This window comes from Melitaea cinxia, chromosome 5, assembly GCF_905220565.1.
Source record: "Melitaea cinxia chromosome 5, ilMelCinx1.1, whole genome shotgun sequence".
NCBI lineage: Eukaryota > Metazoa > Arthropoda > Insecta > Lepidoptera > Nymphalidae > Melitaea > Melitaea cinxia.
In genome coordinates this window covers 7,388,463-7,460,551 of record NC_059398.1, presented here as the reverse complement: position 1 = coordinate 7,460,551, position 72,089 = coordinate 7,388,463, and the positions used below count along the sequence as shown (strand labels likewise).

The 72,089-nt window shown below is 33.4% G+C and overlaps 1 protein-coding gene across 1 annotated transcript; it reads left to right on the top strand.

Annotated features, from left to right (window-relative positions):
• Nucleotides 1-35,633: 35,633 nt before the first annotated feature.
• Nucleotides 35,634-65,102, top strand: LOC123653792 (partitioning defective 3 homolog). Its single transcript, XM_045589774.1, has 20 exons — nucleotides 35,634-36,108; nucleotides 45,208-45,408; nucleotides 47,971-48,126; nucleotides 48,741-48,910; nucleotides 50,146-50,265; nucleotides 50,485-50,576; nucleotides 51,120-51,310; nucleotides 51,809-52,018; nucleotides 52,179-52,433; nucleotides 53,694-53,869; nucleotides 54,342-54,493; nucleotides 54,747-55,272; nucleotides 55,619-55,767; nucleotides 56,404-56,529; nucleotides 56,857-56,980; nucleotides 57,814-57,957; nucleotides 58,410-58,479; nucleotides 59,410-59,516; nucleotides 61,055-61,123; nucleotides 64,322-65,102. Exons 1-20 carry the CDS (start codon nucleotides 35,989-35,991, stop codon nucleotides 64,452-64,454), a joined length of 3,291 nt encoding a protein of 1,096 aa, XP_045445730.1. The 5' UTR covers nucleotides 35,634-35,988; the 3' UTR covers nucleotides 64,455-65,102.
• The last annotated feature ends 6,987 nt before the right edge of the window (nucleotides 65,103-72,089 follow it).

The following is a 72,089-nucleotide window of genomic DNA, read 5'->3' as shown; positions in this document are numbered from 1 at the left end:
AGACATTACGGCCTCAGTCACATAGTTATTAAAATAAAATCCAAAGTACAACTAATAAACAAAACCGTACCGAATATTTGTTGTAGAATATTCTTCATTATAATGTTTGTAATATTTTATTATTTTATGCAAAAAATAGTTTTTGTGTCAATTTCGTGTTATTGGTATGTGTTAGCGTAAGATATATGTAATGCAAGATTACACTCATTTGAGACTAATGTAGAAAATAATTTCGTATTCTGTTTAACTGTTTCATTAATTCATTATGTATAATTCAATAAAGCAAGTACTTAAATAAAAGCGAAATTGCTATGTAAATGTGTTGCTCTTAAAGTTTGCTAATCTTTAAAGGCTATATTATAAACTTTTTTACTAAATTTTAACTTGCTGTTGGTAATTTAATTCTGATTAATGATAACAAAAAATGTGTCGCGATTATAAACTTATCCACATTACTGTGAAAAATTAACTTATTACTTTGTGTACAAGAGGTAATTGTGTTTCAATTAAATCATTTGAAATAAACATATAGACGTGTGCATTTTCTACAAGAGCGAGAAGTAATCTCCAATGAATCTAGTAAATTGTTGGTAGTCTGTAAATATTGTTAATCATCTGTCTAGTGCTGTAATCTTAAGTAGTGTATTATGCTGTGAAGATACATATATTTTATTTTTGGAAGGGATCTCTTATTTCAATGGGTCTTCTCAGTACGTCAATTTAAAGATTTTGTCGTTAATGTGTTTAGATATAGTGCCAAATATTTTCATTATATTATGCTTACAGTGTTATATTTATTTCAGTGCTGCATAATTGTTTTTGTTATATTTTAAATAAATTTCCAAGTTAGTGGCGAAATTCACTTATTCATGTTTAAAACATCGGTAGAAACATAACAATTATGAATAATATTCAAAAATCTCTGGATATTGACAAATTTCTTATATTCTACTAAAGTTTTGACATTATAAATAATTTTATTAGTAAAATTCTTTGTGAGAGATTTTTCGTAAATGAGATAAAATTGACTCTTTTTTAGTAAAACAAGATATATTATTATAATAAATGTGTTACTTCAAAACGTGCATATTATAAACACTAAATATTTTAATTAGATTTCATACCGATTAGCAAAAATAAATCTTCTGTAACGATTATAATTTTTGTAGATATTGTATACTTCAATTACTGCATATTCAAGCGTATTGTATTATATTATGTATTTTATTTATTTTTATTCAATTAAGCAATATTAATTACATTTAATTAAAGTGGTTTACATGACCTGAAACATTGTTTTATTTTATCTCCTCCAATGGCGCCGAAGCGTCGCTACATAATGTATACCACATGACGAGAGGGTTTGTCATAAGCTTACATGTCATGTGTGAAGCGTCGGTTACGGTGTTGTTTTCTGCATACTAATGTGTATAGCCTTGAAAATAACACCATGGAGCACATCACGCATTTGTACGAACGACGGTTATAACCGCCACAATTGTTTTATCAATACTGCGTAGGTACTCCCGAGAATGGAGCTTTTTGATTTGCTTAAAATTTAAAATGATTACATCTTTTGAAGTAAAAATTCTTTACGTACGCTTGACCTGAGGAGTAAGCTGGTGAATGCGTGACGAGAGCGTTACGAAAAGTGTGATCTGACGAGGCGAACGCAAGTTGAGAGGGAGATATAAGTTAGATGGGGCTAAAGAAATTTTACTTCAGCCGTGTCGTCTAAAGCACATTTGTTTATTTTTTATTTCATAATTATTTTCGGATTATTACGAGAAGTAGGTACCGCAGTAATTTTTAAAATTGGTTTAAAAATAGAAAGCTCGATGCTATAAATTTTTATATACTAGTATTGTTCAATACACCCGCTTGATTATCCGAACCCCCGCTTAATTATAAGCACTATCGCTTCTTGATTACTCAGCTGAAAACGTACACAATATTGTCTGAATATATAATTATATATATAGCGAATATGGATATATTTTAAGATAGACTAAGTTACACATATGTGCAAATTTCATCAAAATCGGTAATTAGTTTCCGAGATTAGCCCGGACAAACATCGTAACACGATATTTTTATTTAATATGAAGATTATTAATTATGTAGATGATAATACTTGCATCACGTAACTTCCACTTACTAATTTCGTTTCCTGCGATAAGCATTCCAATCCATTCAGGCATGAATTGTATTGTTCCATTTCCTATTTCAGTTGATTTATTTCATCATATTTCAGTATGTTCATTAAACCTTTAACTGGCGAACAAAAATATTGTTTTGTTTTAGGGAATTTAATAATTGACTGTATACTTATAGGCAGTGGCGTAGCTAGGTAACCAAAGGCCCTGGGGCAAAATGTAAACGAGGGCCCTAACTAAACTGTTTAAAATCGTTATTCCGTATTTGTCGTAGTCCGAATTCGACATACTCCAGAATTGTCGTAATACAGTCGACTCCGTACGTAATAAACTTTAAAACAAAGTACAAATTGTAACTCATTTTAGTGAAAACTTAAAACATTTTATGAAAGTGAAGGAAAATATCTACCTGTTACCGTTCCAAACAGTACAGTACAGTCCTGTAACAGACACACAGACAGCGGAGGTACGTTAATATGATCCCGTCGAGCCCCCTTTGCGTCAGTCAGTTAGTTCAGCCTGTAGCGACATCTACCTCGCGACATATAAACTAGCTATATACCATCGTACCCCCAAAAGCCTATTGCAGTCCACTGCTGGACATAGGTCTCCCAAAGTTCGCGCCAGACATCTTGCTATTCCGCAATCCTCATCCAGCCTACACCAGTAATTACAAATTAGGTAGATCGTCGGTCCAACGGGCCGGAGGACATCCCACGCTGCGTTTGCCAAGACGCGGTCTCTACTCCAGGATACGTCTGCTCCAACGGCCATCGGTACTGCGACACAGGTGACCAGGCCACTGCCACTTCAACTTGCTAATTCCGTGGGCTATGTCTGTTAATTTCATTCTCTTACGGATAGTCTCATTTTTAATCCTATCTTTGAGAGAAACCCCAAGCATAAGCCTGTTCTATTGCACGTTGAGTGACTTTAAACTTGTGGACCAGTTTCTTCGTCAGTGTCCACGTCTCGGCTCCGTATGTTAACACAGGCAGGACGCATTGCTCGAAGACTTTTGTCTTCAAGCATTCTTTATTGGCTCAAAACGGGACATCTTTTTTTTAATTATCAGGTTTATTTTCTATTTATTTATTACCTATTTTATAATGGCACTAGCTGTGCCTGCGACTTCGTCCGTGTGGAATTAAAAAAAATATTGTTAAGCTCACAGAGTTACAAAAAAAAACTAAAACACAAAAGTAACCTAAGTTACTCCTTGTTACATCAGCTATCTTCCAGTGAAAGTCGGTTAACATCGGTCGAGCCGTTTCAGAGATTAGCCGGAACAAACAGATAGACAGACAGACAGACAGACAAAAATTTTTAAAAATGTCATTTTGGTATGTGTACCGTGTATCCTTATGCATTTAGGAAAAAGCGATTACTTTAATACATATTACAAACAGATAGTCTAATTTTATTTATTTGTGTACGGCTGCACATAACACGAAATATTTGAGCAGCAAGTGCATGCTATTTATTTTTGTATTATTATCAGCCATTTCCAAAATCGGGACGTTATCGCGTCCCATGGTTTTCTTCGGGGACACCGGGACAAAGCCGAAAAATGGGACGGTTCCAGCTAAAACGATTTTTATTTGTCATTGTAGCAGTCTTAGTAGACAGTAACACATAATATTCTATGAATTTTGTGTATAACGGTTCCTAAGATATATTGTAGCAGACAAATGGATGAATGTGAGCTTAACATTGTCACTGTGATGATATATTTATACTAATAATATAGTTTCTAACTTTGTTTGTTTGTAGGGGGTAATCTTCGCAAATACTGATCCGATCACAAAAATTCTTTCAGTAACAGAAAGCTACACTATTCAGGATATTTTATTGTAATTGAACAAAAAATTCACTTAAAAAATCTTATAAGTATACAAAATTCTCGTGTCACAATGTTAGTTACAATACTCCTCCGAAACGGCTGGACTGAATTTATGAAATAATAGTGCATATCGGGTAGGTCTGAGAATCGGACATCTATTTCTCATCCAGCTAAGTTATAACGGGGAGGGGGGGATTTTATTTATTAAATATACACACCATTGACACATCATAAAAACATTGCAAGTAGAAATACAAAGTTAGACACAGGTCTAATATTGATTGAAGATTTGTCTTTTAAGGTGTATACAGCAATTATTATAAGACTACAACAGTTAGTGAGCACATAGAGTTGACAGGTATCAGGTATATATAATTAATACAATACAAAAGCACAGTTAAGTCTATAATATATAAAGTATACAAGCTATAAACAAACACAAAATTCACAGATAAATAGAATACAGTTAATTTAACGAAGTGTAAGCAAACAAACAATTCAATTCAACAATTAAGGGGGGTTAATAACATATATGGCAAAACCACGTTTGCGGGGTCAGCTAGCGTATTATAAAAATAAAGATAGATTTAAGGTTAAACCAGATATACAAGTTTTTTTTCCTACGTTTTATTTCTACTTTTATAAAGTTTATGTTACTATATAATTATAACTAATTATTTATTATTAACTGGGTAACCTGGCGAACTTTATACAGATTTTTTTTCTACAATAAATCGTTTTCTTTGTCTTTTGTATATAAACCTTATTCTGACAATAACTTACACATAATCCTTTTTAATGGTTTTATTCATAGTTCCCACAAATTTTCTCAAAAATTTAAGAAATTAATATTATAAATATAAACCTTTCTCATGAATAAATCTATCTATTATTGGCATGAATTAGCGTTCAGTAGTTTTTGAGTTTATCGCGAACAGATTGGCGGACAGACGTGGCGGAAGACTGTTATTTGCTTTATTATTGTAAAATAGAGGAAAATGTTTAAATACTAAACACTTTTCTAGGATTCTCAAAACCAAAATTCCGTAAATATTTAATTACGTTTTTCGGCACTACGTTTTTTTAAAACAAATCAGATTTTTTAAGTATTTTATATACTGTCAATTATTTTAGTAACATTAAAACGTTAATTTTGTAGTTATATAAATTTTGACTGTTTTAGAAGGTAGATTATAAAATGTTAGTTCCATTTTTTCGCTATGAGTACTCGTAGCGAAAAAAAGGATATAATTATCCTATCCTCAATTCTAAAAATTGCATGACTCAGGCTATTGATTCGAAATGGATTCATTCAAAAATTTTCAATATGACATTTGGTATGAGTGAAACACGGCATCGTACTGTGTTAGTGATCAGGTATGACGCGGCACGTCGGCCACCTCCACGCACGAGTCGCGGCACACAGCACAGCTGCCTGACGTGACGCTGCCGCCTATTGGTCGCGCGCGAAACCGGTCGTACCCCGCTGCACCTCTCCCCTCCGTTACAAACTACTTCACAACGAACTCTTATTCATACTACGCGCGGCTCACTATGACCGTTGCTGTTTTGCGTTCCATGCCCGTATTTCGTGTAATCTTATCGTAATGTATTCAACGTTGAATGCTATTTCTATACCTGTTCTGAATTGATACTGACAAAATATTGTAACGATTAAGTGTCAACGTACGGCCCGTATACGGCGATATGAAAACACTAGTCCGAACTGCTAGATTTGAACATTTTGTTTCAACGGTGCTTTGTGAGCGACTTCGACGTAGGGCTACCATTGCCATGTGCGCCAGATAGTGTTGTGCTGTTATTAGTTTTTCGTCAAACTAATATGCTAGCTTGTGTGTATAATGTGTGGTAAGCAGTCAACGCTGCAAAGTGAATCATAAGTGAAGTGTCAATATGAAGGTGACGGTGTGTTTTGGTTCTGTTCGGGTGTTGGTTCCTTGTGGCGCAGGCGACCTATTGGTCAGGGACCTCATACGGGAAGCAACGCTTCGATATAAAAAAGCTACCGGACAGGTCAGTGGTCTTCTTGTCTTCTACTTGTGTATATCATCATCTATTCAAAACTTAGCTTACGCCGTTTTATGAGTGAAATTTATTCATTATAAAAGTTATTAATTAAAATTTGTTTACTTATTTAAATTATGTACTTTTATTACCAAGATAATCAAGGTGCAAGTATAGATAAGAATAGGACAGGTAAGTACCAAGAGTAATGACCACAATTGATAGAAAAGACTAAAAAACGTCACGATTTGTAATCTTGACTGCATCTGGCTTTTGCGTATCTAATGCTCGTTTCGCTATGGAATGTATGATCGAGATGGCGGGAGAACCACTTTCGCGACAATATATCAGATCGGAATAGATTGGTAGCGCTACTTTATAGTTGCTGTCGGACTAGTTCCAAAACAAGACTTAGTTAAATGTCATAAATAATAAATAAACGCTTTATACTCAACGGCTTCCAATAGAATTTTCTCCTTTGTCGAGGATCCAGAAACACTCCCAATACACTAGCACAAACGCCCAGACCAAGGTAAATATCTATATGGCCAATACAAATATCTGTCGTGAACGGGGATCGAACCCGTGACAGCTAACGCATTGGCCAGTGCTGTGGCTGCTGCGCCACAACAAATTTTTGAACACTTAGTTGGTGGGTTTTATTGTGGAGGCCTGATTTCAAAATAAAATAATAATTCAGTACCCATTAGCAATAATATGGTTATGTTCTTCGATTTATTCTAAATTTACCTGAGATAGGGCAAAACAGGATATATCTTGTTTAAAATCTGGAGCAGCCCGATTGGGGAAGTACCTCGACCTTTCAAGTGTTTCTGTGGTGAGTAAGGTGATCAAAGCTCCTGGGGGGTGGGGATGAAGGTAGGGTCGAAAACGCGTTTGCGATGTTTCAGGTTGTAGGTGCCTATAAGCTACGGTAATCGCTTGCATCAGGTGAGCCGTACGCTTGTTTGTCGAACTACTTTTATAAAAAAAGAAAAAAAATGTGAATATATTAATAGTGTATTACTTACTATACAAGCCCCAGTTAAATCAACGAATTCATGTATATTCTCGTTCGTATCTGTGTTACTCTCATTTGTTTAATAAAATACCTAAGCAAAGGAAACTTAAAGATATGAAATAATAAATCTACTGACATCTTAACTTGAATACATAATTACAACGAATGTAACATTCACCTGCAGACACACCTGCAAGCTTAGTCCCACTGATCGTAGGAGGTGACCGACCTTGCTAGGTGCTACGCGCACCCATCAAGTGACTGCATAGAATACATAGCTTACATAGGATCCAATCTTTCTACCAATATTCTTGATAACCTCTTTGGTAATTTGACTAGATGTACCTATAACTCGTTAGAAACTGTTACAATTTATAGAAACATAGGGTTACTTTTGCCATGTGCGCCAGATAGTGATTGTGACTAGAAAATTGCATGAAATCCATCAAATTTTTACTGCGTCATAATTGTGCATAGTAAGACCATAATTTTATTATTAATGGCTTTCGTTCAAATTACGAGGTGATACTTACATCAGCGTTTTTAACAATAAAGTGTTACGCACTGTGTATGTTAGTTTTGGCAAAATTTCTGCATGATTGCCTTAAGATTACGCAATAGAAAGGTCGCAAGCTCTACTTAACGAGCGGCAAACAGTTGCTTGTCGCTCTACTGCCTATGCAATATTATGTACTGATTAAATTCCTGGTTGTAATTGACTTAGGAAGCAATAAAATTTAATGTTTTACACTTTTTTTATAATAGTTAGTAACATGTACCAGAAAATTCACGTATTTTTTTGAACGAACGAATTTTGAAATTTTGGCTTTAAGAAAAAAAAATGTGTATTTTTTTACTTTACCAATATATAATTCCACGTTTAATGGCCTTCCATGGAATTTAACCAACTTGTGTTTAACATTCTGTTTTATTTATTAATCTTTAAAACATAGAATCTTGCAAAGAGTAACCAAAATTTTCATTATTAGGTAACTTTTAATAAATAACACGTAAATCTATGGCTGATTTCATAACTTTGCTTCTATTTAGCGAACATACCAATAATAATCTTTATTTAATCTTAATAATATTAAACTAAGACATGAACTGATTTAGTGTAAAAAATAATTTCTAACGCCAAGTGATTTATTAGATCGCAAGTTCTTTATAATTTATTTCGTATGACTATTGCTTTAAATGTTTCGACCGGCTCTAGGAAGTATGACTGCGCTCGTTTAATGTTCGAATTAGGTACTTAGTTAAGTGTGTAATTATTTGATTTACTAACCTACCCTGTACCCAACAAATTCATAACGTGTACTAGGCATTTAGTTTATTGGTCTGTAATTTTAAAAAGCGTTACAAAATGATTTAAATACAGAAATCATTTCGAATGGGAGTGTAATCAAAATATTAATAATACGATATATCAGTAGTACATGTATTCTGGAATGTTATTTTTAATCAAAATAATCGTAATATCTTTAATTATACATTACATCTTATATTTATTTTTATTTATCTGAATTAATTTTAAATTTGCAATAAAGTATTAAATAAATAAACATCGAAAATTCTAAGTTAGTAACATCTAACTATTTTAGAAGCTATTAATTCAATTTTAAACTTAAAATTTTTTAGTAGGAACTACCTAACATAAAAAATATATTGTTATTAGACAGAATTATAGTTTAGTTTCAACGCATACATAATAGAATTTCGAAGGAAAAACTTTAACCAACGGATTTACAAACGAACAACAGAAATCCTATTGTTTGTTTCCCGAAACTGTAATAAAACTTAGTTTATTACTGTTTTTAACTAAGATATCTTATTTATTTCTAATATACAAAATTAAACCTTTGTTATGGATTTTATTATCGAGGCTTTGTAGATTAAAAAAAGCTTCAACCTGTACCTCTTCATAATAAAAAGCAAAGCTCATTCTTAAAAGGTCAGACGTTAGTTGCTACCATATGTTGGGTTTCTGTCAAGTGGATATGTATATATATCTTTGTCCCATTCACATGTTTAAAAATTATACTATAAGGTCATTGAGTCTAATAACTGGGTTTTTGGAAATCCATATGTATCAATTTTGGAAAGTGTGGTTATTTCTAAGAAATCATAAAAAACATTTCCAACGTTTCCATTAGAAAAGGAAATGCATAGAAACAAGATGCCTTTGTCCAGTTACCGTCAAATTTTTTTAAATGCTTGTCTATGGTTCAGGTTTCTAAATAAAGTCCATAATTGAACTGCAAGATTTTAGGCGTTGTGTGACAGAAAAATCTGATCGTTAAAAAGCAATGGCGTTAAACTACTACTAAGTTCGTGGTTATCAAATAATATAAGGGAAATTCAGACAGATTGGAGTCGTGGTCCTTATAAAGTATTAGAAAACGTAAATAAATTATAACTAAATTATTTTTTCTTTATAAGTGAAAAAAATCGGAAACTGTTAATAATTAATAACTTTATTTAGTCTTACTCCCTTGGTCCATATTAGGTAATACGTTTTCTCTAATTAAAATCTGGACGTTATTAAGTGTTATGGGTATCAATAAATAAAAATAATCAACTAACGAAAATAACAAACAATCACCGCAAAAAAAGTTTAAAAGATAAATATGCACATACATGCATAGTGCATATTTACTAATCCTTATTATCCTTCTTTGATTGTTTTTCTTCACTAATCAACATAAATGTAATCAAAATAAAGTTATATAATTAAAAAATAGTATTTATCACCCAATAATAGCTTATTCATCACTTACATAAAAATTAAATTAACTTATAATAGAGGATATAACGAATAGAAGTAATCAAATTAATAAACATCGCCTTAACATTGTATTTTTAACTGATTTCCAAAAAAGGAGGAGGTTCTCAATTCGACTGTATTTTTTTTATGTATGTTACATCAGAACTTTTGACAGGGTGGATCGATTTCGACAATTTTTTTTTAATCGAAAGGTGGTGTGTGTCAGTTGGTCCCATTTAAATTTGTTTGAGATCTAACAACTACTTTTCGAGTTATATCTAATAATGCGTTTTTACTTGACGCTTTTTTCGTCGACATACGTTGTATTATACCGCATAACTTTCTACTGGATGTACTGATTTTGATAATTCTTTTTTTGTTGGAACGGGGATATCCCTAGTTTGGTACCATGATAAGGAAATCAGGATCTGATGATGGGATCCTAGAGAAATCGAGGGAAACTCTCGAAAATCCGCAATAACTTTTTACTGGGTATACCGATTTTGATAATTTTTAATTTGATCGAAAGCTGATGTTTATCATGTGGTCACATATAAATTTTATCGAGATCTGATAACTACTTTTTGAGTAATCTTTGATAACGCGTAGTTACTTGACTATTTTTTCGTCGATCAACGTTGTATTACTCTTCGATGTAATTGAAGTCGGTTTTTTTTTCGTTTGCGAGCAAACACAATTATAATGTTGCTACACTCAGATATTTTGAATATCAGTTTGAGACTATCCTAAGCCCTGTTGTGGAACGCGAACTTCCGTTCTTATCTTTACCGCGAAGACAATCTAACTAATCAAACTGATTTTTAATCATCGTTTCCCTAATAACGCCTTATTTGGTACTAGTAAATTGGATCTTTTTGGGCAATTAGACGCCTTTAAAAAAAAAAACAAACAAAATCAAAAAACACACAAAAAAAATATAAAGCATTTTAATAGCAGTATTTTATCATTATTATCACGGAATTATTACATGTCAATCGCATTTTATTACTAGTGATGTTAAATTCTATCGATATATAGTCACGTTGATCGCTCCTGAAGCTATGCAGTCACTGTTAGAAAGACCACCTCGAAAATAATCAATGGTGGTACACTTTGGTAATTGGTTACTAGGGAGAGAACACGTGATATCTGTGTGGGAAGTGTAAAGGTATGGATTTTATTGGGAACTAGCTCTTTTTATGCGGAACCACCTTAGTATTATTTTATGCTAACTAATATTACCGTAACCGTGGTTTGAATGCTTGTGCAGTCCTTGTAAATTACTTGTAATACGTTAAGCCGTCTGTCCCGGTTGTTATCATGTACACCTGATAGCGATCGTTACTCATGGTAAGGAATGTATCCGCCAACCCGCATTGGAGCAGTGTGGTGGATTAAGCTCTGATTTTTCTCCTACATGGGGAAAAGATAGATATTGTAGGCTGAAGTGAACTCGAATTAGGAATAGTGCACATGTACGCTTTTATACAAAATTCCCATAGGAATGACGAATAATATTACTTATACATTACATCTACTTAATTGATTTAATTATCAATTGATAATACAATTAATATTTATAACTATATTTAGTTGACCCAAAAGAGCCTAATCTTATCATGTTGCTTAATTAGGTAAGTAGAACAAGCATTAAAAAAGATTCTTAAAATATGCGTAACTGCGTAATCGCATACGTGTATTCACGATTTAAGTAATTTACCTGTAATATAATAGAAAATATTTCTTCTTATGTTTCTGCTTTAATAGGAAACTACACTAGAGGTTCCAGTGTCAGAATCCCTAGAAGTCCGAAGCCAATCTAATTACGTAAATCAAATGAAACATATCCATGACATAAATATGTTTTTTCTTACTTAGGTAAATATTATATTATATGCTGATGCATTTGTTCAGAAGGTTCGAGTAAATAGGCACATGTGCATAGTTTTTCACATATTAAGAAAGATTTGAACTGTATATGTAATTAAATTTATTTAAAAATATGTAGTGAAATTCCTATTACGTCGAGCGTTGAAGGTTGATTTTTTGTAACATCGAAGGTTATTCGTCTATTTTTTATTTTAAAACTCGCTTTGAAATAGAGAGATTGTTTTGTGGGGCAGCAATCTCGATTCTCCATTATAGAAAACGCTCCAATACTAAAATGTTCAATGACCATATATAATGTCAAGTCAAATATAATTTATATATAAATAACATACAGATTACAGCCAGGCAATTTTTAAACAAAATAAACTTTGTAGAATTTTTAAGTTACCGTCGCGTCACCTAACTCAAAATTTTAATGACTTAAAAATCAACGTTTAAGCTTCTAATAAACACGCAAAGATAAGTATGTATACTAAGGAATGCTGTATATCCTTCTTAGGAAGTAATTGATTGCTGCAATGTTGTGCTGCTGTAACATAAGAATCATTAATTGTGAGTAATATGAACAAATGTATTATAACGGAAGTCAGGCTATTAAAAAATTCACAACATTCCGATGAACGAAAACGATTGCTAAAAATGTTACATCGGGATATAAACAATTATTTAGGTAATTAAATCTTAGTACATCAATAGCCTTATACTATTATAATGCACGTTGCTGTTTTGTTATAACACTGTGTGGCGTACCCACACATATATGAACTTTTTATATTAGGATAATAATATCAAACCTTATTTTTATTTTATATTTTTATAAAAAAGATTTTTTATAGATGTTTAAAATTTACATATTACATTTATACATTACAATTGATATTTTGCTACGGCATATTTTATATAGTTTTTTTTATCATTTAATAATTTTCATCATCCAAATATAAACCATCATGAAATTTATACCATTTCCACCAAATATGTTTGAGATGTGTTTTTAGTACAGTACATTTATTTGCGACACAAATGAATGTTTTCTTCTTATAGGTTCAGTTTTAGTTTTGTCATCTAAAGAAGTGCTGGAATAAGAGCAGAGGCGTGGGTATGCTTACTCATGCGCACGTGCAGCGTCGGTCACGTCGCATGTCCAATTATGCGACAATTTGCTAGTTAGCAGTCACAGTACTCAAGATACAGCCAGTCGTAGCACTCCCTTATCGCTTAAATTTGATCAGCGCTTGTACTTTATATACTGTACTTTGTCAGTTATTGAAGTAAAGCTTCTTTACGCAAGCTTGACTTGGGTAGTAAGCTGGTGAATGCATGACGAGAGCGTTACGAAATGTGTGATTGGGCGAGGTGAACGGAATTTGGGTGATATAACTGATTAGGAGCTAAAGATGTGGTCTAAAGCATACTCGTTTTTTTAGCAAACTATGAACCCGACCAGATAATGTACTATAATAAAAACTTCCATTGTAAACGTGTTCTACAATATACATTAAAACAATTTTCAGAGTAACATGTTAGCCATGTATGTGATGGAGAATCTGTGGGGTGCTAGAAATATGTGTGTCAGTTGTACACAACTTGCCGTTAGAAAACTATTTAAAATTGAAATCGACAAATATTAAGTTTCAATTAAATTTCTCTAGTTTTTTTATCATTTATCACGAGATGTTTACTAAGTGATTCATATAAACGGGTTACTTAGATGCCACACTATATCAATTTTATTATTTGGCGTCACCACTCGTTCAGTTCAGTGCCCACTATTGTATTAAGCACCATGTAATCTATACATATAATAAAATGGTAGGAAAGTCAAAACTGTACATTGAATATTTTTTTTAAAGAATACTTGGGGTGTGATCTACAATCGATACTCGATTCGATACCGAAGCCAAAAATATAGTTTTTAGAATTTTTGTCTGTTTGTCTGTATGTATGTCCGGGATAAACTCAAAAAGTACTGCATGGATTTACTTCAAATTTGGCATGAATATTATTAAGAAGTCGGGTCAACATATGGGCTACATATTATCTCGCTATCACCTACGGGGAACGAGCAGTGAACCTTTACTCGTATTTCTTCAACGCATTCTGTAACAACGTGTAATCTATAGACACATATTTGAATGTTGTTATAATGTTAATAACCATGCTATAAGCTAGCTTCACACTATAAATAAAAACATTCTGTAGTATATTTAGTATCAGCATTGCACCCGTGCGAAGCCGGGGCGGGTCGCTAGTCTAATATATAAAATTTTTGTGTCGCTGTGTTTGTAGTTAAACTCCTCCGAAACGGCTTGACCGATTGTCTTGAAATTTTGTGTGCATATTGGGTAGGTCTGAGAATAGAACAACGTCTATTTCTCATACCCCTAAGATATAATGGGGGGGGGGGGGGTAAGAGGGTTATTAAAATATTATGAAATTTTGTGTGCATATCGGGTAGGTCTGAGAATCGGCCAACATCTATTTTTCATTCCCCTAAGTTCTCCCCCTGAGGGGGAGAGGGGGGGATTGAGAAAGTTAATAAAATATATGGCAAAACAACGTTTGCGGGGTCAGCTAGTGAGATTATATATTTTCTAATTTTCTTTGACGTTTCGGGTGTAATCTCTGGGTTTACACAAAAATTATAACCATAGTATGCATATATATATATATATATATATGTATATATATATATATATATATATATATATATATATATATTAAACAAATGTGGTGAAGTAATGATAAAATAGTCTTGAAAATTCCTATTTAGAAATGTTAGGTCGAATCCACTAACTTATATTTAAAAATTAATAATTCCCTTTGTTTTCCTAAAAAGTCAAACTGTCGGAATATGTTTGGACTACAGATATCACGTTTCGATGCAAACGCTTATTGCAGAAGTTTTAAAATAATATATCTTATATTATTTTAATCTATGACCACATATGACTATCTAAGGTATGGGACACACAAGTGTTAGACTCCCCCCTCCCCGAACCCCTATTATATAAATAATAAATGAATTATATTTTTATTTGTGGTTGGTTTCTAACCTCGTATTAAAAAAACTGTCATACACAATATTATATACGTTACGTTGATTAGTTGGTATGTTAATATGAATACTATTATTATATAATTATGGCATAACGATTATTGTTTTCAAAGAATAAACTCAGGGTCAGATTGATACTGATGAAACTTGGAATGAAATTCCTTGCATACTAAGAGGTATTCAAGAGCGTAGGTGCTCATTATATGTATTGTTTTACAATGCAAATTATTTAAATGTGTCTTAGCTGTACGCATTGCAATATGATAAAGAAATACGATAAATTTGATGGAGTCAAGTAAAAATTTGGTCCCTTTTTCGCCAATGACTACTGTATGACTATATAGTTACGTCTTTATATATAAAAAATTATATTTTATCCTAAAAACCAAAACACTTTCTGTTTCACGTAATCTTAGAAAAAACATTTAAATCTAGAAACATTTTACTTATGTTTTTTAAACATCGTTCTGTTATTATATTGGACTGATTTTTAAAGGTTTTGTACAATTTTTAGACAAAACAATTATTTTTTTAGTCAAAAAATTTGGTTAAAGTATCTTTCCCATGGGTTTCATGTTTATTAAGTTAATTTTGAACGCCACATAATAATGTTAATTCGTTTGAACTGGTAGGAGTGTTTTGATTGCTAGTGACTCACCTATCGTGGTCGATGCCGTAAACATTACAATTAGCTACACATCTATGTACATTGTACATTCTGTTTATTAAAGTTATATTTGTTTTTTATATTATTCGTAAAATATGGCACAAAAAGCTCGTCTATTTTTGCGTAGGATGATACTGTTAATAGCTAATATCGTAAATGATACTCATTTATATTAAAAAAGCGTACGGCTCGCCTGATGGTATGCGATTATCGTAGCTTATAGAGGCCTACAACACCAGAAGCATTGCAAGCGCGTTGCCGACCCTATACCCCCAGGAGCTCTGGTCATCTTAGTCACCAACAGGAACACAATATTGCTTGAAAACAGTATTATTGAGCTGTGGTCTTCTGTAAGGTCGAGGTCCTAGTCGGGCTGCTCTATATTTTAGACAGGAAATTTCCTGCTATGCCCTACCTCAGTTAAAGGTACAACATCATATACAACATTATTACAACAATATTGTATAAAATAAATGATAAACTTTTTAAACACCTACGTCATTAAGTGATTCGTAGGAAGTTGTAGTACTCACTGTGCATAAACGGAACTACAGACAGTTTAACATGAAAAAAAATGTACATTTATACGTAACAAACAAACGCTTTATTAAATATAAGGGACTACATAAGTTATTCATTTACTTTCTGGGTGAAAAGTAGATTGTATGTAATTTTTAAAACCCCATAATAATTTTCTTGATAATATAAAATAATAATATTAAAAATCACCAAGTTTTTCCTACAAATGTGCTACAATTTACTATCCTTAACTTAGAACATGTAATGATGAACATGTTTATTTTACTGACCTCTAGTAAAGCTATGTTAAGCAAAAAATAAATTAAAACCCAAGAATCATGTCCGACTACCGTGGAAAAATGTATTGTATCCACGTTGTTGTGTGTCACAAAAACTATGATTACGTGTTAATTACACGAGCGCATCGGTCTTCTCTATAAAATATTTTGAATTTGCTTATATGTACCTAAAATACTAATGATAAAGACTAGAAAATACGCCAATGTATTTGGCAATATTTAAGCATAAACAAATGGTATAGTAATGTAAAAATATTCAAATGAAGAATTTCATTTGTCAGTCTAGTCATATACGTAATGTAAACTCAAAGGTCAAAATAAACCTACACAATACGAGTATATTTTAATACATTTTTAAAATATTTCTAAATTACTTTTTTTAAATTGTCTCTTCTAAAATTAATTCTGACTCATTCGTGGTTTTCTTGCTATTTATAAGAAGGAACTTATTAGTCATTAATCTATAATTTAATAAGATATTATTAAAAAGTATTAAAAAGAATCTTGTTCTCGTCGACTACCTGCTTCCTTACGAGCATGGAACAAAACACGCACCTGTTGTCTCAGGTAGATTTATAAACTATCCCAGACCCACCTTATAGCTATTACCGTTTTTATAACTTTTCTTCTTATACTTTTGTTGTACAGAAGAGCGTGCACCATTAAAAACCATTGTATTGACCAAGAATATCTATTTTCTCTTTCGTTTTATAAATTTCAATACTACACTTGTGGAGAATTACCTACATAAGGTCAATTTTTTTATCGTAATTGCGTTTAAAATAATTGTGTTTGCAGGCAAACGAAAAAAAACCGACTTTTGATTATATCGACAAGTAATACAACGTAAGTAGACAAAAAAATAGTCAAGTAAATACGCATTATCAAAGATTACTCCAAAAGTTGTAATCAGATCTCGATGAAATTTAAATGTGACCACATGATAAACATCGGCTTTCGATTAAATTAAAAATCATCAAAATCGGTACACCCAGTAAAAAGTTATGCGAATTTACGAGAGTTTCCCCCCTCGATTTTTCTGGGATCCCATCAGATCCTGGTTTCCTTATCATGGTACCACATCAGGAATATCTCCTTTCCAACAAAAAAAGAATTATCAAAATCGGTTCATAAACGACGAAGTTATCCCGAACATACATATATATATTATATATATACGGTCGAATTGAGTAACCTCCTCCTTTTTTGAAGTCGGTTAAAAATAACACAATACCTGAACCCTCATTAGCAAAACTGTCTTTATTTGAAGCGCTGTCTATTTCTCACATCACATTTTCTTACTTTGAATATGACATCAAATCTTAACATAGATACTCCAAAAATTAGTTAACAGAAAAGTTGTGTAAAGAGTAGTAAGTAGTATATTAAACAGATACATGATTTCCTGTGTAACAAACGTCGACATGTGGGAAAGTTAAGAGTGTCTAGTGTCTACAGATGGAGTGGTTTATATCCGTTTGCGGGTAACTGCGCCGGACGGCCGGACTGATCACGGCACGGGGACGCCGTCTACTCTCAGCGTGACTATCATGCACGAGAATTTAGGACACTTACTTTTTATACAACTTTATGGTCTTATTATTAGACAAATGAGAAAGGTTACTTCCATGACATTTAAATATTGTTGAAGCAAAACTTCTTCACGCACGCTTGACTTGAAGAGTAAGCTAGTGAACGTGTGACGAGAGCGTTACAAAAAGTGTGATAAGTTAGTGAAGATAGAAAGAGAGAAAGGTACGTTTCGTAAGTTTTACTTCAGTTAACGCTTCAACGCTTCAGCCTGTAAATCCCACTACTGGGCATAGGCGTCTTTCCGCATGTAGGAGAAGGATCAGAGCTTAATCCACCGCGCCGCTCCAATGCGGGTTGTTGGCGGATATATTCCCTACTATGAGTACCGATCGCTATCAGGTGTACATAATAACAACCGGGACCGACGGCTTAACGTGCTCTCCGAGGCGCGGTGGGGAAACCCACAAGGACTGCTCAAACACCCAGACCACGGCAAACACCTGTATGGCCAATACAAATGTTTGTCATGTGCGGGGATCGAACCCGCAACCGCCAGCGCAACAGGTACAATCCATGGTTGTAACCGTTGCGCCAACGCGGCGTCTACTTCAGTCGTGTGGTCTAAATCACACTCGTTTTTTACTATTACTTTTTTTTTCTTTTTAAAGTTATCATTTCTGATTGATTATTCTTTTAGCTAAATGTTTTTTTTTTTGAAGTGAAAACTTTTTTACTTGCGTTGAGCAGTTTTTGGTAGGGGAAAAAATCTTATGGGTTCGCGTCACCGACATGCTTATGACTGACCCACGCCCAGCGGCCGCGTGCTGTGCACGTTAGACACTTTTTGTATGGGTATTTTGTAATATATATTACCATAATCGAATATGATACTGAAAAAAATGTGTGGACGTTATCAATCGAGCAATCAGGTGTGAATTTTTTTGTAAAAAAAACCAGAATTTGTATCTATTTTGTGTACAAAATAAGATAAATAAAATGACGTAATAAATAATCTGAATTTAGTATAATGTCATCATTATTGATTTGTCGAGAAGTATAAATCTTTTAATGAGGGATTGTCCTCCAAGTTGCGAGATATGTGGCATCCTCGAGACTATGGAATGCCGTCCTACCTGCGGGGCGAGCGGGTCTTTTAAAACGCTATTGTACATTCTCGTCTATTACTGATCACTGCTTGGATTTTTTATTCGTCGGTTTCGCCACTATACGCACAACTTTGATAGCTTTATCTCTAGAGTAACGGAGTTTAGGCCGTGAACTTGACATTTAATGTGTAATATTTGTTATCTTACTGTAAAACACGATCTGTGATATATATTTTAATTCGAAAATAGAAATGAAAAAAAAAAATACGTCGTTTACTAACAGTATTTAATGCAGGTAACCTCAATTAATATTAGTTAGCCAACACAAAACTTTTAATCGTACTTTTACTATTATTACAAAATATATTACGATTTACAGTTCCTTCTCTATTATAGTTTACAAATAAATACCAAAATAATTCTTGCTTTTAAATTTATCATTCAACCGGGATATTACATAAATGGGAACATACGTATGCGGTGCCGTAGGTTTGAAACAACATTGTCGTGGATTTCCTCAGTGACTAACGCTTGATTCACTTGTTATTCAGACTACTTCAAATGACTACCTACGTTAACGATTATTATCATTTAATACGTACTATAAAATATTTCCGTTAGATCTAAATAATAATTGCTTCTTGGCACAGATTTAAAATAAAGTTGTCAGTAATAAAATATTCTATTTTCAAATAGAAGTTTAAAATGAGTTCTAAATCGGATACATTAATATTATAAGATAAATAATTATTAAAATCAGTATTTATTATATCAGATATTTTTAAGAGATTTTAATCATCTTAATATATATAAATCTCGTGTCACAATGTTTGTCCTCAATGGACTCCTAAACTACTTAACCGATTTTAGTCAAATTTGCACACCGTGTGCAGTTTGATCCAACTTAAAAGATAGGCTATATTTTATTTTGAAATATTATGTTGTTATTATATTTCAGAAAAAAAATAAGGTGATACGAAGTTCGCCAGGTCAGCTAGTATCTATAATATAAATTAGGTATAGGGTATCTATCTCTATTGTTATATTTGAATAAAGCTGTTTTTGATTTTGATTTTATTTTGATGGCATTACTTTTTTGTAAGTTCGTATAATGTTTATAAAAAAAATCAGCGTATGAGCGAGTCTTCAGCGTATGAAGACATACAAAAAATACAGATCTTTTCTGTTTTATTATCAATAATAAACATGATTACACAGAAGAGTAAGTAATATGTAGACTAGATATAGGTACTTATCAGTTATCACAAATGTCTAAGTGCAATTGCTCGTATAAAAGTCGTATTCAATGCTTTATAGCTCTATATAATTTAAAGTATCAATTTTCAAATAGATTTCTTGAACTAGCGTATCAACACAAATATTTTTTTAGCGTTTTAATAATAAGTAATAGAGATATTCAGATAGAATGCTTTATCGACGAGAGAGAATAGTTCAACTCTTGACTTTTAGTTAATTAAAACCTACTCGTCCTGTCTTCTAGGTCATCTAGTCTACATCGAAATGTTTAATCGGCGGAAAATACGTTATAGTCAAACATTTCACTACTATTAAAAAGAAAGTTTTAGAATCTACAAATACTAACACAACAATATAAAGAATATATATACTGCTTTTTTAAATTATTTATTTATATAAATTTAAAAGTATATAATATGTATATACAAAACCATGACACACTTAATAGTAATACGTATTTTAGGATTGAAATTGAGTATTGTATATTGTATACTAATTTCCTTGTTTTGTCTGGCTATTACAATTTGCACGTGCATTCAATATAAAACAATATTATGTTTCAAAAGTCAAACAAAAGTATGGTACGGGAACAATGCGACTAACACAGGTACGAATTTAAAACATTATGAAACGCCGTCCGGGTACGTGAGCCACACTCGCATCCATTGTTCAAACTTCAAATCCAACCTACGCACCATACGAGATGCATTTGACTTCAAAAGCTTTTATAGTTTAAATTACAGGTAACGGTAACTAAGTCTTTTATCTTATATGTATTGTTTAGTTACTTAAAATAAATAGAAGTTCATTCGTTACTAAAATAAATTGATTGTCTGTAAAGTTGGTTTATGTCGATAGTTTTACGTGATAACGTCTCAAAGAATAATACGGTTCACCAAAACTGTTTACCACTGCGCTGGAGGATGTGTTTAGGACCTTGGATTGGGAGGAACGAGGCATCAACGTGAACGGCGAATACATCTCTCACTTTCGTTTCGCCGACGATATCGTAATCTTTGTGGAGACGTTGGATGAGCTAGGATAAATGCTGGCCGGCCTAGACGAATCCTCCCGACGAGTCGGTCTCGGTATGAATTTGGACAAAACGAAAGTTATGTTTAACGACCAAGTTATACCAAGACAGGTGTCGGTCGACGGTATCCTTCTCGAAGTTGTTCAGGATTGATCTTGGCCTCACCATTCAACTAGGCTGAAACAACTTTGAGAAGGAAGCTGATAGGAGGATTCGGTTGGACTGTGCGGCGTTTGGCAGGCTTGGTCAAGTCGTCACTTCGAAGATTCCGCAATGCTTGAAGACAAAAGTCTTCGGCCAATACCTCTTGCCTGTTTTAACACACGGTGCTGAGACGTGGACACTGACGAGGGGATTAGTCCATAAGTTTAAATTCGCTCAACGTGCAATATAACAGGCTATGCTTGGAGTCTCTCTCAAAAATAGGATCAGAAATGAAACTATCCACGAGAGAACGAAAGTAACCAACATATTCCACAGAATTAGCAACTTCATTTGGCAGTGGGCTGGTCACCTGTGTCGCACGACCGATGGCCGCTGGAGCAAACATGTCCTGGTGTGGAGACCGCGTGTTGGCAAACGCAGGATGGGAAGCCCTCCGGCCCGTTGGGTCGACGATCTACGTAAGATTGCCAGTCGTGGCTGGAAAACTGGGATGTTTGGCGTGAACTTGGGGAGACCTATGTCCAGCAGTGGACTGCGATAGGCTGAAGTGATGATGGTGATGATAATGATGATGATGACGATGATGGCGATGACGATGAATTATATAGCTCTAACGTCACGCGAGAAGGGAGATAAATGTGTCACAAGCCAACGCTTGGGTCGATCGTATCTCTATCGATTATTCCGCGCTCTCGCTTGCACGCTCAGGCTCAGGCTCAGGCGGAACGTGACACTTTTTCGTGCGTGCAGCCGGTGTTCATCGAATTATAAGACGTTATCGTGTCAATATGTCATTTCGCGACTTACCTCTATTTCAAATGATATTGATTATTTCTCTTATCTGCTAAGTGCCAAAATAACCCAGTTTTTTTTGTCCGATAAGAATATATCCAGTAAATAATATTATCAAACATATAAATACTTGATACTGATATAATGTGCGATTTGTTGCGACATTTATACAAAACATACATAAATATGAAATAGTATGAAACTACTTAAGATTCTTAAAATATTTTTACCTGATTATAACCTACTTCAAAAGTTTTTGTGTTGCAATTAATGTAGGTACGTCATCATTTTTTTTAGATATGTACTGGGTTTAACCCGCTTTTATTATTGGTCCGTTTTGTAGATTTTAAACAAGAACAAAAATTTTTAATCACGGACATTTCAAACACTTCTAAGTAAATGCTGAAAATTCAGTTTAAACATGCTTTTAAGTAATTTAGTACAAGCGTTTAAATTCATTAGAAACAGTAACTCGAATTATAGTTACTGTTTGTATTATAAAAATTTAACTTAATTAGATTTCTCAAATGATAAACGAAAGTAACATCCACTTTGTAATAACGAGTTAATTCTTTTAATTTTGCATGAGATATTTGTATATAATTATTTTCATTGTGTTTAGGCACATAGTCATTATTTAACCTTGAAGTTTTACGGGGTATTTTGTAAAAAAAATAATTTTATTTGTTTATTTCCTTAGGGAATCCACAATAATACAATGCGTAAAATTAATCGTAATTCTAGTAGCCACGGACCATAAAGTAATAAGAGTTGAACTACGACTTATTATCTTTATCGTGAGTACATGCCCTACCGTACAGGCAGCACACTCTCGTTTTCTCCCACGAACGTCACCCTCCACTGGCCACCCCGCAAGTTGACTAAATGAAACAAGCGAACCGTCCACTGACACCAGTTATACACTTTCCGCTTTTATAAATTTTCTGCCAGACCAATGAAAGTGGTCTCACTTGTATTTTATGATATGTTACATTCTATGTATGTGTATTACGAGTACATTCTATTTAAACGGAATTGTGTAAAATGATTACAACTTTAAAGCTTGTGTAGCTTGTTAAATAACACACTGTTGTTGACTATCCGTACTTATCCATACTAATATGAAGCTGTAGAGTTGTTTGTTTGTATGCTTGAACGTGCTAATCTCAGGAACTACTAGCTCGAATCGAAAAATTCTTAAATATGATTGTGTTGGATAGGCGGAGGGGGGCAGCTAGTATCATTAGATTCGTACTTAATGGGACTAATATTTATTTTTAACGCAGACGAGATTATATAAATAACACTTAATTTGAAAGTAGGGGAGAGTCTAATCGTTTATAAGCTTTTTAACTTAACTAACTTCTTTCGACTTTTTTTATTATGTACGTGTTATATTATTCTATATATTTTTAATAATCGTTATTTTTTTATGAAAGCTCTAATTTAATAACAGAAAGGGTTAACAGGGGGTTATTTGTACTACTGAGGTTAAAAAAAAACTTAAAATAGTAAAACTCTGCAATCAGTATACTGTGACCTTTAATTTTATTACATATAAAATTATAAACGTAAAATGGAAAGTTGAATGGCCATTTCGTAAGGTATAGCACTATTTTGGTCTCAGATCTCGTTCTTCATAGTAATTTGACTTTAAAGCTTGTTAGACCTATATTGCGGTTGTTCGCCATGAATGACTAATGAGATCGTCAACCTTGTTTAGTGTTTTTTTTTTTACATTACGACATAATTATAAATTTAAATTATATCAAATTAAGTATATAAACATTATGAATTTATGCTTATATAGAATGATATGACTACAGATTACTGTTTTCGAAATATAAACATGGCTGAAATTTGACAATGACGTAAGAATGTAGGAACTAATTACCAGTACCTACTACTATCAATACTATTGTAATCTAGTGTCTTTGTTCATTTTGTGAATCCAAAATGAACAAAGACACTAGAATAATATTCTACTCGTATTACTCATAATAATCGATTTTCTCTGAAAAGGGACACGCAAGCAGACTTGCTTAAGTTTCATTATAACATCGATATTCCTCCTGTGTACGATCATGGCACGAAAGCTTTGTCAAGAAACATCAAGGTCAAAGACAATATAGATACCATACCTGGTTTTTATAAACTATCTCTATTGTTCAATGGGAAAATAAATTTCTAAAATAGCTACGACATTGTTGAAACAATAAATATCTGGTTTTATTCACAAGCACAAATCAGTACTTCATGAGTTATTGTTGATTTTTATCAGCTAATAATGTAGGTAACAATGCACTGTTGTGTATGTGTTTTTGAAGCGAAAGACGTTGCGTTTGCTTTAAAACTGACGTAGACATACAAAAAAATTCGTTAGAAATTACAGTGAATCCATACTAGATAACTATTGTTAGATATATTAACTGACTTAAAAAAAGGAGGATGTTATCAATATGTGTTACCACGTAACTTCTTACTGGGTGGTCCGATTTCTGATGGCGCTTGCCATGTAGTCCCATTTAAATTTGACCGTGATCTGATAAGTAAATTTTAAGTTGTCTCAAATCATGCACATTTATTTACTTGAGTATTTTTTCGTTTACCTACGTTGTATTACTGATGCATGTAATTGAAGTTGGTTTTCGTTTGCAAGCAAACACAATTATTTATTAAAAATAGTTTTTTTAAAGACAACTCAAGTATCTAACTTAATTTAGATTTATTCCCACGAAAATTAATCATATCTTCTCATTGATGATGACTGCTTATTTAGTTAAATAATCTGTATAACTAATTAATTGTAGGTCAATATACTTTGTTACACATTTATATCCAGTTTAGAAGGCTTGCATAGCAATTTATGTAAATAACAAGTGAGCGTAAAATACCTTAGAAATCGATAAACGCCATTGACTTGGTTACTATGGGCACGAATTGTCGCAAGTATTTCGGCTTTAACCAATATAGAGTACAAGTATTTTATGTAGATTATATTGTGTAATGTAACGTCCCACGTAGATTTAAATACCCTAGAATAGTTGTAATGTAATAGGGCATTGTACTAGGCAGGTATTTGTAGGGTTTCTTTTCGTTAATTGATATTACATTCCAAGGAATTTTGTGTGTAAAATTGTTGTTTTTTACTTTATATTTTTTAAGATTAGAATCTTTCTAGTTTTATGTTTCGTTTTTATAACAACAATTTTTGTTATATAAGTAATTAAATACCTACTATTTAAGATGAAAATGTACCGTTATATGCTCTTTTCTAGATGTTGGAATAGAAAGTAAAAAAGTACTAGTAAATTGTAATAAATTCATAACAAAAGATCATTTCGTCGTAAAACGTAGTCTTATTTACTGTTGTATAAACGATCATAATTGTTAAGATTAGTTTGCAAATTTGTGGTATTTAATCAGTACAATCGCTTCAGCCTGAAATATCCCACTGCTGGGCATAGGCCTCTTTCCCCGTGTAGGAGAAGGATCAGAGCTTAATCCACCATGCTGTTCCACTGTGGGTTGGCGGATATGTTCCTTACTATGAGTAACGATCGCTATCAGGTGTACATGACAACAACCGGGACCGACGGCGTAACGTGCTGTCCGATTAAATAAAAATTATATTGTAGTAAAATGTAGTTTTCCTTAAATATTCGTTTTCCCAGAATTAAGTGGATTTACGAGAGACGTCGATTTTATTGTGTTGACGAAGTATAAAAAAGGGGTTTGAAAGGGTCCTAAATTTTGTGACATCACATTTCAAAATATATCTAATTATTTGTATTAAAACATGCTACCTATTTGACCTACCTGCAGGGTTCGCCAAACCGATTCATAAAGGTAACCGTTTGAAACGGTTACCGTATGAATCGGATACCGATTGAAAAGGTTACCGTTTTATTTCGGTTCCAAAACCGTAATAAAACGGTTACCGATTAAACTGTAATACCGAAATATAACGTTATGTATTTCGGTTTTAAATGATTCGGAGAAGTAACAGAGGGTGACAAAATCTGTGAGCCATCGTTTAAAATGAAGAATCTGTAATGTTTCTTTGCTTTTATTGATAATGCTTGGTTTTTCATAAGACTGGCTTCTTTAACTATGAAAGTAATTAAGTTTTTTGTTTTGAATTATTCGTTATATGCAATATAAACATTAACGCGAAAAAGAGATGAAAACTTGCTCGCGTCACACAGTGGGCTGAAATTCACGTTTCATAGACATTCAAATTTATTTTTTCAAGTGACGCTTTTTTTGCTTGAATGCGATTGAGAATAACTGCTATATGCCTTATATAATGAACTTTCAGGTTTATAATCGTAAACAGCGCACTTAAAATTTTTTAAAAAAAAATTTGTATGGACTCGACATAATAAATGATGATATCTCCATAATCGCACAATTGCGCCTAATATCCTCTTAGGTTATTAAAATATAAATTATTTTTGATTTTTTGACATACTTCATGCTGCGGTCAAGCGTGCGTTTTTTTTTTAAAAAATCTTTAAAAAATTTACCAATTTTGTTTTCTTTATTTTTTGGTTTTTAACTAATATCAAGATTTACATGGGTGTATATATACTTTACATTTACTCAAATTAGTAGTGTGCTATATTAGAAAGTGAAATTCATTAAAATCCATAAAAAGATTTAATTATTACAATAAAAATATAATATGATAAAATTAAATAAGGCTATGAATATATTATTTTTATTATTGCCTTTTCTGTATCACTATCTTCAGAGCCGAACTCAAAGTTAGAGTTTATTTCAGCAATATCCCTAAACTGGAATTCAGGTGTTTGAAAATTCAGCAGATCCAATGTTTCAGCAAACACATTTTTCTTTTTATTGCATTCATTCGTTGGGTCTTACTGCTGAAATATCCACATATTCGGACGAAAGAAGAAGGCAAATTAAAATATCTTCATTGGAACTTATTCTGCTCTTCTTACGTGAGTGATGTTCTCTGAATTTTCTGAAGTCTTTGTCTCTAAAGTCTCGCTTCTAAAGTCTCTTCAGATAAATTCCCAATCGGTAGATACTATTGCGTTACAAGTGATAATTTCGGTTCCATGAAACAGTATCGTGTGCACTGTTGATGGCATGTAATACCAGTTGTATAATTCTAGATACTGTTCAGTAGTTATGTGCGCATATTCTTTAAATTTCAAAACATTGATGGATTAACGTGAAGTTATGGCTTGCAAAATTACAGAAAATCTTCGGATCAGAAATCTACAGAAGATGACTTGATGGAGTTCGGACTTTCTTCACTATATGCGCGCATAAACATGATCGAATGTATTTTTCATATAAATTAGATATTAAGAAGTGGTCTGCTAGAAAAGAAAGTGAGAAAGCCGCAGTGGATGCAAGAAAGGAACCTATCCAAGCCAAGTTCAAAACGGAACTAACCTATTAATCGATGTCTTAAGATAAGGTTATGGCACAACTAACGATGGGAACACTGCAAGACAATTTTTTGAATTTCATGTAAAGTTTGCGGCTATCACTGAACTAGATGAAGATCTGATCTGAAGATTTTCTTTCCGAAGATTCATCTGATCCGAATCCAATTTGCTGATCCGAAGATTCATCTAAGTTTTGGCTTTGAAATACACAGGCCAAAGACGGGCAGCAGCGTCTTCGGTGCGACAAAGCCAGCCGGTCACCAATCCGCCTACCCAGCGTGGTGACTATGGGCAAAACACATGAGTTCACGCCATTTTTGGCGTGAACTTGTGAGGCCTATGTTTAGCTGTGGACTGTATTAGGCTGAAATGATGATAATTCGTGCGATACACATATTTCAGCAGTAAGACCCAACGAATGAATGCAAAGAAAAAGAAAAATGTGTTTGCTGAAACATTGGATCTGCTGAATTTTCAAACACCTGAATTCCAGTTTAGGGATATTGCTGAAATAAACTCTAACTTTGAGTTCGGCTCTGAAGATAGTGATACAGAAAAGGCAATAATAAAAATAATATATTCATAGCCTTATTTAATTTTATCATATTATATTTTTATTGTAATAATTAAATCTTTTTATGGATTTTAATGAATTTCACTTTCTAATATAGCACACTACTAATTTGAGTAAATGTAAAGTATATATACACCCATGTAAATCTTGATATTAGTTAAAAACCAAAAAATAAAGAAAACAAAATTGGTAAATTTTTTAAAGATTTAAAAAAAAAAAACGCACGCTTGACCGCAGCATGAAGTATGTCAAAAAATCAAAAATAATTTATATTTTAATAACCTAAGAGGATATTAGGCGCAATTGTGCGATTATGGAGATATCATCATTTATTATGTCGAGTCCATACAAATTTTTTTTAAAAAAATTCTAAGTGCGCTGTTTACGATTATAAACCTGAAAGTTCATTATATAAGGCATATAGAAGTTATTATCAATCGCATTCAAGCAAAAAAAGCGTCACTTGAAAAAATAAATTTGAATGTCTATGAAACGTGAATTTCAGCCCACTGTGCGTCACGCCCGGGGCCTGTCGTCTATCACAAATAAATAAGTTTTAAGTAAAATCACGCAACACACGGGAGCGAATGAGATAGAGATATGGTTTACGTTCGGACCGCAATCCGAGCTAGCGCAGCGCAGCTACAAGAACGGGAATTGCCCGCTTAAACTTACGACGCGAACGTTATGCCTACTACCGGTTTATTTCGATACTGTATTACCGATATGATTCGGTTACCGAATGATTCTCTTACCGTTATTTTGATTCGATAAGTACCGTTTTATAAAGGTAAATAACCCATACCGGAATATCCCTGCCTACCTGCATACCTATTAACGATTAACTTACAAAGTAAAATTTAAATTGTTTTATTGGCGGATTCATACTTCCTGTACTAATTTATAAATTTTCATCCCTGTTTGATGTCGATTTTAATGAAAAATAAATGAAATGGAAATAAAAGTAATGTCAAAACTGGTGTTTTAATTTAATAATGAATAGGTATAAAATTACAAAATATGTGACGTCACACTAGGTGGGGGTCTTATAAATGTGACTAACGGTGACAAGGACGGGAGAAGGGTAAAAAAATCGTGAAATTCGTGTGACGTTATTTGTGGATGGCCCCTAATATATAAATATTGATAATTGTTTATTATGAAAAGTAAATTGAATCGCACAATTCGTCAAAGTCACCCCTAGCGACATCTATCAAGTGTAAGTGGTAACAACAAGTAAGAAATATATTTTACATTTTTTTCATTTCAAATTTTTTTAATTTAAAAAGTAGAAATTCCTTGATACATGTAGTAAAGAACTGTTAAGTAAATTGAAAATTTAGAATAATTGCTTACGTTACTATCTTATCTGTGGTTTATATGAATTGATTTTAATGTACATTTTAGTACATGAGTATAACTACAGATGGCGCTAAAGAGGATGTACGGAGTTCTACTATGGACAAGACTTATTTATATAAAAACTAGGTGAATCGCGTGATTTCACCCGCATTTCTTGTTACTTTACCACCTCTATGTGTATAAGTATGTGAAGCCATAACCTATAACCGCGTTAAAATAAACATCTTTTAATTTTAAAATTATAGGCAAATGTAACTTATAAAAATATTTTATGGGTATTTTATAATTTTACTCTAAAAGTTGGCAGCGAAGCCGTATTGCGACGCCGCTATTTGTTTGTCCTTCCTCGTTACAGGACTGTATTGAACTCTCATAGATAGGCCCTTAATTTTTTAGTAAGTATAAGTACCTACGCAGACGACTACCATAACCGCTGTAATGGCAAGAAATAAAAACAAAATAAAGTTACAAAATTGAAATTGTTTGAGGAATATGGATTTCGGCTTGTTTAATCAATAAAGACCCCTTATTGTTTAAACAAGCCAAATTCTAATCTTTTGTTTAGAATCCAATTTTGTTACTTACTGTTAAATCATTATGTGCTGTAGCCATTATTCGAAAATGATCATCATGCAAAATGGGCTGAAAATGGCCTTCAATCGATTAATTTGTAATAACCGTGATACGTCGCGGGCGGTAGCATCGCTTAAGTAGGTAGGTATATTACTTTACACTAAAATATTATGTCATACCACAATTTGAGTTTTATCATTAATAATTTTAAAGCCTGGTATCATTATTACCTACAATATTAATTTAATAATAAAATTAAATAAATCTTACTTATTTGTGTATTTAAAATTCTTGCTCTATTACTTTTCATCCTGTTTAGGTATGATCCCAGAGCTTAACTAAAAAAAAGCTATAGGTTTGATCTTGATGTACCATTAAAAGCAAGTTAAATGTAGTACCTACATACCTATAATAAATTGTAGTGAAATCCTAACGAAGTTCGTTTTAATCTGTATCAGTTGGTGAGTATTTAGTCCATTTACGTCAAATAAAAGTAAGGTTAATGGAATCGTTGACTTAAAATGCACGTTTTAGTTTTTTTAACTGAAAAACGAAAATATCCGCCGTCCTTGATAAAAACTGGATCAGGTTGGTTGGTGGGCAGTTGGGCACCCCGAACGTTTCGTTGGCCGCGTCTGTCGCGCTTCGCCACACTGCCAACGACATCCTTCCTATCCTTTGAAACAACCATTACCAATTTTTGTTAGTTATTATTATTTTACAAAGTAGATTAGAGATAAAATCATACTAAAAGGAAAATAATAAATAACCCGAATTGTTGATAAACTTTCGTCACCGTCGTGTCATTCCATTTTTAACAATTTTTATATGTATGATACCAAATTGATGCGAAAATTCAAGTAGAAAGAGATAATTTGTGAGTTACTTATTACATTGATTGTGAATTACTTTAAAAAAGTCATAATATACAGTACAAATAAAAGTCATAATACATAGTACTTACAGTATAGACATTAAAATGTTAATAGTCAGTACATATAAAAATAATGTAATACGGGTAGTTTTGACTTTATTATATTTTTAAAACTTAAAAAAAATAATAGGCTACGTACATGTGTGATAACGTAAGATGTTCTTTGAAGTTAGCCCTTTTTATAAGTAACTTGATAATTACAAGTGTTACAAAAGTAATCAATTTCTAGGTAGTATTCAAACGTAAGTTGTAACAAAGTTATGTAAAAGCTTATCTGAGTTAATTCGAATATTGTAACATTACTTACTATAAGGAGAAACTATTTTTGTTCTGTGATAATTCCAGGTGTATGTATAATAATTGTTTACACGGGGCTCAATGACTGTTACCTCTGAGGGGAGCGGCGGCAACCTATCGAGTACCGGCCCTCCCTCCCTCCGCTATGCCGAAGCGACCAGCGTACGCGCAGAAAACTGAGCCAGTTGCCTGCCGTCGCCGCGCAGCCTCTTGTTTGTTTACATACGCTAGTGACGTTCATAATAAAATTATATCAATCGTATCACTTTACAGTGAAAATAGCACATTTAAAAGTGGCCAAGTTTGTTATACCGCGTGGCAGTGATGGGCACGAACGTGGCATTTGTTTAAAGGCATTGTCTCTCAGTACGGTCCTAACAGATAGGTATTTGTATTTGCACGAAAGCTACACAGTCCACTGAATTTTAGCGCAAGCGATAGTGAAGGTTGAAAGTGTTCAGGAATGAGAAAAAAGGATGAGATGTTTAGATTTGACCACATTTAGATCATTGCACTTACAAAAATTATTACGATTTTGTCAGTGAGACCTTGCACTTTGTTGCTAAAATGAAATAAATAGTATTATAAGTAGAAGTAGTTCCAAACGAGAAGTGAACTTGATTTTAAATCAGTTTTTGCTGAGATTTCAGTGTGGCGTGACAGCACGCAAGTCCGACGCTCCGTATAAGATTATAATGGATAATGCAATAATATGTAATTATAAACCTGCGAGTCCGATTCGTACATATATAATACCGTATATCTTGGCAATATCTACACAAAACGTTGAAGAAATATTGTACTTTCGCGCCTTCTTTAGCTAAATTATTATTATGGTACTGCTTTCTAAACAACGAAGAAATTTTAGTAGCTCATTTATTTTTATCGTCTTGACAAATTTTAGTATTATTAAAATTGTTAATTATATGACTACGTTAATGTAATGTAAAAGAAATTCAAAACCAAGTATTTTAAATAAAAGCAAGCAAAATCAATTTGTATTTACCTATATCTGTAAAAATAAATATTGTATAATTATTATGTGGTTTAGTAATATTGAAGGACAAATGTTCTTAATGTATTATAGTATAGTTGTACCTATTCTATTTAAGCAAATCTATTTCTTCTAATTAATGCACTGTCCTCAAAAACTTCCGATCTATTTAACAACTTTTATGTGTTACAAAAGTATGTAATTCTCTTTGTATCAGGAAATGTCGAACGCTTATAACGGTATAGTTCGCGTCATGTAAAAAGAACGCTGAAAGAAACTGGAGGGGGTGCGTTTGCGCATGGGTATACTCGCGCACAAGTACTACTGTTTTATTTTTTAATTAGGCTTTCACTCGCGGCTTCGTATAATGGTTTTTGGTAGGTACATTAAAAAATACTAGAAATACAAGTGCGAATAATTCGGACTAAATAAGTATAATAATTATGACTTTACAAAATCACAATTTTTTTTTAAACAAAAGCAATAACAAATTTTTTAGTTATTGAAATGTCGTATTCAAAAATAATAATTATCTGTACTCTCGATATTTGTATATTAATAGTTTTTATGTGTTTAAAATGATAAATTGATAATTGTTTTTTAGTGAAATAAATAGTAAATGGAGAATTTTGTAATTTAAAACTTTTGTGCGCGATAATAATTTGAGTCGACGTCGAACTGTCAACCGCTCTCAACCAATAGCACACCGGCAAGCATGCGGCAGTGATAAACACTCCCGTCCCCCTACCCCGTACCACCAAATAGACCGATAAATCGCTTCTGCGCAGCTTCAAGGCCAGCGTTCTTTTTACATGACGCGAACTATACTTGGTATTATATTTTCAAAGTATAAATTAGATACTATAAATTACAGTTGCTTCAGTACTCGTCAATAAGTTATAATGGGTATAACGTTCTCGAAACCGTATTGTTTTTTAGAAATAGTAATATAAGAATAGTTGACACTAATCCGAATACCCAGATCTCACCATAGAAAGCTTCACTACCATCTTATTGACAGCCAACTATACGTTTTTTTATCTAATAATTTGAACGATGTGCTTGATGGAATTTCCCATATGATGTCTCTCGGGATGCAGTAATGCTGCTATTTGTTACCTAGATCTTAAAGAGGAGCAGTTAAATAAGCTTGAACGCCTCTAGAATCTTTGCATACGGTTCATATTTGGTCTTCACAAATATGACCTAGTCTCCGACTCGTAATCGACTCAAATGGATCCCTATCCGCTTTCGCAAGAATACTCACGTCCTCTCTTTACTTTATCGCATACTTTTCCATCCAGATACTCCACTTTAGCGCAAAAATCGCTTCGAGTTTCTCTGTGACACTCATGAGTCTTTCCTCAGATCATCTTCAACCTTTACACTTAAAACTCCTCATACTACCTTCTTTTATTCACTCTTCTATTAAAGCTGAACTCGGGAACTCGCTTCCCTATTCTATAAAAAAGCTCAAACCCTCCTGTTTCACAAAATATCAAAAGGCGCATTTTTTGTCACCAAATATGTCATAAATATCCTTAGCATCTCCGTACATTATATTATATAGTATTGGTATGTAAATACAGTACATATATGTGTAGTATATGCATCGTGTGTGTATATATATGTAGTATATTTTTTTCAATCTATAATTATGTATGTATCATAGACCATAGAGCACGTTAATAACATGCCATTTTTTTTCAACTCTGTGTACACTCCTCTATCTTCCTCTTTTTCTACGCCTTGTCCTATACCCTAAGGTTGTCGAAAAAAAATCTCTCTTAGCGATAAGACCTAATGTGTATCTTTCTTTATGTATACTTTTATTACGTTTCTTTATGGTGTATATTATATACTCATTCATTAATGAATAAGATCCACCCCAATTTATCAATTCTTTTAATTGCTAAACAACAAAAATAAGAAACTCCCCCAGAGTTTGTCCTTTTGATACCCAATTACATATTTGTGACAACAGGACTTTAATATGGTCGGGATTTCGTTACTTCTTTCCATCATGCAGTTGCAGAATCTCTGGAACCGTAGAAAGCGTTTGCACCACAGTGATGGTTCTTTTGTTACTTTTTAAGCATGACCCAAAAAATTAAAGGGTATTTTTTCTTATACAATTATTATTTAATATTATGTGTATTTAATTAGCATGCGAATCGCACTTGTTTTACTTGTATAGCTAAAATATGTCGAAAATTTTATGAAAAAAAAAATAAAGATTTCTGTAATTCCTTACAAACAAATCCAAATCCCACGTTGACTTAACCTCGGTGTTAAAAACAATGAGTCTATTTGAAACGCATTTAGTAACTTGTCTTAACATGGGGGAGGTCAAAAAGTTCACGAAACAACAGTGAAAGGGATAAGTAAAATACATAGGTAAAATGTGCCTTCTCGAAGGTATTTTTATTTTTCTTTTTGTGATATGAATAACAAGTAAAAGTTAAGTTAGGTTCAGTTTTATGGTTACAGTTTACTGTGACTGTGGAGACACTAATATTGTATTAGCAACAATTAGTGTCTTCTACTTATCTTACACTGACTTGTCATTCAGAGACTGTACAGGACGTTTAAAGTTCTCCTAATTATCACTTGTCGCATCTTTTTACCAATCATTCCGTATCATTCTTAAAGATTTTAATAAAATAATGTTTTTGAGCTCTACATACAACGACGAAAACAAAAACAACTGCTACAACAACTGCACAAATAAATTGTGATAACATTATGTTCCCATTGTATACTTTTACTGTTTAAAGTTTAATTAGGAATTCATTTAATCTAAAATTATGTTAAGTAATATTATAAACTTCAATCTAAAATATCATTTTGATTCATATGTAAAACTATGGCCAAATCCAACTCAAAATAAAGGTGTTTGGCCGATTGGAATTTAGTTTGAAACGTCAACGTACTCTGAGTTTCAAGTAACACTCGTTTTATTGTATCTCTGCACTGCGTTTAGTGCTCGTGCATAATACATGTGCAAGTTATTATCAGACAATGTTAGGCTCAGTACGTAATTTCAAACTGAATTTAAAATCTCGTTCAAATAACTTAAACTGATAAAGGCAGACACACCTTGGAATAAGTCCATTAGGAAAACTAAATAATGACATTTAAGTTTGCATATCATTAGGGGATAGTAAATAATTGGATTAAGGGATAGTAGTACAAGTACATACCTATCTAAAAGAGGCCATACAAGATACAAGAGAGCGTGACAATGTTGATGGAAACTTAATATTTGCTCTATTTGTTCAGTGGATCGTATCTCATGTAAAATAACATCGTTGAGTTATTAAAGGGTTTTATATTTTAGAACAGTTGATAATCAATTTGATATCTATAAGTACTTTTCGTAGGCTTCACTGTAAATAAATATAGAACCTGAAATAGTGTAGCTTTAATAGGAGGGGCGTGGATTGTAGATAACGATGAACCGATAACGGAGCTAAGGCCAAATATAATGTGCTGTTTATACGCGTCACTCGACAATTTTTTGCACTTTTTGCGCGTCTGCAATATCGAACGGACTTTGCTATCGAACTGTGTATCTACATCGGCTGTGTCTATTTGCGAATAACTTAATTTCAACACAAGTGTTTTTAATAAATAATACTGAATTTAAGTGTTATACTTTTAAAATTTAGTGATTTTATCGTAAAGAAAGTAAACAATGAAAGACCCTCCTCGGTGTGAAGATGTGGCTGACAAAATTGTGAGGCTTTTTGGATGGAGACAGACATATCCAGTTCAGAAGTTGCAGAAAAACTTATTACCTAAACAGAACGAAACGGTAAGTTTGTCTCTATAAACAATTTACGCAAAACGCTGAATATAATACAGAATATAAAAAAATATGTATATTTAATTTAAAATTTTTAGAAAAATAAACAAAACACTAACTTTTTAGTCATTGTAAGTAAAATTATTATGTCAATTTAATTCGATTAAAAAAATATGATGTTATTTTTTATACAAACGTTTTAATTTACAACATAACAATTCTGTAGTTTTTTAACAAAACAAAAATATTTCTAACAAGACCATTTATGACAAAAATAACCGAATGAAATAATAATAGTTACAGTAAAAACAATTACAAAGTAATATGTTACGAAGTTTATATATGTATATGTATGATATACTTAGTTGAAAAGTATTTGAATGTTTGTTAAGCTGAACACGTCTGACAAAGTGAATAGTTACGTCCAGCATAATAGCAAAGTATACGTCGAGAACGAATTTCGCAACATCTTACATAGTATTGTTAAACATCAGTCTCAAGCGGTCTCTAATTCTACACCTCGAATACCTTTCAGGTACCCACCCGGTTATGATAATGCGAAATTTACTAGCTATAAAAACACTTACGTTGCTACTTTCTCGACCTACACAAAGACAGTAATTTTTAATCCTTATAGCCCGAAAACTGTATTGTTTTGGCATGGCTTACTTCACTGTTAATATTCAATATTTTTATTTAAGTTCATGTTTATTCGTTTATTCAGTTATGTCATCAAAATTAAAAATTAATTTAATTAGCTATAAAAAAATGACACTAAACTAACGAACTAGGAAGCGAATTTATTCACCAGCTGTCCAAACCATTCCATTTTCATATAATGTAGATTTTCGTATTAAATTTAAATACAAATAATATATGATAATTATAAACTAGGAAACAATTGATCAGTAGAGAAATTTTATATTACGTAACGTCATTGTTATTACTTTCACGGTGGTAGGAAAGTACTAATTAAGTCAATGTAGTTACGAGCTAATTATTCTGTCAATATAAACGAATGATGTAGTGACAGAATACTGATCGAGTGTGAACAGCGATCTCCAAAAATTAGCATGAGAATCGAAGAAAAAAATACGATTGTGCTTTTAGACCACACGACTGAAGTAAAACCTTTGAAACGCAACTCTCTCTCCTTTTCTATCTTCACTAACTTATATCTCCCTCTCAACTTCCATTCGCCTCGCCCGTTCCCACTTTTCGTAACGCTCTCGTTACGCATTCACCAGTTCACTTCTCAAGTCAAGCGTGCGTAAAGAAGTTTTACTTCATCTCTTCGAAGGGTGTGATCATACATATTCTGTGTCTACTCTGTCACTACCCTCCTTTTTACGTAGATAAGAATATAAGTCTATGTCAGGTCTAGAAGCCATTAAATATAAAAATGAATAAAAACTTTGTTTTGTATTTGTAAACATGATTGACTTAAAGGTCACGATTTATTGAAACCTTGATCGAAAAATTAATTCAATTCTAATTAATTATCTTGTAAAACAGATTGTCTATTCCTTAGAAGACTCAATAAATAATTACTAAAATGAATAGCCTATTAACAGGCTTGCCGTGGTGACGAATACTAATTATCTTACATTCCACTGCGATAATTTACGTGAGTTTACTAATATTTGTAGTAGATAATAATGATAAAAATGTTTAAAATTAATTTTAAGTATAAAAAGATGACATATCACTTTGTTGCTCTACGTTTTCCTACGATCATCTTCATAAACAATATTTTGTAATTTTTAACGTAATATTTTTAATGTTAATTGTTTAATAATAATAAAAGAATTATATCCCTTACTCTTAAAAACCGGTCAAGTGCGAGTCGGACACGCGCACCGAGGGCTCCGTACAAATAAAATTATTAAAAATATTTTTATTATGATGTAACTAAATTTTTATACTTTTCGCAATTTTTCCTTTATCTGTGTAATAAGAAGTTGCTTCGCACCAAATTTCAAGATTCTGAGTTCACGGAAAGTACCCTGTTGATTGATTTGATTCAGTTGCGAGTGTCGAAAATTTGTAGCATAAACGGCTGTCTCTTTTGATCGCGTTGGCCTGGTTGGACCTGAGTATTTGATATGAATTTCAGCTTGATACCTAAAAGCGTTCCTAAGAAAAGAGGTCTTGACAGACAGACGGACGACAAAGTGATCACAACGAGATAAGTAACGTAATAAGGACAAAGTGATAAGGGTTTCGTTTTTTCCTTTTGAGGTACGACACCCTAAAAATTAACAAATTTTTAAGTAGTCTTTAATTTTGTAGTTTTAATTTTTATCATCCTTAGGCTATAAATATAAAACAAATTATTAATATTGTTTTATAGTATATATAATCGTTTAGTTGACTGATGTTTTAAAATTCTATTTTAAGAGTCTAATTTAATTCTACTGAGGAAGGGATAAGCATTTAATATCCTGCTAAAAATCTGGAGTAGCCTGACAGGGGAAGTACTTCGATCTTACAGAAACTCACAGCTAAATAATACAAGTCTCAAGCAGTGTTGTGTTCATGTGGTGAGTAAGGTGTCCAGAGCTCCTGGGGGTATTGGAGGTAGCACGGCAACGTGCTTGTGGTGCTTCTGATGTTGCAGGCGTCTGTAGCTTAGGGGACATCCATTAATAACGTGAGCTCAGAATGGGGGGAGGGGTCCAATGAAATCTCACCAATCCCATTTAAATCGAGAGGCAGATAATCGAAAATGTCACTTTATTTTTTTATGGTTTACCAGCAGTTTTAAAATTACATAACACAATTACTATAGATATTACACTTACACTTGGAAAATTGTAAATCTATATTAAGGTAAACACAACATACTATGAAAACTTATTACATTTCAAAAAATATTCATATATACATGCATTATGTGTCCTTATTTACTATTTGCAAGAGACGATACTAAACTTTATTTTTGAATACCGAGATAAAAGTTCTGAAAATGTCAATTGAACCACTGTATTTATTAAATGTCCTTGTGATACGTGGAACTGTGAAGTTCGCTCCTAACAAATTAGTATAACAGAATTGTGTTTGTAGTACTTACGGGTCGAATAGTAGGTAATTGTCAATCGGGAAATATCCGACTCTCTTATTGTTCGAACACAAAACAGTTTCCTGTGTATAAAACACGAACATTTTTATTATTATAGGCCTTCACTTCAGCCTAATACAGTCCACTGCTGGACAAAGGTCTCCACAAGTTCGCGACAAAAACTCATATGTTTTGCCTATAGTCCACGCTAAGCAAGCGGGTCGATGACCGCAGGGCTGGCTTTGTCGCACAGAAAATGCTGCTAAAGGCCTAAATACTCAAATTCGTTTTAAATAGCGTTAGGAAATATTGACAAAAATAATTTAAATTTTCATTTAAACTTAGAAATACGAGTAAAGAATGTAGTCAACAGTGTTTTTAATATTCAAAGGAAAATTATTTCCCTGTCAATTTACCTCAACTACAACCTGTATTAGTCCTGTATATAATAAATACACTTTTGTATAAGACTTCCATCAAGCATGGTCACCTTTGGCACTACCCCATTTACGCCCATGTGTGTTCTTAGCTGCAATTTGTACTTGTGACTATAGTTTTCTTTTCACGGCCGATGATTATCACTTTATTTACATTAATATATACGTGTTCAGTATCTCTAATTTTCGTTGTTAATTTATGTCTAGATAATTTTATTTTAAAATGCATGCTAACGTTAAAATGATGTAAAAATATTAACTGTATATAAATAATAATAATTAACCTACTTCATAAGATACACGTCATTTAAATCTACACAGTCTCCTGCAATGAGAAAAGTTTCTATAAGATTTTATTCTACCTGTACTATTGCAGGGGACTGTTTACCGATTACATTGCAAGTTCAATCAAATTCGTAATTTTTCGTTTTGAGAGTTCACAATAAATGTGTACATAAAATTGTAAACAAAATAGTAAACCAAACCAAATTACTAAACCTTACCAGGATTTTTGTATACTAGCAACTCTCACATGTTTTTTTAACTAAAATACAGCGATTCAGCTTGTAACATCCCACTGCTGGGCATACGCCTCTTTATACACGTAGGAGAAGGATAGGAGCTTAATTCAACACGCTGCTCTAGGGCGGGTTGGCGGATATATTCCCTACTTTGAATAACGATCACTATTAGGTGTATATGATAACAACTAGGACCGAAATCTTAACGTGCTCTTCGAGGTAGGGTGGGGAGACTTACAGATATTGTATTGAACGATGGATATTTGTATTTAAACAATTATTTCTTTCCGGTCTCGATATCTGTCCAATACAAATATCCACCCCGAGCGGAAATCGAACCCGCTAACCGCCGTTGCTTAGTATGTAAATGGCACACGAGCCGATACAACAGAGCGGTTGTTAAAACAACAGCTTTCGGGAATATATAAAATGGCTATTCCGTGCTCAATGGCAGTTCAGACTAGAACATAATATGTACAGGTACACGAACCACAACATGAAAAAAAAAACTGTGAAAAAGTTATCCTATGGTATTGAATATTTGGCAAACTTGAAATGCTCTCAGACAAGGTTTTATCAAATAAATTACATTAAAAAAAATCTACAGTACTTACGCCGAGTTGCACGAAACAAAATTAAAATTTAAGTAGAGATTAAACAAATTTAATCACAAGAATTTCATACAATTCTTGCGATTAAATTAGTTTAATCATTACTTAAATTTTAATTTCTTTTCGTGAAACTCGGCGTTAGTTGTTAATTATTCCAAAGGAAACTGATTGTAAGTCTATAAAATTAAAGCTACTCGAAAAAAAAATAATTTTAATGCTTGCGTTACTAGATAAATAAAACTAAAAATTTATGATACAGCAATCGTTTTTATGGTAGTTTTGATAGTCATTTACGTGCTTACATAGTGCCGTCTCTATGTCAGATATAATCGAAGTATCCGCCAACCAGCAGTGATTCAGGGTAGCGGATTAGACTCTAACCTTTCTCCTTAGCAAGATAAAATACTTTGGCACAGTTATGGACTTTTATGGGTTACTTGTTCTAGTATAGTATAATATTAATCTGCGTACCTATTTGAAACAAGTAATTAGGCTGATCCAAAATACAATATACGAATAAGCTAAACATATATTTTTTGAATAACTCTTATGTTGCCTTGCAATATTGTTATTTGAAATTTTTATAATTTCTAGTATCCAATCTAGCATAACTAATATGATATTAATGTGCCTACAACTGTTATTTCTACAATTCCGTTAGGTCAGACGCATCATTATTGTAAATATTAACAATTACTTTTTGTAATGCTACTCTTGACAATTTTTCATATTTAGTATTACTGTTTTTATTACATTGTTTTATTGCTATTTCTTAGAAAACGAAACATTTTTTTCCCTATGTTTATTCGTAGTTACACGATTAATAAGTTGCCTTCAGTTGTGTTTACGCCGCGGCACGGCGCGACTGTGCGACACGCTCTATTATTTCTTATATTGCCTGTGTTCATAGAAATTAAATTTGTGTCAAGTAATTTCATTAAATGAAACCCGTAATACTTATAATATATTTTTTTACAAAAAAGAATGAACGTGAAAGTGGTGTTCATCTGACGAAATAGTGTTTTGCAATACAAATATTGGATATAGATATATTCATATAGATTCGAAACATTTTTAATAAAGATAAAATAATGTGTTATCAATATGATCGAGATTATTTTAGTTAGTTATTAAAATATTTTTATGATTTAAAATTGGCTTTAAATTGGTATTAATTTTCTATACCTTGAAAAGCATGAACTCAGTGAGAACTTATAAATTGCAATGAGTGTTATGCACGTCTACACACTTAATATTTACATAAGAATTTCGCAAATTACCTTGGAGTAGGTACGTCAGGCCATTTTACAAAATAATATGAAGTCTATAGACGATATTTCAAATACATAATGTACAATAGGTACTTCTCGCTTGCTTACAATGATTAATAGAAGATTTAAAAAACAAAACTTGTAAACTATTAAAGTAAATCTCCGAAATTATGACTATGTAATGTAAAAATAATGATGAGCAGAAAATTATCTCTTTACAAAGTTTGAGATTATACCTATAATCATTATTATTAAAAGCTATTAGTAGCTAGTATGTTTTAGTGATACAAAATATGTGTTAAATACAGATTTGGACTTTTACTTAACAATTCCGAAATATACGTGTTTGACGCATATTTGCTTACTTATCATTCGGCACGCGCGCCTAAAACCATAATCGACTGTAATATATCTGTTCACTCTACTTATAAGGCTTTCGACAAATTTGTATCCAAGATAAACGTTGAAAAATACCTGTCAAACTGTTTGTATACCGTCGATTTGCATTGAATAGTGACATAAAAACATAAATACAATTGAAGGTCTGGTCTATTGAAGTATTACATTAAATGAAGTAAATCATTAGTTTGCACAGAATCGCGTGCATTTCTAAAGATAATTAGGTAGGTACGTTCTGACCTACGAATTCCGTTTACGCATGACTATTGTGATTAGGGTTACCAGATGGGTAGACTAAAATATCTGGGCAAATTTTCAAAAAGTCGGGATTTTGGGATTAGGGTCGGGACCAACGGGACAAATAAATATTAAGAAATATAAAAAATCACTTTTTATTATAAAAATTTAAATCACAAAAACAATAAACAAAAAAAATAACATTTTTTGGCAGATTCTGAGATCATTAATTATCACAATCACTTATTCTAATAAGTATTATAATTATTAGTAATTTGAACTCCTTTTTGATAAATTACTGCCACATGTACTTCGCATTACATTTATTATCGCGATAGTTTTAGATTTTTGTTTTGCTGTTGTTTGTCGGGACATTTAGTATTTTTTCGGGACTCTGGACATCATACGAAATGTCGGGATAATCCCGACGAATCCCGACCATCTGGCAACCCTAATTGTGATGTAGAATCTCGCGTGATCTTACATCTGACTTTTCTACCTTTCATGTTAATTATCTCCGTGTCTCCGTTACAGCGATCTGTCTGTAATGATAACTTCACTTTAGCACTTTGTAACGTTGGAAATAATTTTAAAAAGTTCATAGCTGTGGCCGTTTACTTGTGCGCATTTAACGGTGTAATTAGATAGGAGGCGTTCTAACGGCAGATAAGCCGATTTTCAATTAATCACGCGAGGCATAATGGGATGTAGCATCTGGTGCATTCTGAGCAGCGCGAGGCTGTGTTTGGTCGACGGCGCGCGAAGGTCAAGGTTTCATCCGCACCAATGACCTGCTACAAATGACCATTATTACGGTAAAGGCACTGTCTCTAACCATTATTTAAAATACGATAATGAAATGCTTACGTTACAATCACGAAAAAGTAATAAACGACAATGTTATTAATATCATAAATTTCAATTTATATTATTTAAAAATTCATATAAAAATCAGCAAAGTTAAGAAAGTAAGATAGCGAGTGCAGTTAAATCTAAGAGACTGTTAGCTATTGATCATATGATTACGTCACAGTTATCGTCATTCAAGATTGTATGGCCGTTATGCATCCCATGCATTTGAAGTTTTAATATACGTACTTGATTGACAGGCATTTACAACTTCAGTTAATAATTAAATGCAGTAAGCACCTTGACAAAAATATATCTCGCCTTATGAATTACGAGGTATTTCCGTGCCGAAGTAGTAACAATGGGTCAAACGTAAATATTCAGAAACAGTAAGACAGAAATGATAATGTTTAATTACAGTCTATGTACATAATCGCGAGATGTGAAAGCAACGCGTTTGTTTTTATTTACACCACGTGGTCGAGGTGAAGACTAAAAATAATCTTATCTCATATGATAATCGTGAATGAGAACTTAAAAATACTTTGAATAACAGGAAAAATTGTGCGTAATTCTTCAATGTGTAAAAAATAGTGTTTGATTTGTTCCTTTGGTATATTCGTGTCTTTTAATTTTTTTTTAATAACCCCCACGTTAACGCCTCTAGTATTCGGTTTTATGTTTAATCTAATTCGATGGCACAATAAATGCACATTCTATGTAAGACTGCTTACAAACAATATTATTGAATTCAGATTCTTAAGATTAAATATCGACGAAAACAGTGTTTCGTAAAAAAAATCTTGAAATAACTCAAAATATTAAAATATAAAATACTATCAGATTCGTTTTCGACTTATTGAAAATGAGTGGAATAAGGTACTCCTATTTGTTTCACGACTTTTGGACTAAAAGTAAGTGAATACGTTGAAGAAAAAAAGTGTTAGTGGTAAATTATGTGTACATAGTAACGGTATGGTTGAACCCGAGGAAGTTCCCGTACCTCCGCCCCGGTTAAAGAAGCGAGGTCGTTTAGCTGGCAAAGAACGCGAAAAGCGTACAGTTACGTGGGTACGAAGTTACTGTGTTTTGTTAATTCTTTATTTAAATAGCTCTTTAAATTTCTTACAATCGTTTGATCAATAATTTTAGTCATATTCATTATACCAATATTATCATATTTATTATATTTTTCATTTAGTGCTAAATTAATTTTTGATTTATCTAAAATGTCTACTTTCCGCAAAATTTTCATTCATAAAAGTAGACTAATAGTACAAAATTACCGTTGTCCTGGTTTAACCTGGTCTTCTTTGTATTGATAATAATCCGTTCAGTTTCACTGTTCGTTTGTGTTAGCGGAGTACTCGCTTGACAGTAGCACAAAGGCTTGTGAACGAGCAGACAAAACTCAATATCTAAATAAATCGTACATAACATCCAAGTGCTCACGCAACGTTCACTCAGATGAATAGATTGAAAGGCACAAAACGCGTGGGAATATTCGTGATGCCGTCGTCGTTGTGATGTTATTAATTCCTTGATATAAGAAAAACAGAAATTCGTTAAACCAACACACAATGCCAATGTTCACATGTCTTCGGTCAGTTATATGAGCATATTATAAATTTAAGATATTTTTATACAAAGGGTATTTATTTGATTAATTATGTACATTTTAAAATGACATTATATAAAACATTTTTTTTTTGTTATTCTCAGGGGCCGGAGACATGGGTTGGAGTGCGAGCGCTTCGCGCAAGTTCGGGAGGTATTCTGGACCTTGACGACCGCGTGAGAGATGTGGCTGACGACAGAGAGACGCTCACCGCCGAGTGTGCCAACCAGGCGCAGCCAAGGGCTGCTCAAGCAGATGGCGCGAGTGGTTCCTCTGCTGGCACCGCATCACCGGATATGTTTCGGGTTAGTAATTTTATCAGCATATTTTTTAAAAAAATATAGATGCTTGTTATATTAAATATCTAATTGTTTTATTTTATTGTTCAAATTTTTTATACAATTTACACGAATTCATCAATTAAGTAAAAAAAAAACATTGGCTGAATGTAGAATATCTTTGCCTATTTTTAGTCGTGTCGATAAAAAAAGGAACTAAAGCGGGTTTTTATTTAATTTACAAATTTTACTCTTCGACTTGTCGAAACGTGTTTAATATTGTTAAAACAATTTAAAAATCTTGTCTCTTAATTTCATTTACTGAACTCATTACTGAACATGAACTCTAGAAAACAAAGCTATTTTGTAAATAAGTGCAAAATGGGATTAAGTTTATCAGATTGTTTTTGCGTGACAAAAACTGAAACGGTGAGTGAAATATAATTATACTTATAAAATCATAATTAATTAACAGTAACACAAAATAATAAGGTACAAGGTTTATTTTTTATTTTGATATAAATAAATATACAAAGTTTAAATTAGGGATGCCACGAATAGTAATTTGGCCGAATACCGAATACCGAATGTTCGGCGAGGCTGTTGGCCGAAGCGCCGAACATTCGGCAGCCGAATATTCGGCCACACTTAGTACTTTTCGCGGGCGACAAGACACAACTCGTCACCGTGCGAGTTTAAACTTACATCGCTGAAGTAATACGTACTTCGCGGTCGTGTTTACAACCTGCTTTATTTGTTGGTCGTTGATGCGTCGTACTTACTGTATAATAAAATATAACATTTAATGTGATTGATTACCATAAGAAATATCACCGTTTGTTCGAGAAAAGCAAAATGAATCAATTTCATAAGAAATCGCCTATTTGGAACTATTATGAAATTTATAGTGATGACAATAAACTGGCAGTTCGTTTGTTGTGTTTCTTTCTTACCACTGGTAGATTTTAAAAATTAATTTCTTAGTTCTTTTTTGGTTAAATAAATATCTTTGTGAGTAATATTTTGAGTTTTTTCATAATTTATTTGATAATCCTTACTGTATTTTATCATAAATAAGGAAGTAAATCTGTTTATCACGATTTTGCACCAAAACTGCTGAACCGATTTAAATGAAATTTGGTACACAGATACTCTAGAGCCTTAGAAAGGACATGGGCTATAATTTACGTGGAGCGAGCGAGTTACGTGTGCTGTGTGGCTACGGCACTAAAGAATTTAGCCACCCCCTCTCTTCCCGTGGGTGTCGTAAGAGGCGACTAAGGGATAACAAGGTTCTACAACCACCTTGGAACTTAAGCCGACCGATGGCGGGATAACCATCCACCTGCTGGCTTTGAAATACACAGGCCGAAGACGGGCAGCAGCGTCTTCGGTGCGACAAAGCCAGTACTGCGGTCACCAACCCGCCTGCCCAGCGTGGTGACTATGGGCAAAACACATGAGTTCACGTTATTTTTGGCGTAAACTTGTGGAGGCCTATGTCCAGCAGTGGACTGTATAGGCTGTAATGATGAGCGAGTTACGAGTCGCGGAAAAACAGTTAGTAGGAATTAAAAAAAATGCTATTCGGTATTCGGCCAAATGGTTAACCATATTCGGCCGAATACCGAATAGCGAAAAAAGAGGCCGAATAGCCGAATACCGAAAAATCGCCGAATATTCGTGGCATCTCTAGTTTAAATACGTTATTTTATGGTGTGTCACATTAATTTTTCTTCATTAACTAATACCGTATTACACGACTTTTTTGTTTTAAAACAAAAAATTATCGCAGGTGTTTTGTTTCAAAGATAACGGAATTAACCAGGCTAACAGGATTATTCACGTTAGTGCAGCCAAGCAATAACGTGGATAATTATATAATTTAGTGAAAAATTTACACTTTCATTTTATTTTGAGCTGCACGATCAATCATATCATGTATGCTTGGAACAATGTCAGCATGTCACGGCTATTGTTATAAAATTATTGTGTTTGTTATAAATATTGTAATAAAACAATAAATATGTAGTCTTTATTGCTTTGTCACTGTGAAAGCGGTGTGTATCCACAGGTTTGAATATTTTGATTTATTTCTTGAAATACGATGGCAGATATTTTTTATTGCTTACAAGGTTGCTCGAGAAATAACTTTATCTTCGTGGTTGGCTTCAACCACAGAAAATATTGAATGGAACCGGTAATACAATGAAAATCGATCCATTGTTTCGGCGCTATCAAACTGCGAAATTCAAATTGACATAGATTTGTAGTGCATTTGTTATATACCGTGTTTCATGGTTAATGTTTTAGTGCGTTTTTTTTTATACAACTAGCTCGGAAAATAAGCCTATGGCTCACCTGATGGTTAGTAATTACCGTAGCTTATAGACGCTTGCAATACCAGATGTATTGTGGTCCCTACCGCGACATTCCCCAGGAGCTCGGGTCACCTTACTCACCAGAGGAACACAACACTGCTTGAAAGCAGTATTATTTAGGTAAGGTCGAGGTACTGCCCCAGTCGGGCTGCTCCAGATTTTGAGCAGGAATTTCCTGTTTTAATACCGTGATTTATGGTTGTTCTAGGGCGGTGGCGGCGTGGGGGGCAGTATGCGGGTACCTAATACGGATTCCTGTGTAGAAGTCGGCGTCGCGGACCTAGAGGACGGTGCTAATGGCTTACAAGTGCGCCGCGGAAGCGAGCCCTCTTTACATCAAGACACATTGCCTCCGCAAAGACAGGTATAACCTCGTTCCATATAAGGTGTTCTACTTGACCTACTTTTATATTTGCCATAAACTACATTATAAGTTATTGTGTATTTGATTTTTTATTCTTTCTTTTGTTTATTTCCACATTTTGAAAATATTTAATAGAAAACATAGGTGATTAATAAAAAAACTGTTTGTGTTAAGTTAAATAAAATTTCTATTTAAGTAAAACATTTTAATGTGTATCTATTTTTTGACGCCGCGTTGGCGCAACGGTCACAGCCATGGATTATACCTGTTGCGCTGGCGGTTGCGGGTTCGATCCCCTCACATGAAAAACATTTGTAGTGGCCATACAGGTGTTTGTCGTGGTCTGGGTGTTTGTGCAGTCCTTGTGGGTCTCCCCACCGTGCCTCGGAGAGCAAGTTAAGCCATCGGTCCCGGTTGTTATCATGTACACCTGATAACGATTGTTACTCATAGTAGCGAATATATCCGCCATCCCGCATTGGAGCAGCGTGGTGGATTAAGCTCTGATCCTTCTCCTACATGGGGAAAGAGGCCTAGGCCCAGTAGTGGTATATTACAGGATGAAGCAACACGTTGTATAGTATAGATAAATAGTAATACAATCGTCTGTCCAGGTTTCAGACCAAAGCAAGCGCTGGTCGGCGGCGGTGGTGTGCCGCGACGACACGAGCCGCGCGCCGCACAAAGCGCATTCCTTAGACGCGCGCCCGGCCGACGCCTCGCCGCCCGGACAGCACTTCCAACGACAGTCCAACCGCCTCTCTATGCAGTTCTCCGGACCTGGGTATGTACAGCGTACAGCAGGTACAAAACGCGTCTGCCGTATTCATTTTGGGTCCCCGTAACTGGCACTGGGTTTGTATTTTCCTCTTGAACAGCATACAACATATGCTACATCTGCCAGATCCAAAATTAATAAATTTTGGATCTTGTACCTTGGACTGAAGGTGCACCCTCAAATAGAATCAATGTGAATGCAATAATTAAGACCCTAGATGCGTTATAATGCATCTTCCGTTTTAGTTCTTAGGTCCTTATTTATTGGAAGTTCCCAAGATATAGATATATTAAAGCTGGCGCCTCCAATTTCTGTTTAAGCTGAAATTTATATGAAAAGGCTAATTACATTTCAAACATTTCTACTTAAATTTTTTTACGCAAAAGCATTTGCTTACTTTGTAAAAACATAAGTATTTAAACTTTCACAGCCACTATGAATATTTAGTATTCTACGGGAGTATTATTCTAGGGAGTTTCGAAATAAAAAGCGTGGTAAGTCCCGTAGAATAAAAATAGTAGTATATTATAACATATAATAACATTTTTTGGGGTATATTTGTTTGTACGCATAATATAATTATATGTGATGAACTGTTTATGTAAAAATATATGTATGTTACTTTATTAGGACAGATGTTTAAAGATAATTTAACATCAATATTGAAGTTAGTTAAAATACACAGTTGAATGTTAGAAAAAATTATATTTTGAGTAACATTAAAAATAAATTGTATTGCTTAATGAAAGTGATAAATAGATTACTTTGTGATGTTAATTCTTTTAGAAACCATTAAAAAGTGACATCACCATACGAATTCAAGGATTCTTTGACTCAGCCAACCAAAACCCATAAGACTAATTTGAGTAAACTGTACAAGCCAAACGACATCTATTCATAAAGTTCGTTAATTAGTTTTAATTGTTTCATTTTATATAAATAGGAATCAAAAAAGCAATGACCAATTTATTGATTACTTTCAGCTCTTTTTCCTGCTCAACTGGTATTATAACGTATTGATTGTATACGTAGAAAAAAGGAAAACGAAACTACTCCATTGCTTATTAAAAAACGTAGTATTGTAATGGTACGCTAAATTAGCTGTCAATGACCTAAGTTATCAGAAGACGAATTAATTTTCATGCAAAACGTTCTGATAAGCACACTTCAAGGATTACCTATTACATGTAGTATTCATATTACAATGTGTATATAATTCTTTTATTACATTTCCATTTCAGAAGTGGGGTTTGGCTTGATGCAGCAGAGCGAGTACAAGTGTATGAGAGTAAGAGTCTACCCCGAGATGCCCGCAAGGAACCCTTGGGTCAAGACACGCCGAGTAACAACCAGAACCACAGGTAACTTCAAATTTATAAGCTTCTTGTACCAAGTATAGGTTTTAAAGTGCAATTTGGCATACTGATCAGAACTAATGACATCTTGAATTGAAATTTAATCTATTACTTAATTCATTCACCAATAATTCTGGACAATATGTTTTTATGCAGCAAAATAGATATATATTCTTAGATCTTGATTGAATTTTATATGCTTAAAATTCATTGTATTGTTCGCAGAGTGGAAGATATGTTGAGGTGGGTGACTGGAGTCAATAATGTGGCCAGCGTACATCCTGTTCAAGAACGACCATTGGATCTTCTTCCAGAAGGTAAAAATGATAAGAGAAAAGCAAGCAGTAAAAATTGCAAGCTGACTTCTTTGTGGATCAAAATGTTTTTTTTTTTTTATACAATGATAGGCTTGCGTTTGACCACTATTTCACCTAATGATAAGTGAAAATGCGGTCTAAGATGGAGCACGCTTACCTACAAGTAACCTATTCACTCGAGACTTCCCCAGGCTAAGTTTTTCCCCAAAAAAGGGGTTATGTTTCACGAAACATAGTACACAGTATTTTCTTTATTGGGGAATTTTTATTAATGCCTCATTGACTAACTTTGTTTTTAACGAATCAAATATTATTTTCTGAGAATTAGTCGGAATATGTTTTTTGCGTAGTTATATATTCTCAATTCACACAATAAATTGCTTAAAACTAAATTGGAACACCATATCAATTGATTTTCACAATGAGTCATCATAGATAATGTTGCTAATTTATCATTTCAATATTGTTAAACTAGAAATAGTTAGTCGATTTTAATATGTAAGTACATTTTTTAATATGTAGGTAACATTTAATCTTCTTCAGGAAATAGTGAAAGGGCTATATCAGGCACGGAGGTTCCAGTCAGTCCAAGCAGTAAACCAGTATCGAAAGCCATGCAGACCGTGGCTGTTACCCTGGTCAAGGGTGAAAAGGGGCTAGGTTTCACTATCACCACCAGAGATAACCCCACAGGAGGACATTGCCCCATTTATATTAAGAATATTTTACCAAAGGTGAGACATTAGTAGAGGTCTAGCTAAGCCTTATTTTGTATATAAATAAATATACATAATTAATTATCATTTTATAATTTTGTATCACAAGTTATATAAAACATTAAATGCATTCTGGATGATATTTGATAATCTTAAAGTATTTAATAATAGGTATAAAGTCCTAGTCTGGTCATAAAATCCTTACCGATGATTACAACTAATAAATACTGCTCTAAAGCTGTGTTATGTTTATGTTGTGAGTAAGGTAGGCCGAGCTTTGGGGGGTGAAACGCGCGCTCGTCTGCTTCTGGTGTCGCAGGCGGACGTAGGCTAACTAATAGGTAACTGATTTAACAGGTGGGCCGGACGATTGTTTGTCACAGTGGGTATAAAAAAAATGTGCAGTATGAATGTGTAAAGACAGATCAGTATAGGTTAAAACGAGTGCTATTAAACCGAATTAGACGGTAAAGAGTGACATAAGTGTAGTAAGACGAGTGCGGTGCCCGATGGCAGGGCGCGGCGGTGTCGGACGGGCGGCTGCGCGCCGGTGACCGGCTGGTGGCGGTGAACCGGCAGGCGGTGGCGGGCCGCTCGCAGCAGCAGGTGGTGGCGCTGCTGCGCAACACGCCGCAGGGCGCCAGCGTGCACATCGTCGCCGAGCGCCACGCCGAGCGCCCCGCCGAGCGCGCTGCCGAGCGCTCCGCCGACCGCGCGCGCACGCAGGTGACCACCGCGACGATACATGTTTACCACTAAGGGCCATATAGACACGTCTTGTATTTAGAAGCATTTAAAAAAATTATAAATCTTTATGGGATACATACAACACCAGTCACATATAGATACCAACACAAATCATTTTTAATATATATTTTTTTTTCAGATAGTGGAACCTCAGCAAAGTCCGTCAAAGTATAACGAAAAGCCTATAGGACCACCGGCGAGCATACAATCGCAGCCTACCGAGGCTACGAAACCTGAAAACGGTCGAGTTTCTAGTATAGTAAATGCCATAAACCAGGGCAACAATAACTCAGTCAGAGGAAGAATACCTAAGAGCTCATCAAAGGACGACCTACTGAAGGATCACTCGGCCGATAGTGCTTTACAAGAGGCCTTAAATTCTTCTTCTAATTCTGTAAGTAACTATTTATGTAATACATTTTATAATGCATTTAGTATATAAACAAAAAGCTAAGAGTCCGAATAAAACTCTAAGATAGCTCTTAAGAGCCATTTCACAATTTTACGCTCTGCAAGTTTAGGTAAATTTGGTCGCATCGCGCGAGTCGTACGAGCCGCGCGATCTTTGTGCTAGTACGTATAGTGTGACAACCAAAAGACCATCGTGATCATTTTCTGATGTATAATAAAAATTATAACTATGGTATAAAATGTTTTTTACATAATTAATTTGTTAAAAATTTCAAGTATGTTATATAACAACAGTCAATAAATTTAAAATAAAATTAAAAAAATCAATTTTATGAAACCATTTTTTTAAATTGATTTAGTTTTTTCAGTTTACGAATGAATCTAATATTTACGATATGAATAAAAAAGCATTTAATGACATCGACACCGACAAACATATTAATTAACAAATAACAAGACAAACAGATTGAAATGCCTATTTGTATTGATAGTGTGAGAAAAGAAAATTAAATTATCCATTTGTTTACAGAAATTATCATTATATTATTTTACAGTCATTTTCGTAATATGGACCTTACCTCTAAGAGCGCTAGCGCTCGACTGATTTACCGGGCTTGATGCGTGGCAATATATACTATCTTTTTATTATTTAATATAAAATGTATTAAAAATAATTACATCTTTTAATTATTTTTTTTGTATTCCTTAATGATGTAAGTTTACTTTGATGAAGATAGTTCGTTAAAATTTCTTAGTTTTCTAAGAGAAATATCGCTTTTAAAATTGTACTTATTTGGAAAATATTCGTAACTTTAAATTTTTTTTATCGTTTAATAGAGATACAAATGGAATAAAAATCTATGATAGTGGACAACAAAATTATATTCCACATATTATGATATTTTTTTAAAATGGTTTCAACGTAGAGGTTATTGAAAAGTAGGACTTCAAAGTATACATTGCGACCGTTTACCCAGGGAGGAGGCTGATGAAAAGGTTAATAATTTTATACACATAATATAAATCAAAATTCTGATCTGACTATGGACTACAACAAAGGTTGCTCTATTATATTTCAAGAATATAAATTACATTATTGCATCCAACACTGAGATTAACGACGTCAAAATATTACAATTTCGCGGATTGTTACCGATTTTTGTGAAATGGCTCTTAATCTCAATATATTAAAAGTAAGATGTTAGTTATTGTAGTATCATCAACTAATTCTCTTTATCTTCAGTTACTAGGTCTGCGTAACCGTCTAATCTTAAGGCTAGATGTGCCAGTACACGATTCTGAAAAAGCTGGCCTCGGCATAAGCGTGAAAGGAAAAGTGACAGTGGGACCTGACCCCCATGACTTAGGAATTTTTATTAAGTCTGTACTACATGGGGGTGCTGCGTCTAGAGATGGAAGGTGAGCATATCTTTAAGGTTATCATGTCTTTTTTCTTAACAGAAGAAGAGGTTTTAGATCAATAGTGTATTTGCTTTATTGACCTTTTTGATATTATGCAAGTACAAAGTATTGTTAAGCGATTTCAAAAAAACACGCTGTATAGCTTTGAAAACTTTAATATCGTATATACAAGCCTGATCTGTATAAATTTAATGAAAAATTTTGCGTGGCAAAATCATAAAAAAAAGTATTTAATTCTTACGATTTATTTTTGTGTAACCCACACATTAGTTAGACCGAATATAAAATCATCATATCGAAAATTTTGATCTAGCGAGTACATCGTTCCATAGCTTAATTGGCTAAAGCACCGACAGGGTAAGTCGGAGATGTAGGTTCGATCCCCGCTGGAACAGTCAATTTTTGATATGATATTAAAAAAATTGTTTAAAAAAATATTTAAATTTTTTTAATGGATTTTTAAATTTAGGTTACACACAAACGACCAGTTGCTCAGCGTCAATGGCGTGTCACTGGTGGGACAGTCTAATGCAGAGGCAATGGAGACGCTTCGCCGGGCGTTACTACACTCAAGGCCTAATGTACATGGAAGCATATCTCTCACTATCGCTAGACGAACAGGTTTGACTTTATTTTTAAATTAACAATAATGAAAATAAGTAAAATAATGTATATAAGGGCAAATCCATAATACAAAATAACGGTTCATTGTTAATCCGTTCTTGGTTTGAAAAAGATTTTACATTCCATGTTACTGGTAATAAGTAAATTAGTATAAATCAGGCCTTAAATAATTTAAACGTAAAATTGTTAGAAAATAATATATGGTTATTAAAAAATTTACGTGGTTTCTAAAGTCTAATTACGGTTACAGACAGCATGGATAGCTTAGCGAGGTGGAAAGACGACACACCACCGAACGGTAACGACACGACAAACTCGAATGAAAATAGCAATTCTCAAAATTTCAACACAGTCATATACAACACGACACAAGAAAAAAAACTGCAGGATTATAATCACAAAGAAAATAGTCAGGAAAGTCTCGATAACCCCGACGGAAGGAGTACAAAGAAACATGCCTCAATAGTCACTATCAATAATAACAATAGTTGGGTGTCCAATCAGTCGGACGATAGTAAAGGGTATTTAGAGAGAGACAAGGATATGCCGCACGATAACAAGAGAGATAGTTTTGAGTGGAGTCGTTTGGACGGGTGGAATCCTGTAATAGATAGGCTGACAGGCTTGCGCAATGAGAGTTATTACATGGCAACGCAAGTGGAGCCCCCGGTCACGAACGGACATCACTATAGACAAAACTTAGGACATGTTCACATGTCTAGATCTCCCCCTGCACACCATAATGTTATCATCGAGGAGGATTATGGAACGACGAGGTAAGCCTTACTATAAAATTTGACTTTGTGTTATTATTAGTACTATGATGAATAAATTACCTTTACCATGATAAATAAACACGCGAATAGTTTATTAATATGTTTATTATTTCATAACTTCAGTGACTAATTTTAGTAAAGTAATAATAAAATAAAGCCGTAGGTTGATTGTTTATTAAATTCAAGTAATTGTACATCCGTTTGTATATACCCACGCTAAAGGAAGTCGCTTACCGAGTGGTGTGGAACACTCGAAAATTCGCAAATATACGAATTATAAAAATGATTCAAGTGAGGTCAAACTACTTGAGACGTCGTGGTCGCTCATGTGATGTGACTGTGGCAGGCACAGCGCGGGCGAGTCGGGCAGCGAGAGCGGCGCGTTCAGCCGCGACGCGGTGGGGCGCCGCTCCATGTCGGAGAAGCGGCACGCGGCGCTGGACGCGCGCAGCACCGGCACCTACCGCAGGCTCAAGGAGAGCAAGGCGCTCAGCGGTACCGCACCCTGCTCACTGCTCACTGCTCCCTGCTCACTGCTCACTGCTCCCTGCTCACTGCTCCCTGCTCACTGCTCCCTGCTCACTGCTCACTGCTCCCTGCTCACTGCTCCCTGCTCACTGCTCCCTGCTCCGGGCTCGCTGGGCCGCACCAGCTGCCTGTTCGCTGACCGTTCGCTTGTGACGTAGAACTGTTATCGAACTGGTAGCGATACCAGTATCTGCTATTTTAGTTTGCCGATTGTTAGGCACGGAAGGCACTTTTGACTTTCGATTTGACAGGAATAGCTGCATAACTCTTGCTGTCCTATATAGCTGTGACAAATTACAAAGTCTCCAGTTAAATATTTAAATTATCTAAATTTAACCTTTTAAAATCGTCCAGTATCTTAAAGATTATATGTGTTGTAATAAAAACAACTGGTTCAAAAAAACTACAATCTAAAAATCTTTACTTCCCAAATATACAATATGTATGCACAAATAGTGCAAGAAGAACTGTTAAATAATTTCTACCACTGATAAATCCATCAATAAAACATGAAATTGAAATTACAATGAATTTCCATTCTGTCGAATTACATTAAAAGTCTTTACCAAAATGTAGGTAATATTTGAACATTACATATTTCAGCTATGCAAGTTGGTCCGTCTCTTGGTATGCGGAAATCATCAAGTCTAGAATCTCTCCAGACAGCGATACAGGAAACTCAAAGAATCCCAATTCGAAACGAACCCATCTATGCACGAGCTCACCCACGTAAGTTCAGACAGAAGCTACAAATTAATAATTAGTGACTGAATAACATTAATAATAAAATTGAATCTGTTTGTCACTGCACGATTGTGATGAAACTTGGTATATAAATAGACAAAGGAATTGAATAACACACTTAGCTCGTCGGTTCGGAAATCACATGAAAAAACCATGAGCCACAACTATTTATTACAAAAAATTATTTTAATGTTAAGTTAAACATTTACCTATTACGGTTCTTTAATAATGTATTATTATTAAAGAAGGATTCTTCGAAAATTCTGCTACATCGGGTGTTTAATCGATTTTTAAAATAAATAACTGTTTCAGCGCTAAAACATTGGCTAACCGATGATAATGCAGCTCCAGAAACGATCGTACGAGGCTCGCCACAACAATCTTCGTTATCACATAAGAAACCCTCACTACTTAAATCCTTATCCACAATGTTTAGGTATGTTTATTTGTTTGAACTTCTGGTTATAGTATAGAAAAATAATTTAATATTACATATGTATATTTCCTCGTACAGTCTGAACTTAGATTTTTATTCAATGGTATTATGTCTCTAGAATTATACTACACATTTTTTTTTAAGTGGGGAAAATCCATCATGGATACCCTCCGGCGCGGTGGCGCCAGAGGGTTATGTCAGACCCCTACTGACTAAAAAACCACCACGTGTGAGCAGTCGTCCGCCTGGGTGGGGCGAGATGGGGTTGCGCTAGCATTCGCCATCTCACCCCGGCGGTAGGCCCGGACGAAACCTCCGGGCCCTGGCACAATAGCGGGTGCGGCCTCGCTCACAAATAGGCCACCCCTCAGACATGTGGGGTCGTGTCGTCAGGCCGGCCGAAGTCTCCCAACTATCGGCCGGCGACCCCACTATTACGAGGGGGAGAGGAGGTGGGCAAACTGTCTCCTCCTTGTCCCCGTACGTCTGAGCCGGAGTGGGTCAGCGGAGACGTCATTCTCCCTGGCCCGCTCCGCGGTCAGCATGGCTTAGGAGTATGGCTTGTACGACGCTCGGCAGTGAGAGATCCCGTCCGAGGACCGCCGAAAGCCCGCGCCGCTGTGACTCCCACGCGGCGTACACATCTTTAATATACATCTATTATACGAAAAATGTATTAAATCTTATATAGCCTATAGCCTTTCCCAGTAAATTTATCTATCTAATAATTCAGTTCGAACCAGTAATTTCTTAGCGCGTTTAATCAAACAAACAAATTCTTCAGCTTTATGATATTAGTATCGATTAGAGGCTATATCAAAATAATATTTCAGGATCGGCAAGCCACACAAGAAGGCGGAGCCGGAGATCTACGGACGCGCCCAGCCGGGCCGCTCGTCGGAGAAACTGTCTCGCGAGACTCTCGAGAGACACCGCTCCGACGAGCGTGCTCCTGACGAACCCGTGCCATCCACAAGGTACGATTTTATAACTTACTTAGCTAAATATTTGTCACGATGTTCTTATAAAGAAAAATGTTATTGTAGGTCATTGAACTCAAACGAATTCGCATGTTTAAGAGCTTACAGTAGATATCTAATGTAATAAAATCACCAGTAATAATCTTCTGAAAATTGCTTTTTTTTGTAACTCTTAGTATTATAAGTATAGAAGAGACTTTGCATTTGACCGCCCGATTGTGTGCTTATAAGGAGAGGGCGCGAGGTGGGAAACTCAGTAAATTAATGGGTGTGCTTTAGACCACAAGATCGAAGTAAGATTTCTTTAGTTACCCCTACAAGTAATATACGAAACTTAAGTAGTCTCTATCTTCACTAAGTTATATCTCCCTGTCAAACGAAGTTCCGTTCGTGAGGAGTGTAAGTTCAATGGTTCTTAGTGTACGACCCACGACACCGCCTGCCCGCAGGGAGGAGCGCGCGCGCGGCGGCTCGCAGCGGCGCGCGGCGCGCACGGCGCCCTCGCCCGCGCGCGCGCACGTACGTACGGCACTGGGCTGTCGGACACACACATAACACACACACACACACATATCTTATAACACACACACACACACATCTTATAACACACACACGGTCGTCTGTTCCTATTGTGAGCACCTTAATGCTCGTGTCACAGGTAACAGCCGACTGGTATAACTATACATTTTTTTGAATAAATATAAATAGAAACATTACATATATAAATACAAATATTACACCGACACTCAGGCATCAAACCCGAAACCCGCGGAACAGAAAGCAGGACCAATACGAACTGCGCCAACGGCCTAGTATACTACTCGTTTCTAATATTTACGCGAATTTCACTCCTTATAATAAAATAACTATTTCAGATTTTATCGCTGTTTATTAAGTTTTTTAGGTGCCCGACGTTTCGGATACTTCAAAGCAACCAGACAGTTGTTTAGTTACAGTTACTGTCCAGTATCCGAAACGTCCGGCGTCTATAACATCTAAGAAACCGCGATAAAATCCGGTACAGTTGTTTCATTATAACAAGTATAGTAACTTATAGGATACAATACACACTATTAGGGAGATCTCCTAAACTAATCGTCAAATCTCGCTTAAAATGACACCACACGCAACACTAGCTTTATAATTAACCAAAAAAGAATCATCAAAATCGGTAGAAAGTTATGAGGTTACACACACAAACAAATACAATCAAATTAAGAACCTCTTCCTTTTGTTTTGAAGTAATAAAAAATATATAGTATCCCTCTACTACTCAATTATTTAAAACGAATATTACAATTTGGTAAATTATTTTTCAAATTTGGTACTTTTAAATATGTATAAGTAAACTTGCCACAAGAAACTAAACTAAAAGTCAATCCGTTCAATTCCGTTTACTTGCTTCGAATACAAGACCTTGATTAATTAATTTATATAAATTAAAATAAGCGTGACTTCAATAAAATGATGTTATTCTTCGTGCAGCAGGTGATGGACAACGCCTGGGGCCCAACCGGGCACTACGTTAATTATGAAGAAATACAACAAAATTTAAAGTAAGTTGATACATACTTTACAGTTAGTGTAGACAGGACAGGAAGACACCTTCTACTACTCTACCTGATTTATATAAAAAACGAACGTATTGTTTGTTAAATATTGTAAATTCGTTTTAATTTAAAATTAAAACAAACTCGTTTTATATAACTAAATATATTATTTATGACATATGCCGTAAAAAATAATAATTATAATTGAATATACAAAACGAGTTAGTTATTAACGATTCACGTGGATTAAGTTTGGTTTTAAGGATTTCACTCGTCGTTTAAAGTTTTCTGATATTAAGTAGAGGTCGCTTACATAATGGAAAATTAAATAAATAAAACATTTCAAAGTCCTAGCGATTATTTAAACTTTAAGCGTTTTGAAGGTCCTATAACAGTTGTTGTCATAACGTTTGTCGGTCTGGTTTGTAGTAGTATTTTTTTATTTTGCCAAGATAGATTTATTTCGATAAACTTTAAAAAAAACATCAATCATGACAAAAATATATATAATTATTAATATATTAAGACGACACGTTGGCGCAACGGTCACAGCACTGGTTTGTGACTGTTACGCTGGCAGTTGCGGGTTCGATCCCGCACATGACAAACATTTGTATTGGCCATGGAGCTGTTTGCCGTAGTCTGGGTGTTTGTGCAGTCCTCGGAGAGCACGTTAAGCCGTCGGTCCCGTTTGTTATCATGTACACCTGATAGCGAGAAGCGTGGTGGATTAAGCTCTGATCCTTCTCCTACATGGAGAAAGATGTCTATGCCCAGCTGTGGGATATTACAGGCTGAGGCGATAAATTTAATTTAAGTTTAGTCGTGTCCTCCTTAATTATAAATAACGAAGTCGTGAAGTAAGCGTAAAGTTAATTTACATGAAGGGTAATTAATAAAAAGCGAAAAGTTTCGTTTGACGTCGATGGAGTTCTTAGGATAGTCCCTTGAGTGCTTCGAAATTCTGCTAATGAAAATCATGAACTCGTGACTCGTGTTTGATTAAGATTAACAAGGCGAAGTTTTATGTAATGCTAATTTTTCATTTCATTCTAAAGTTGACTAAAATAAAAAAATTACAAGTCTTCAACAATTTTAAAGGATGCTATAGATATTAAATTTCGGATTTGTTTATGGATAGAAATTTGGATCCTATTATATCGTTTTCGGTTATGATTACCAATATACGAATATTAATATAGGTTAGTTTCTAATATGTATATTTAAATTTTAAAGATTTTTCAAAGTGAGTAAAATATATCATGATATATACAAGAATACTAACAGTTGCCCGCGACTTCGCTTGATTAGAAACTGATAATATTTACGTAAATCGGCTAAAGTATTGTATAACCATTATATTACTAAAAATCTGGAGCAGCCCGACTGGGGAAGTACCCTGACTTTACAGAAGACCACAGCTAAATAATACTACTCTGAAGCAGTTTTGTGTTCTTGTGGTAAGTAAGGTAACAGAACTCCTGGAGGGTTGGCCAGTACGCTTGTTTGTTAAAAAAAAACTCCTAAACTAATTATTTGGCCAGCAGTCAGCGGCGGGAGAAACTGAGCGAGGTGCAGATCGGGCAAGTGCGACGGACCGCGCAACACGACAGGTACCATCGTTATTATTTCTACATTTCTTACTGGCTTTAGCTTTTCTATCTGAAAACTAAGCTTTTAACTTCAAAAAATATATTTTGGATTCGATAAACATACCGTCTGTAACATTTATATCTCCAACCGAAACTTTCACTTAAGAAAATTTAATTTTGGTTTAGATAATGACAAAATATTTTTCAACTTAGGCTCTAGAAGTATAGGCTATTCGCGATAATGAAATAGTGAGTCATCGTTGTCACGTAGCTTAGCCCACACCAATTTTAAATCGTAGTAAACGAACGCCGTGTTCAAATTGTGTGTTTGAAAAAACTTTTTTGTAATATTTAAACATTCATTATTGAAATAATTGGAATGGAGGATAAATTATAAGTATTATACAGGATAATAATAGTATCGACAGTTTAACGCGCCGAGGTCGTTTGAAAATTACTTAGGAGAACAAGTCGCCAGCAGTAAATATATACAGACAGGAAATTCCAATCCTAGAATTAACGTCATTATATAAGCACTAGATTTTTTTTAACAATAAACTATTAGTTACTCATGGTTCGTTTATATGTGTATAATTATTGCACCTGAATATATATAAAAAAAATCGTTATTTCACCCCTTGAAGAAAATTTAGAGTATTTGATAAACGGGCGATTTTTTTTACAATAACCTACTAAGCTGTTATAAACTAACATCATAATGAAAACTTTATAAGTCAATTAGTCGAACAATAATAAATTTATTTTGTATGCATAGATTATTTTCATAATTTTATAATTTTAGCTTATCGTTTTCCGAGTATTGTTTTGATGGAATAATTAAATTATAGCAAATTATAATGCTTGTTTTATAATTATCACATAATAGTTTAAAATATTAATATAATTGAAAATATATATGTATAAATAAATATGAGTGTTTAATTCAAGATTAAACTTTGTATAAAACGTTAGTAATATAATTATTCTCTTTATTTAATAGAATTATATTTATATTATATTATATAAATTTTATTTTGTTATTTAGTATTAACTACATCATTTCATTGTTTGGAAATCAAAAGCAAAAACAATAAAATCTTGCGAATACGGACTTCATTATTTTATCATAATACAACAAAAAGTTGATTTCTGATAAAGCAAAAAATAGTTTCCATTTGAGTCAAAGTTTGTACGTATGATAAAACAAAAATTACGTAGACAACAAACTCATTCTGAATATTAATATACAAAATTTTATTTTTAGTACTTTCTATATAGAATATCAAAAAAAAAAAAAAAAACCTAATAAAACTGTATCTTAAGCAACGTTTTCGTCATAGTTGTAACAGTAAATAAATTGCAATCTTTTACTTTGTCATTATGTAAATAAAAAATATCATAAAGTAAATTAAAGTTACATAAAAATATGTGTCTGCAAACATTTTTTTGCATATTAATTTTAGTAATTAATACCAGTACTCGAAAATATAGTACTCATAGTAAATACAAGACGGTTTTTGTAACACAAACTCTTCACAACCAAAATCTCTCAACACAAAATATAAAAAAATAATAACGATTATAAACGTTGTTTTGCTATATATTCTTGTAACTTAGGTGTATAAAAAATAGATGTTGGCCGATTCTCAGACCTACCCGATATGCACACAAAATTTCATAAAAATCGGTCCAACTGTTTCGGAGGAGTATTGTAACTAACATTGTGACACAAGAATTTTATATATAAGATTAATTAATTCAATTAGTCCATACAAAAATTTACATTTAAAAGTATCTAACAAGGTTTACAATGAAACATACAAAATCAAATTTTTATTAGTTGAAATATAAAATTAGTAATAATAATACGTTTAGTTCAAAGTCCATACAATGAAAAAACAGTATATAAAATAATGAGCGTACAAACCAAGAAAAACAGAAATAAACATAATATAACAATAAAACGTAAGAAATCGAGATCAAAGTATACACATTTAAGTATACAGATTAAATTAAATATATTTTGAATGTCATGAATATGAATTCGGGGTTTTCCGTAATAAATAGGTCGGGAAAAGACTTTCATATTTTCCAGTAAAAAGTTGCAATAAAATCTTTTCAGTTGTATTGTTTGTAACTGGCTGGTTTTAATATCATAAATAGATGACATTTTAAAAATGAAATTAAAAAGTGAAAAACAGTTTTCCGCCACTTTTCATTTGTTTTTATGTCAGCCAGATAGGCGAATTCTTTTTGGATTATATAAAAACTTATTTTCCCACCTAAGACTACAATTTAAATCCTCTTTCTTGCCATTTACGTAGTACAGGTACGAGTAAGTATATGAAAAGATAATTAAATTTTCAATAACGTAACCTTACTTCCCTCGGCTTGTGATAAAACAGGTCTGATGTAAGTACATAATGTAGGTACACTTCAACTAATGGCTTCTAAATGTCAAAGGGCATTCCGAAGCAATATATTTTCTGAACCTGAATGGCTCGAATAGAGTGTAGCTCATTAATAAACATTGATTTAAGAGAAAAAACTAGAGATATTCTTATATAATAGAAATAAATTAATGCGTATATATAAGTCAACTAGCTTTTTTGCACCATTTTGTTCGCTTTGACTAATACGTATACTTCTATGGTAAATATACCAATGTGAGTTGTACTTTAACCACTCGTTTTGTTTCCTGCTCAGTGCCGGTGGGACCGTGAGATGCAAGTGTTTCGTAACGTCTCACTAATTGCTAGTCTTGAGCTTATTCTGCACACATAAATTGTCTGAATGCCCTTGTCTCACTAACGGCTAGATTTAGATATCTTAGATACTACCCGTATATATGCACGTAAAAGGAATATTCAATATTGTCCTAATGTTGTTTACGTGTAGAAAGTCGTGCAAAGCTATAATTTACATAATTAATAGCTGTTTGTCATGAGTTGTTGTTAAAGTAAGATCTCAGAAGAATATATGATAGAAGTATTAATGAGTAAAAGTACTTTTTACATTATATTAAATATACAATTATATTTTTACAAAATTAAAATAATTTATAAAGCCTTCAATGGTAATAATTTTGTGGTTGATCTGTTTCTACTAGTATTTTAGTTTTAGAATAATAAAATAAAGTTTGGCTGATTAAAACAATTAAAAACAGATTTTCAAAGGAGCTTTAAATTGAAAATATTTAACAATTTTTTTTCTCAACAGTAGACGACCAGCCGCTGCCGGATATCACTCCCAACGGTCCTGCAAGGACAGTGGAGCTCGGCCGCAGTCCAACTACTACGAATACGAAAGCGCTCCACCAAGAAGACCAGGGAAACTCTCGCACTACCACTGAACTCTGCGAAGTTATAGTTCTGGATATTATCTTACGAGATGACTCGACACGCTATACACCAATCTGCTTCAAAAACTCTCAAAAAATTCCTGATATTGGAATATTTTTTTAAGTAAGCTGTTTGAACAATTCTAACCCAATAATCCAGAAGCACGTGCAAAAAATAAATTAGCCTTAACCTCGATCTGGTTTATTTCAGTGAAGTTGAATGGATGTGCTGGATATCTGGATTGGAAAAATGTAAACAGCTAATGGAGAAATAAAATTCCATATCATAAGTTCCGAGAATATAAATAGAAGACAATGCTATCTTATATTAGTTAGGACATTTGGTGATACTATTGACAGGCCCGCTTGTTGTGTAAATATTTCTCAAATTAATTAGGCTATGAAATATTTTGTAAGTTTTATTTAGGAGCGCTATCAGGAATTGTCATCCATTATGCTATGACATTATCACCTGAAAGCGTACTGTGAAACATACAGAGCTACTTGTAACTGGATTTTGAATGTGTTCATTATAAGAAATATGTACATATATGAGAAAGTGAAGTTGTTTGTTGGATCTGAATGAAATCTTAAATCAAAAATGTTACTTAAACATAAATTCTACTTTATTATTGAATTATACTTACCTGAACTATTGTATTATTAATTTTCGAAGTGTCCTATCAGATGTTTATGATGTGCTCAAATGTCAGGTATAATTTTTTTAATACAACTTGGTGCCATTTTATTGATGGTAGCTAGATCGTGTATAAATTTCTAACTAATTTGAAATGTTATTTTGTATATGTACGTCATAAAAATTGCGTGACCTCATCGCGTGTCAAGAGGAAAATGAGTACAATAACGAGAAACAAGGAGGCTACACACAAGGACATATTTAATTATAATAATTAATTAATATGCTTAAATTTTATCTCAAACTTTATTAAAAATTATTTTTAAATGCTCTTTTGAATTTTTATTCTCACGAAGTTTGGGTAAATTGAAATTTTCAGATTATTATATTTAAAAACTTGTTTTATCCTATAACATTTTGAACGATTTAGCATTGTGATACAAATACAGGCATTCAAGACTTCAGGGGTGTTTGTTGGTTTTTTTTTTTTTGGTTTAGAAATCGCACGTTCATTGAAAAATAAGTAGGTATAGTTCGCGTCATGTAAAAAGAACGCTGGCCTTGAAGCTGCGCAGAAGCGATTTATCGGTCTATTTGGTGGTACGGGGTAGGGGGACGGGAGTGTTTATCATGTGTCGCATGCTTGCCGGTGTGCTATTGGTTGACAGTGGTTGACAGTTCGACGTCGACTCAAATTATTATCGCGCACAAAAGTTTTAAATTACAAAATTCTCCATTTACTATTTATTTCACTAAAAAACAAATATCAATTTATCATTTTAAACACATAAAAACTATTAAGATACGAATATCGGGAGTACAGATAATTATTATTTTTGAATACGACATTTCAATAACTAAAAAATTTGTTATTGCTTTTGTTTAAAAAAAATTGTGATTTTGTAAAGTGATAATTATTATACTTATTTAGTCCGAATTATTCGCACTTGTATTTCTAGTATTTTTTAATGTACCTGCCAATAACCATTATACGAAGCCGCGAGTGAAAGCCTAATTAAAAAATAAAACAGTAGTACTTGTGCGCGAGTATACCCATGCGCAAACGCACCCCCTCCAGTTTCTTTCAGCGTTCTTTTTACATGACGCGAACTTTACACGTGATACCAAATATAGCCCCCTCTCTCCTTGTGGTATTTCATGATTTTTTTCCGAACTCCCCCTCCCCCCTTTCGAGACGTGATTATAGACGACCACTAATTAAAACATTGTAATCGTCTTAACGCGCGTTTACTTAGACTCAATGTATAAATAAATGATTTGTTAAATTAAATCAAAATTAAAATTTAATAAACAGAAACCTAGCAGAAGTACAAGAAGGTCAAGCAGTTTTATCACTTACGTTTGCAAACCCTTTCGGCTATCACAAAATGTTACTTTGTGATCCCATTTTCTTCAGTTTAATGAATTATAATCATGTATCCATACCTCAGTATACGGTTGTCTTAATACTGTTTTCCTTGTTTATTTAAAATGAAATGAAAAACAAATAATTTTTTTAAATAAGGCAACCTGTATGAAAACTATGTTTGCGAGTACGCTGTAAATATAATTTTGAGCAATTGAATGTTAGTTTACAAACTGTAATATATATTTCCATACATTCCTACTTAATTTCGTGTTTAAGTCCAGAAAACAAAGAAGCTTTAAAAAGTTGATTAGTTTATAGGATAAGCTGTAATAAAAATAAATTTATTATGTTTACGTAAAAACGACTGAGTTTGGATGATTCAATGTGTTTGTTTTTCCCAAAATGTAGTTCAAAATTAAAGTTTATTGAAATTGTTAAGTATTTCACTTTTATAAAGTAATAAACACCTGCTTGATAAAGTTTCTCAACTTTGTGATATTAACTTTGTAATTAATTGATACGTTGAAGTACCGGTTAGTTGTGGTGATATCGGAAAAAAAATGTTAGTTTTAAGTTAATTATAATGCCAATATTTCTCATGTAAATAAATAAAAAAGTCACCTAGTTCAATTTAATAATTATATTTGATTTTACGATTTTATATTGTTATTGAATAATATTGAACAAACGTTTAGGATTAAAACTTTGCAAATATATATTTGCATATGTTTTTAATGTAGTCTGAACATGTCTATACATGTTCGTAACATCTACCTTATCGTTTCATATCGTTTATATCGGTTCATATCGTTTTGAATAATTGAAATTATAATCAATGCGATCGGCCATCTGTACCTTAATAAATAAGTATTATGTCTGTTTTGTTGTTTCATTTACCTTGTTTTGCATAAATACAAATTTCAGCATACTTAGTAAGCAGATATCTTGAATTTTGTATGAATTATTTAAAATATGCATAATTACATAAGTTATTTAACTTCGCTAAGAATAAAAAATAAACCTCATTAGAAAATCGTTTGACATAATTTATGGATGGCCCCTCATCCAATTTTCTTCAGCCTGTAATATCCTACTGGGCATATGCCTCTTACCCCATGTAGGAGAAGGATCAGAGCTTAATCCACCACGCTGGTCCAATGCGGGTTGGCGGATATGTTACCTGCTATGAGTAACGATCGCTATCAGGTATTTATGATAACAACCGGGACCGACAGCTTACGTGCTCTCCGAGGCACGGTGGGGTGACTGACCCACAAGCACAGTCATCCAAACCGGAAAGGAATATTTGTAAACTTGAATCCGCAAACCTTCGATGTTTTAGGTGACTACTAGCACATCTACACCGCAGCGGTTGTTTAATTAAATTATAAACAGATCTTTGACAGCGTGGTTCGGAGTACGATAGATAGGTATGCGATGTCGGCTTGTCGTCAAACATTTAGATTTGGCGTTAGACCACTGTTATTTATTTATGTGACTATTTGTGCAATGTGGTCCTGTTATTCCTTGAGGTCAAATCTATACGATTTACGGGGTGATCTTATGTATAAAGTAATAAGGTATTTTATATATTATGTATCTCCTTAACTTCGATCGAATCAATTTATTCTGACAAAGAAACTAAAGAAAAATAAATAGCTATTTTCAGATCAAAATGATTACTTCATTATAACCAGTAAAATCCTCTTTTTCACTTTTTTGTTCAGTAGAAAATTTTCATGACATTAATTTTTGAATTTTCGCTCATTTATCTATGAGTTTTATTATAAAAAAAAAATTGTGTTTGCTCGCAAACGAAAAAAAACCGACTTCAATTCCATCGACGAGTAATACAACGTAGATCGACGAAAAAATAGTTAAGTAACTACGCGTTATCAAAGATTACTCAAAAAGTAGTTATCAGATCTCAATAAAGTTTATATGTGACCACATGACAAACATCAGCTTTCGATTAAATTAAAAATTATCAAAATCGGTACAACCAGTAAAAAGTTATTGCGGATTTTCAAGAGTTTCCCTCGATTTCTCTGAGATCCCATCATCAGATCCTGGTTTCCTTATCATGGTACTAAACTAGGGATATCTTCTTTCCAACAAAAAAAGAATTATCGAAATCGGTATATCCAGTAGAAAGTTATGCGGTATAATACAACGTAGGTCGACGAAAAAAGCATCAAGTAAAAACGCATTATTAGATATAACTCGAAAAGTAGTTGTTAGATCTCAAATAAATTTAAATGGGACCAATTGACACACACTACCTTTCGATTAAAAGAAAATTTGTCGAAATCGGTCCACACGGGCAAAAGTTCTGATGTAACATACATAAAAAAAAAAAAAAAAATAGTCGAATTGAGAACCTCCTCCTTTTTTGGAAGTCGGTTAAAAAATAACAAACATTTGAAAGAGACTATATCTATGATTATACCTCAGGATTATACTATAAACCATTTATCGAGAATTAAAAACATATTTGTTAATATTGTTACAAATTTCGTTTAAATGGGTTTAATATATTTACTGAAATTTTGTCATCAGTTCTTAACTTGTATTTTTACTATTCACTTATAGTATGTCGATCGACATCGTATCGACAAGCAGAGAGGATTTTACGTAAACGACGAATTTTTTTTCTCCGAGAGTGGTACTATCCCGATTGAGAAAACCGTAGTTAATGCAATAAAATACCCATTTTAAAATTAGTAAGGTCGCTTGACCCGATTACTTGCGATTGTCGTGTAAGCAAGCACTTATCTTAACAATATGGCTATTAGAAAGGGCAAGGCCGAACCTCGCATGTCTCGTACAATTTGTTGCAAATTGTACATGGTCTACATCACCATTGTTCTTAAAGTAGTAAGTAGTATGTAATATAGAAATAAAAAATAATATAGAAAATAAATAATATAGAAAGCTGTTTAAAATGTCCATTTACTTTTAAATAAAACTTTTAAACCGCTTACAAAAACAGCTAGGGACGTAAATTGGTGAATCCCAGCAATGTAAAGTAAGTAGGTACCTATTATTGAGGTTAGGCTACAAGGCTAAATACTCTGCTCAAAATCTGGAGCAACCTCATACCTACCTTACAAAAGACCACAGCTAAATAATACTGCTATCAAGTAGTGTTGTGTTCCTGTGGTGAGTAAAGTGGCCAGAGCTGGTGAGTGTCAGTGGTAGAGTTGGCAAATACGCATGCAATGCTTCTGGTATTGCAGGCGTCGTACGCATGTTTACCACCATAACCGTATATATAAAAAAAAAACAAAATTTTCACGCGCTCAAATATTTATTCAACAAATTTAATGAATGTAAGTTTCTAAATTTAATAATATTGTTTTAAATATACTCGTACGTTTTATATTCATTTTGATTAAAATAAACAACATCAAAATAAATGACAAAAAATCTTGTTATGACTTATCTTAAGGCTCCGAGAAATTTGCGTCAACTTCTCATGAATATTTATCACAAGTTTATTTCTAATTAAATCACTTAATATCTACATTTCCTATGGAATATTTTTCAAAAATTGTATCTTATTGATATTAAGCTGCAGACTTACGTAGATCGTAAAATCCCATGACGTCAATCGACAAGTTCTACCTACATAGGCTATGGTAGGTAATATGGTGACAAAAAATAACAAAAAGATATAAAGTGTATCTCTAGCATAAAATTTTAAATTAGTAGAAGAAAAAACATGTTGCTATTAATAAATTTGTAACCACATGACAAGATCAAATTCTTAGCTATGTTTTTATCGCATTTCAGAATAGGTATACAACTGTAATATAATTTTTTTTATCACTTTAACTATACAAGATTCTTTTTAAATAGTTTAAAAAAATGTATTTTTTATAGTTTGTTTCTTCTTTCTCCGTTAGAAAATCAAAGAAGAAAGCTTAAGAAACATTAACTAAAGAATCTCATGTAAGGAACTTTTTCGACAATTTTGCTATCATTATTAAAAATAGTTACTGTTTTAGTGGTAGATTTCGTTGATTTTGTGCAATGATAAAACTATTTTAGTGGCTTTATCATAGGATAAAATCAACAACAAACACAAAAGCCCAGAAAAATTTCGTCATTGGATAAAATCAATGATGATACACACCAACAATACACAAGGGCACCGCAATAAATATGTTCTTCAAAATTTGGAGCATCCCGACTAGGAAAGCACCTCGACCTGACAAATGATCACAGCTAAATAACATTGTTCCCAAGCAGTTTTGCTTTCCTGTGGTAAGGTAAGCCATTAGTCCTGGGGAAGGTCGGGGATTGGGTCGCCAAGGCTCGTGCGATGCTCGTGGTATTGCTGGCGTTTATAAGTACGCTTGTTTGCCACCTTTGTAATAAGAAAGTGTTATAACGTTAAAAAATCATGTAAATGACATTTTGTAAGTAATTTAGTTAAAATATCTATCCTTATATCCTATTGTTATTAACCCTTGCTAAGCTGTGTACTTTAATTTGTGTATAGAGTGCAAGGTCAAACCCGCCAGGAAAACCGCAGAAGAATGCATAGCAAAGATTTATATCAAGTATCTTAATGACTATATGCAATTAACTTACGCGATAAATGAGCTTGTTATGTAGGGTGATTTCATAGAAAGATAAATTACTTCCAATGCAAATAAACTATTAAATTAAAAAACATTTCAATACCAATGATAATTATTTGTTGTTAGATTATTTTTAAAACTTATTTTGTCCGCCATTTAGGCATTTAGAGTTTCCCTTTTTTTGTCCTCTACATATTTCCGATAAACAACAGTCTAGCAATATGACGATACGATTAACGAACAGGACATATGGGTAAGTGATGCCAAGCGGACGAAAACGTGAATGTTCACTTATTTAATAACAAGACTGTCTTAGTTATATTGTTTAAATTACTATTAGAATTATGTTTTGTGAAATACTATTCTTGTTTCCTACTTGAAAAGTTATTAAATTAGAAATAAAATACAGCCAAGCTTTTTGTTGACAAAAATGAAATTGGTTTAGCAGGTATAGAAATAACCGTTGTAAGTATATAGAAAAAAAAACTCACAACCTTTACCTTTTATACTCTACTATAATATACAGTGATAGATGACACTAGGAAAGGGAAAAATCTCTCCAAAAAATAGAATATATTCTAGAATTCTCCTACACGGGGAAGAATATAAAATAAAGAAAAAAAAAAAAAATAAGCTTTGTTAACCGACTTCCAAAAAAGGAGGAGGTTCTCAATTCGACTGTATTTTTTTTTGTATGTTACATCAGAACTTTTGACCGGGTAGACCGATTTCGACAAATTTTGTTTTAATCGAAAGGTGGTGTGTGCCAATTGGTCCCATTTAAATTTATTTGAGATCTAACAACTACTTTTCGAGTTATCTCTAATAATGCGTTTTTACTTGACGCTTTTTTCGTCGACCTACGTTGTGTTATACCGCATAACTTTCTACTGGATGTACCGATTTTGATAATTCTTTTTTTGTTAGAAAGAAGATATCTCTAGTTTAGTACCATGATAAGGAAACCAGGATCTGATGATGGGATCCCAGAGAAATCGAGGGAAACTCTTGAAAATCCGCAATAACTTTTTACTGGGTGTACCGATTTTAAT

Excerpts from the sequence above, each read along its gene's own strand:
- LOC123653792 (XM_045589774.1), top strand. The coding sequence starts at position 35,989 with ATGAAAGACCCTCCTCGGTGTGAAGATGTGGCTGACAAAATTGTGAGG. Across the intron at positions 52,019-52,178 it reads CCGACCGCGCGCGCACGCAG|ATAGTGGAACCTCAGCAAAG; the intron begins GTGACCACCGCG and ends TTTTTTTTTCAG. Across the intron at positions 56,530-56,856 it reads CTATGCACGAGCTCACCCAC|CGCTAAAACATTGGCTAACC; the intron begins GTAAGTTCAGAC and ends TAACTGTTTCAG.